Below are 72,089 nucleotides of genomic sequence, written 5' to 3'. Positions count from 1 at the left end.
ACATGACAATGAAGTTGAGTGGTACTACTCTTGTTGCTATATATTAATTAAGTGAGTTGTCAGTAACTCGTTTAATTAATAGACATTCGATATCTTAAACACAGGGAGACTAATGCACTCATGATAAGAAGGAGCCTATAATGTAATTTGGGATTGGTGCGATAGTTTAATAATAACTCTTTAGTGGTATGAGTTATTATTGATAAACTTGAGTTGGGTGTTCGGGGCGAACATGGGAAGCTCAAGTTCATCGGGAGACCAAAACCAATTTCTCCTCTCGGTCCCTGTTGTAGCCTCTTATTTATAAAGCCTTATATTCACTCAAAGCTCAGCTTCTTAGCCAAGTAAAAAGGGGTCGGCCAAAGCCCATCTTGGTGACCAAGATGTGGCCGGCCATAAGCATTACTTGGAGCCTAAGCTAGGGCCGGCCAAGCCTTGCTTGGTGTCCAAGCAAGGGGCCAACCATTAAAATAAGGAAAAGAAGTTTTATTTTGTTTAAAATCTTTCCTTTATAACTATCCACAAAAGTATTTAAAAGAAAGATTTTAATTATAAAACTTTCCTTTTTTAGATCGGTTATAAAAGGAAATAAAAGGGAGTTTTTATTTTGTTAAAAACTTTCCTTTTATAATGTCATCCACATGGTTTTAAAAGAGAGTTTTAAATTTTGAAATCTTTCATTTTATAACTTTCTACAAAGGATTAAAGAGAGATTTGATATCTTTCCTTATTTGTAGTTGTATATAATGTTTAAAAGAAATATTTTAATTTTTTGACAAAACTTTCCTTTTGTTGTAACCATGATATAAAAGGAGTTTTATTTTAAATCTTTTCTTTTATAGATATCTATAAAAGGATTTGAAAGAGAGAGATTTTAATTTATAAAACATTCCTTTTATAGCTATCCACAAAACGGATTTTAAAAGAGAGATTTTAATTTTTTGTTTAAAATCTTTCCTTTCTTGGAGCATGAGGATATTGGCCGGCCATAGTATGATAGAGAAATAAAAGGAAGTTTTATTTTTATTATAAAACTTTCCTTTTTTGCAATCACCAAGGATTATAAAAGAGAGGTTGAGGGTGCCTTCATGATACAACACAACCTCTTATTTCTCTTCTCTTTTCCTTGGTGTGGTCGACCCTCTCCTTATCTCTTCCCTTAAGGCCGACGGCATCTATATTCCCTTCTTCCTCCTTTTCTTCTTTCTATGGTCGGGGCTTGAAGAAGAAGAAGGAGAAGACAAGAAGTACATAGGTGGCCAGATATTTAGAGGGGAAGAAGAAGAGAAAGAGTTTCCTATTTTAGCATCCCTTGGAGATTGGATGGTGGTCGAAACTTGAAAGCAAAGGAAGATGCTCGGATGGATCTCATCTTGGTAGATCGTCGCCCACATGACGTCCAAGATAAGGAGAGGAATACAACAGAAGATCAAGAGGTTATTAAAGCTACAAAGAAAGGTATAACTAGTTGTTTGTTTCCGCATCATAACTAGTTCATGTTCTTTGTATAGATCTTTAAATACCAAACACAAGAGGCTATCGTTTTATTTTATCATTTTTGTTATCGATTTTGTGTTTCGATTCCATGTTTCGATATTATGCTTCTATTGAGGTCTCAGTAGTTAAACCTAGTTTACTATAAGAAGTTAAATATCCGTTTTCCTTAAAAGGTTTTGTCTAGGAAGTGGTGGATGCTCCCGTACCCAAGAAGGCCTAGTGCCTCGCCATGTTTAACCTAGAAGCCAATTTTGGAAATAGATATTTAATCAACTTCTATAATATGGTTTAACTTATGAAGAACACATCGGTTAAACTTGGAGTAAGAATGTTAAGTTTCGTTCCCAATCCAAATTTAATTTCTGAAGGATGACTTAGATTAATAATGTTAAGTATCATTTGCGATCCAAGTTGAACTTCGGTAGAGCACATGGGTAGCTAGGAAAGTTCTGTGCTTGTACAACATTTTTATACAGGGAAACTAGGACGGTATTCCGAGTAGCAATCAACACAAAGCGGCCCCCACTTCTTTCTCACATAGGTGATCTCTCAAGAGTAGTCATCTACTCTTCTTGATCATTAAAAGCTTATCGGCTTACCCTGATCTAGTTACTGTATTATTAGGCTAACCCCCCCCCCCCCCCAACACACACACACACACTTGTCTAGTCAGTGTAAATTAGTTGTCCCTTTGAACCTAGTTCTTGGGATCTCTAGTCAACATAGGTTGGGTGCCATCTGCACTGATCTCTGACAACGGCATCAAGCCTATTTCTCGTGATAAGTTTGCAACTAACTCTCTATTTAACCCCTTGATTAGCGGATCCACTAGGTTATCCTTTGACTTCACATAGTCAACAATGATAATTCCCGTTGAGAGTAGTTGTCTAACGGTATTATGTCTACTATATATATGCCTAGATTTACCATTATACAGATGGTTCTGTGCCTGACCAATTGCTGATTGACTATCGCAATGTATGCAAATTACCGGCATAGGTTTCGGCCATCTCGAAATAGCTTCTAAGAATTATCGTATCCATTTAGCCTCTTCATCGCATTTGTCAAGAGCTACAAATTTAGATTCCATTGTGGATCTGGTTATTACCATTTGCTTAAAAGATTTCTAGGAAATGACTGTACCTCCCAGAGTGAATATATATCCACTCGTAGACTTAGAGTCTTTCATGTTAGATATCCAACTAGCATCACTATATCCTTCGATCACAGTAAGATATCTCATATAGTGCAGTCCATATGCATGAGTATATCTCAAATAGCGCAGTTCTCTTGTTATCCCTTTCCCGTGCTCAACACCTGGATTACTCGTGTATCTACTCAGTTTACTTACTGCGTAGGCCAAGTCTGGTCATGTACAATTCATCAGGTACATCAGACTTCCAATCACTTGAGAGTACTCTATCTGAGAGATACTTTCACCTTGATTTTTTGATAGATATTGACTCATATCTATCGGCGTTCGTGCCAATGCAGTATCACCCTTTGTGAATTTCTCAAGAATCTTGTCTACTTAATGAGATTGACTAAGAACATGTCCTTCTGTTGTTCTAAGAATTTTGATTCTTAAAATCACATCACTTAGGCCCATATCTTTCATGTCAAATCTTGTGTTCAACATATCTTTAGTGTATTTGATTATCTTATTATTACTCTCAATGATAAAAATGTCATCTACATATAGGCACAAGATAACATAGTTCTGTGGTTTTCATATAGACACATTTATCACATTCATTAATTTTGAATCCACATTCCTTCATGGCATTATCAAATTCCTCATGTCACTCCTTTGGTGCTTATTTCAAACTATATAATAACTTCACCAATCTACAAATCTTGTTTTCCTGTCCTGTCATAGAAAACCCCTCAGGTTGCTCTATGTAGATTTCCTCTTCTAAATCCCCTTTTAAAAAAGCAGTCTATATATCCATCTGATGTATTTCTAGATTTCATAGAGCGGCAATAGATAATAATACTCTAATGGAAGTGATTCTCAACACCGGAGAATACGTATCAAAGTAATCAAGGTCTTCTCATTGTCGGTATCCTTTGATTATCAATCTGGCCTTATATTTATCAATTGTGTCATCTGACTTCATTTTCTTCTTGAAGATCCACTTGCAACATAGTGGTTTACTTCCAGGAGGAAGATTCACAAGTTCCCAAGTGTGATTTTGTAAGATAGAGTCTATCTTAGATGCAATTACCTCTCACTAGTGAGTTCCATCAGAAGAGCCTATAGCATCTGAGTAACTTTGGGGCTCACTTTCTAACATGAAAGTGATAAAATTTGATCCATAGGATTTTTCTATACGAGAACTTTTGCTCCATCTAAGCTTAACCTCCACTAGCTACTCATCATCATCTTTACCTTGTATTTCATATGTCCGCTTTGAGGAGCTAGCATCCCCTTGGGTTTTATACGGAAACACATGCTCGAATAATGAGGCATTTCTCGATTCTATTATCGAGTTCTTGTGTATCTCTGGTATTTGTGATTCATACACAACAAACAGATATGTACTATTGTTCTGTGCATATCCAATAAATATGCAATCAACAGTCTTCAGTCCTATCTTAATCTTTTTCAGATTAGGCACTAATACTTTGGTAAGACACTCCCACATTCGTAAGTATTTGTACAACGGTTGTCTTCCATTCCACAACTCATAAGAGCTCTTATCTATTTTCTTTCGGGGTACCTAAAAGGTAATTAGCTGTTAACACATCTTCCCCCCACATGAACTCAGGCAGTTCAGAGCTCAATAGAAGAGCATTCATCATCTCCTTTAGAGTTCAGTTCTTCTGCTTAGTAACTCCATTTTGTTAAGGAATATAAGAAGATGTTGTTTCATGTTTGATTCCATGTTCAGCACACAACTCAGCGAACGGTGATACATATTCACCACCTTGGTCACTTCGAACCACCTTAATCTTTTTGTTAAGTTGGTTTTCAACCTCATTTTTATAGAGAGCAAATTTCTCTATAGCTTCATCCTTACTTTTGAGAAGATACACATAACAATATTTTGTGTTATCATATACGAAAGTGATGAAGTATTTATTACCACCACGCGTTGGCGTACCTTTTATGTCACACACGTCAGTGAGGATTAGGTCAAGTGGTTTGTTACTTCTTTCAATATGTTGAAAGGATGACCTTGTCATTTTCGTTTTAACACAAATCTCACTCTTATGTTTCAGGTCAAGGTGGAATGTAGGTATGCTTTACATATTTATTAATCTATGTAACACATCATAGTTAACATATCATAATCTACTATGCTACAAACACGAAGACTCAAGCATATAAGTGGAAGAACTTTTATTTTTATTTATCTTGGGCCTAATAGTCATTACATTGAGCTTGAATTATTGGACCCCGTGGTTGTTTTGATGTGATCAACCAAGTTAGGTTAGGTCATGCTTGTTATTTGATCCCTGTGTCTAAGTGTGTAGGAGCTTAGGAGCGCAAGAAGTCGAGCAGAAGACGCAGCTAGCGAGAAGGACGGCACGGGAAGGGAGCCGACAGGCTCAGTGCGTCTGAAGGACGAGAGAGCTGCGGAAGAGTACACCGGTGGACGAGAAGAACGTGCGCAGTGTTCGAGGGACGAGAAGCCAGGACGAAAGCCTGCTCGAGGAGAAGGCCAAAAATTGGGTTCAAGTGAGCCATATTTCGGTTGGCCGCAATCACCCAAACAATCAGAGCATCGGAAGCTGAAATGAAGTCAAAAGGAGCTAAAGAGCTAGCTACAGGAGCCTTAAATGAAGTGTTGAAGGCGCCTGCGCTGTCCTCAACCTTGGAGGCGCCTTCAACAAGTGTTGAAGGCACCCTCAACAATGGAGGCACCTTCAACACTGCTTGAGGTGCCTCCAAGCTGGTCAAAATGACCGTTCAAGCACCGGATAGAGTTCTATCCATTCACCGAGCTTGAGGCACCCTCAAGGTTATTGGAGGCGTCTTGAACCCTCAAGATAAGATTTCCAGAAGCTAGAAAATGGCCCCTGGAGCTAGGAAATAGACAATCAACTGCAAATCAACTCTGTAATTAATTCCTAGCAACTGTTTGAGCTTCTAGTGTGTAAAAGGCTTCTCCGCCTTCAGAGAAAGAGACTTTTCTAGTGCGCTTTCCACCGCCTTGGATTAACAATCTTCTTGGTTGTAACTAAATTAAAATGTTGAGTCGTCTTCCTACTTTTTATTTTATTTTCTTATTGTTATTATTTTTGCTATCTTTTTGAGTTGAAAGTTTCTTGCTGGCCCCGTTGCGCCATCAAGTGGTATCAGAGCCCGACAGCCTCAAAAGGACTAACCGCCGACAGAAGCACAAAGATCAAGACGATGGTCGGCGCGAACATTCATCCCCCGAAGTTCGACGGAGACTTCGCTACGTGGAAATGCCGAATGGAGGTATCCTTTAAGACTGAATTTGATATACTTTTAATAATGAAATATGGATATGCAGCGCCTAAAGACAAAGAAGAATACAACTGGACTAAGAAGGAGCACGCAAATTTCGTGGCAAACGGAAAGGCGGAATTTCACCACTCAACGTTCTGCTACCCCAGGAGATAAGTCGGATCGGAAGCTACAACTCCGCCAAAGACCTCTGGGAAAAATTCCTAGAGCTCCACGAAGGCACCTCAGAAGCGAAATTAGCAAGGCACGACATCCTTCGGACTCAGCTGACGAATCTCCGGATGAATAATGGTGAGAAAGTAGCACAACTTCAAGCGAGGATCAAGGAGCTGATAACTCAACTCAACAACCTCGGAGAATCGGTAACAAACCGAGACTTGATCCGATACGCGCTGAACGCCTTCCCCAGAACTCCTGAATGGGTACCCTTAGTAGATGTGTACTACATCTCTAAGGACTTTGAGGTAAGTACGTTAGAAAATTTATTTTCTACCTTCGAACTTCACGAGTCTCGAATTGCAGAGCCTAAAGAAATAGTGAAGTCAAACCTCGACATCACCCTACAAGCCAAGATGGACGATCCCGACTCCGAAGCATCGATCGACAAAATCGAAGCGGCGCTACTGGTAAGACGTTTCAATAAATTTCTTAAAACTAATAAATTTTGATCACAGTCAAGAAAGCATCAGTGCAACAGAAGGACGATCTAGTGCTACAATTGCAATGAAGAAGGGGACATCAAGGATGACTGCCCAAAAATAAAGCAAAAGACAAAAGACAAGGAGAAGGTAAAGTACAAGTCAAATTCCTCCAAGCACAAAATCTTGAAGGCCATGTGGGATGATTCAACATCCTCCGAATATGAAATCGAAGCTTTCTCGGGACTAGCGCTGATGGCCAACTATTAGCTAGAAGAAGAGTCAAGCTCAGAAATAAGCATAAATGAAGAAGGAGGAACATCAGAAGAGGAAAGCTACGATGAAGGGGGAGCATCACAAAGTAAGGTAAGTAAGGTACGTGCTCTGAACCTAAACAGTCGTTTCAATTTATTAAAGCTCTTTCTAAAGACTTAGCTGAATCAGAAAAAGAAATTACTAACTTAAATAAAATGTTAGTTAATATAAAATCTGAAAATGATGAATTAAAATTCCAAATTGAAAAGTTAAAATCTAATGCATGCTTAAAATCAAACGTTTTCCAAACATCAAAACATAGAGTTTATGAAAAATTAAATTGGTATATTAGAAAACACTAGGGACAACTTAGAAAAGTTCCCAAAAGTTATGTACCCCTAAATTCTTAAAAAATCTAGTAGGAAGGAACCTATACTGGGTTCCAAAATCTTTGCTACTTTAAATTGTTTTTTTTAAAGTTAGAGCTTACAGCGAGAAAATTAAACAATGAGTTTCTTTATGAGGTTTTGTCTAAGGAAGTGGTTGTTACTCCAATAACCAAGAAGGCCTAGTGCCTCGCCACTACCTAGAAACCAAAATATTGAAATAAATGTTTAATTAACTTTCTGAGAAAGTATTAAAAATTAAATAATGCTTTAAAAAGGTTTTTAAACATTTATTAGTTAAAATTTCTTCTGAAAATTAGAAATTATTGCTTAAATTTATTTTTACTCAGAAAATTCTCTTACCTAAAGTTTTACTTAGAAAAATTGTTAAAAATATAAGTTAAGAAATTTTTTTTTGCAAAATATCTAACTTAGAAATTTGTTTATCTTAAAAATGTTCTGCTTAAGTTTCATCTTACTCTAAAAAATCACTGATTTTAAACTTAAACTTGAAAATGATTTTGACTTAGAAATTATTTTTAAAATAAATTATTTTTTCTACTTAGAAAATTTGTTTTTACTTGAAAATTATAACCCCATTCTTTTTACTGTGATCAAAGGGGGAGAGATAGGAACAAGTTTAGGGGGAGTTAGGAGAATTAAGAAAAATTTTAAATTCATTTTAACTTTTTAAATTTTCCTTTTGTTGCAAATTCTATTATTGCAATATTTATGCTTAAACTGTTAGTTTAAAATTGCTATTTGTCTGTTATTTTACCCTAACTTGAACTTGGATTGATGCACATCAAAAAGAGGGAGATTGTTGGACCCCGTGGTTGTTTTGATGTGATCAACCAAGTTAAGTTAGGTCCTACTTGTTATTTGATCCTTGTGTCTAAGTATGCAGTAGCTTAGGAGCGTAGGAAGTCGAGCAGAAGACGCAACTAGCAAGAAGTGTTGGTGCAAGCTGCACCAGAATCAAACCTAAGTTTTGATGTTGTCAAAGGTTCAAGTTAAGTCTTGTTGTGATCTAACAAGTTTACTGAGTGTGCAGAATGTTTACTCAACCGGGAAAGACCTAGTTGGACGCTAGGCAGGAGAAATCTTAGCAGATCGTGGAACCCAGGTGAAAGTCCAAGAAGGTCGAGGGGAGACGAAGCTTGGCAATGTGATCGAGAGGTCTGAAGGACCGAAGATCAAAGGAAAAGTCCTGGGGAGCCGATCAAGGCTGAGTGAGAAGTCTAAACTAGATCTGGAGGATCAAAATTTGGCAGGTAGGTTGAGGTAAGCAAACTGGAGGAGCGACAGTGAGGTCAGGTTCCCGGAGGGAACAACCTTAGGTCGTTGATCCAACTAAAGAAACCGGGAAAGTTTCCAAGTTGAGATCAAGAACAGTTCTACTGTTCTTTTATTACTCATGCATTATTATACTGTTATGCTAACATCTGTGTTGCAGGGTGTTTTTTGTTCTAACACTGTTTTGCAGGTCTAGGCGGATCGGTCGACCGAACCAGAGGACCGGTCGACCGAACCAAGTAAGATCAGCACAGAAGTCAGTCCAGATCAGAACTGAGCCAGAGTCCGGTCAAAGCTTGATCGGTCGACCGAAAAGTAAGATCGGTCGACCGAACCTGTTGACTCAGCAAGCCAGTTCATCAGCACCGAATCAGCAAGCAAAGGAAAGAAGGGCTGATCGGTCGACCGAACAAGAGGATCGGTCGACCGATCCAATCAACATTTAATCAGCATTAAAGGGTGATCTCGGCAGATTTCAGCGAACAAGGAAAAACCTTGTTCGGTCGACCGATAAAAGGATTCGGTCGACCGAACCATTGAAGACAAATTAAAGCACAATTACGAGCCAGCATCAGATTGCCAGCTGGAGGTGATCAAAGCTGGTTCGGTCGACCGAACAGGGGATCGGTCGACCGAACCCTCGGTACTCCTATAAAACCAGGCTCGATGACAGAGGCGGTAACAACTTTTCTGATCAACTCCTGTGCTCGTTTGCAATCTGTCCACGCTACAAGTCTTCATCAAATTTGCAAGTGATTTCATCCGATTGCCGACCGAGCTACGACTTAAATTTTGCAATTGTCGGTATAGCTTTATTTTTGTACTGCACTTTAATTCTGTAAGATAGTAGAAGTGTTACTATCTTACATATCTGTACTTGTACGATTCACTTCTTTCCGAGGAGTTCGGAAAGAAGGATTATAGTGTTTTGCCCATCGGTGCGGTCAAGGACCGCGGGCCTTCGAGTAGGAGTCGAGCTAGGCTCCGAATGAAGTAAACGATTGTGTCTCCTTTCTTATTTTCCGCTGCACGATTCTGACTTAAAAAGAAAAGAATAGTTTTAAAAAGAAGCGATATTCACCCCCCCTCTATCGTGCTACTCGATCCTATCAATTGGTATCAGAGCCAAGTTAGCTCTGAAATTTCTTAACCGATTTTCTAAGCATCTTTAAAATCTTTTCTTTTCTTCAAATTTCTTTAATATTTTTCATTATCTCTATTTTTTCAAGCACTACTAATCCCAAGACAAAAGTCTTGGAAATATTTTTTTTAATCTGTGCTTTGCAAGGATGTCGAATTCATATCAAGAAGGCTATAGCACGGTCCGACCTCCACTATTCAAAGGAGAAAACTTTAGCTACTGGAAGAATAGAATGGAGTGTTTCCTGAAGTCCGACATCGAGCTCTGGTTCACAATCTTGAAAGGTTATACTCCTCCAACGAAGGACGGAACAACTCTAGAACCGGAAGAATGGACTCCACAAATGGTCAAAAAGGCACAACTAAATTACAAGGCGATCAACACCATTCAGTGTGGACTCATAATGGAGGAATTGAACCGAGTTGGTCCCTACGACAACGCCAAAGACTTGTGGGACTCACTAATCAAATTACACGAAGGAACCGACGACTCAAAGGTAAACAAACGAGATCTTCTTTTAAATAATTTACTTAATATAAAAATATTTCCTGGAGAGACGGCCTCGCAACTACACGCCCGACTGAAGGACATCCTCAACGGTCTTCACCTGATCAGACACGAACTCGAAAATCGTGACACGATAAGGTACGCTCTGAACGCCTTTCCGAGGAATGCTTTGTGGGCATCAATTGTAGATGCATACAAAGTTTCCAAAGATCTTTCAATTCTTAAGTTAGACGAATTGTTTTGCGAGTTGGAATTACACGAGCAATCTAACATGAGCCATGTCGAGAAAGGAGTTGCTTTGTATGCAGGTTCAAGCAAAGAGACAAAATCAAAAACAAAGATCGAGTCTAAAAGCGAGTCAGACTCAGATTCAACAAACGAAGAAGAACTAGTCAACATGGTCCCAAGATTGTTGACTAAGAAAAAGTTTAGAAGAAATACCAAAAAGATTCCACTAAACCAGATCCAAAACAAATCAGAAATGATTTGTTATGGATGCAACAAAAAGGGGTATTTCAAAAACGAATGCCCAAATTAGAAAGAAGAACGACCCAAATCGACAAGACGGAAGAAGGCACTTCAAGCGACTTGGGACGAAACCTCTTCCGACGAATCCGACACGGAGCAAACGAAGCACTCGAGTCACCTTGCATTTATGGCAAGGAACGAAGATTCCGAGTCCGAGTCCGACGAAGAATACGAGTCCGAGATCGACCTCGATTCCGATAGAAGCCCCGGATCGAAAGATCCGAATATGGTAACGATTTATTCACAGTCAAATTTACTTAAAGTAGTTAAATGTTTGTTTAAAAAATTAACAAATTCAGAAAAACAAAATAACTTGTTACTTAAGGAAATAGACCACCTTAAGCAACAAGTTAGCTTGAGTGACTCGACTAACCAAGTTCAAGTCGGAACTTCTACTCAAATTGAAAAACTTGAGGAAGAAAATTCCGATTTGAAAGGTCAAGTTGAGCGACTCAAGAAAACATTGGAAAGGTTCGAAATGGGATCCAAGTGTCTAAATATGGTACTTGGATCGCAACGAGCTGTGTACAACAAATCGGGGCTTGGCTATAAACCGAACAAAACGAACAAATCATGCATGTCTCTAATTAGTCAAAATGTTAGAAGTCAAGTCCAAGCATGGGTTTAAACAAAACAACTAACCAAACCAATTAAACCAAATTTCTACTTGGTTCCCAAAAGTCAAATTCATTACTTAGATAGACCTTATCTAAGCTATGACTTAGGGGGAGCAACTAGAAAAATAATCCAACCAACTTAATTAAACCAAACTCAATACTTAGGATTAGGATTATTAGAACGGTTAGATGAAAAAGGTTTACCAAACCCTATAACATAGCACTGGAATGGATTGGGATGATAGTACGTCAAGGAAACTCTGTCGAAGGCATGTCTAGGTTGAATATGGAATTCTACCTGGTGCACTAGACTTAGTGGATCTGACCGAAACTACCCCAGTCAAACATGGACTAGTTAGACCAATATTTAGTATTAAATTTTTTTGGCGGGAACAGTTTGGAAAGCCTTCAGCAAGGGGTCTAATGATATCCAAGTAGGCCGTATGCCTCGCCACTGAGCTGAAAGCTTATCCTTATGAAGCCTGCTTGATTAACCCAAAGCTAAGTTTGAATCTAACATGAGTTCAATAATCTTTTTCAAATTCGATTAATTATCAAACCAAATTCAAACCGAGTTATTTAAACTTAATTAAAATTATTTTTTTTAAAAAAAAAATTTAATTATTTTAAAACATTATTTAAACTTAATTAAAAATTATTTTAAAAATATTATTTAAACTTAATTAAAATTATTTTAAAACATTATTTAAACTTAATTCAAAATTATTTTAAAACTTTATTTAAACTTAATTAAAAATTATTTTAAAAAACATTATTTAAAATTATTTTAAAACTCTATTTAAACTTAATTAAAATTATTTTAAAACATTATTTAAACTTAATTTAAAATTATTTTAAAACTTTATTTAAACTTAATTAAAAATTATTTTAAAAAACATTATTTAAAATTAATTTAAAATTATTTTAAAACTTTATTTAAACTTAATTAAAAATTATTTTAAAAAAAAACTTAATTATTTTAAAAAACATTATTTAAACTTAATTAAAAATTATTTTAAAACATTATTTAAATTTAATTAAAATTATTTTAAAACTTCATTAAAAAAAACTTAATTATTTTAAAAAACATTATTTAAACTTAATTAAAAATTATTTAAAAACATTATTTAAATTTAATTAAAATTATTTTAAAAAAATATTTAAACTTAATTAAAATTATTTTAAAACATTATTTAAACTTAATTTAAAATTATTTTAAAACTTTATTTAAACTTAATTAAAAATTATTTTAAAAACATTATTTAAACTTAATTTAAAATTATTTTAAAACTTTATTTAAACTTAATTAAAATTATTTTAAAATTTTAATTTAAACTTAATTAAAAATTATTTTAAAACATTATTTAAATTTAATTGAAAATTATTTTAAAACATTATTTAAATTTAATTAAAATTATTTTAAAACATTATTTAAACTTAATTAAAAATTATTTTAAAACTTAATTTAAAATTAATTAAAAATTATTTTAAAACATTATTTAAACTTATTTAAAAGTTATTTTAAAATTACTTAAAAATCATTTACACTTAAAAAAAAAAAATTCGGTTCCGTCGACCGATCAATTGGTTCGGTCGACCAAACCTTGTTTATGCCACACTAAGACTATTCAATTATTCGGTCGACCGGACATGGTTATCGGTCGACCGAAAACATTAAATCTCATCCGTTCAACTACCCTTCACCTTCCCTCTCTCTATGCCAAAGTTAAAGTATCGGTCGACCGAACGTTTTTATCGGTCGACCGATCATCTTCTATATAAGTAGACGCGAGCAACCCTCACAACTCATCCAAATTCATTCTTCTACTCCTCTATCTATTCGCCGATTCTAGCCTCTTCCTATCCGAAAATGCCTCAATAACATTCTTTTATTCTATTCTTTTTAATATTTTTTTTTTGCACAATTTACTTATTGCATTTTATTTTTATATAGTGAGAAAAGTAGAGCTATTGCACAAAGAGAGGCTAGCTCTCTTAATCCTAGCCAAGATCCTAGGTTCTCTACCGACGAATTGCGTCTATCCTTTCCTAATAAAAAATTTAAGATTATCGGTACTCGTTGTTTGGATCTCCAATTCTATCAAACCTTTTGTCCTGAGGTCATAGAGATCAATCAACACTATCAACTTGATAGCGTCATCTTTTGTAGACATGCATACAATCCTATTCTCTGTTCGGAATTTTACCACAACTTGTGCGAACTTGATCCCCATCATTTTAGGACTAGAGTTGCTACTAGAGACATGTTGTTTGATCTTGACATGTTTCTTCGATTTCTACGGATCCGACCGTCAGTTAACCGTATCTTTTTTAGTAAGTCTCTTCCTGATCCATTACCTGCTCCTTTTTCTCATCTGACTTTAGACCTCATGTATGCTGACTTCTTTGAGGGACCTCGTTCTAAAAAAATATCAACTGTACGTCTTAGTCCAAGAGATAACGCTTTTTGTAAGATGGTTGTGTCTTGTGTTTATCCTTTATCATCTGGAGATCAGGGTGTTTTGCGTCCAGTTCATCTTTTTCTGATGTACGCCCTTAAACACAGACTAGACTTTGACCTAGGCTACTGGGTATTCAGATCTATCATTTACTATTCAGGGTACAGTACTTCACTTAAGGTTCATATGATTCAGTGTCATGTTCTCACTGCTTATATTGTCAATCTCGGAGTAGGAGTTCATCGAGGCGAGTTGATTGAGTTGTCTGACTTTGATCTTGTCGGGGTTAGGCAATTATCCTTGGCTAGGATTAAGACAAGCGCCGAAGGCCTTGTGTACAAACGAACACTTCCACACTACATCCCACCGGTTGTTGACGATCCTATTGATGAGGATGATTCGGTTCCCGTTACTGCGCCTCCTCCTGTGGTCATTGATCCTGGATTTGCCATGACACCCTTCTCCGATTTTCCTCAAAGCAGTTCATATGCTCCTCCTCCTCCTCCAACTAGTGACTTCTTTACCCGTCTGTGAGATGATATTTTCAGTCGCTTTGACTCATTGGAAACAAAAATGGATGATCAGTACAGCTCTCTTCAGGGACAAGTTGCTGATATTCGTCATGAGATGATAGAACATACTGATGCATTACAGAAGGAGCAGCAGAGGATTTTTGATTATCTGAGAGATGATGAGGATGAGAATGAGTGATTTAAGGATTTATCTTTTGTGACTTATTGTATCTATTACTTAGCTTGAATTATGAGTATGTTTAATCTTCAGTGTTTCTTTTTTCAGTCTTTAGTAGTTTTTGATAACTTTTGTAGAATAGGAAAATTACTATATAGTCTAATTTTTAAATTTATTTTTGTAAAAATCCCCATTTCAAAATTTTTGTTTTCAAAATTCTTTAAATTTTCTGGAATAGCCTAGGTCTTACCGTAGAATTGCATGATCCTATAGTTCTATGAGCCAGCATCTCACAAGCACAGTAGGATCCCTTGTTTGAAGACTTAGAATGGGTGAGATGCTTAGGACCTAGCCCTAGATTTAAGATGCTTATATCAGTGCATCGCTATAAATCTGGGCTTTAAATGACATATATTGATCAATTTGAGTTGACTAGTAAGTAAAAACCTTGCTAGTTATAAATGCTCAAATTGACCAACCTGAGTATATGGCTACTATCCTATGGTAGTTAGCATTGTACAAAGGTTGGACATTTCATCATAAGGATCTCTTTTCCTTAGTTTTATTACCCATGCTTGGACTTTTAGGATAAATATCATTTTTAGGGGGAGTTATCTTTACAAAAATATTTTTATACTTTATTAGTGCTTTCTTTACATATTTTCTCAACTTAGTAAATTTAATTTTCCAAATTGTTTTCTTCAACATCTTCTTCAAAAAAAATTTTAAAATCTTTTTCAAAACATTTTTTATAGTGTAATTTCAAAATTGTTTTAAAAAAATATAAAAAATTATATTTTTAACTTAGTAGATATACTTACAAAACACTTTAGTAAAATTGTTTTTCCTTAAAAAATATTTTTCAATTAATCTTTTTTCAAAATTTATAACTTAGTAAAAATATTTTCATTAGACTTTTTACCTTAGTAAAATTACTTTACCTTAGTAAATTTTTGAATGTTTATTTTTACTAAGAGTTTTCTTTTTTAATTATTCTAACATTTAGTTTTCTAAATTTTTGTTTGTTCTGTCTTCCCCTATTTTTGATGTGTGTCAAAGGGGGAGAGATAGTGTATTCAGGGGGAGAGGTTTATTTCAGGGGCAGAAATAAGAATTGAAATTGCTTGTTTACTTTTTGCATATTATTAACTTAACTTTGAACCGTGGTTGCTAAACATCAAAAAGGGGGAGATTGTTGGTGCAAGCTGCACCAGAATCAAACCTAAGTTTTGATGTTGTCAAAGGTTCAAGTTAAGTCTTGTTGTGATCTAACAAGTTTACTGAATGTGCAGAATGTTTACTCAACCGGGAAAGACCTAGTTGGAGGCTAGGCAAGAGAAATCTTAGCAGATCGTGGAACCCAGGTGAAAGTCCAAGAAGGTCGAGGGGAGACGAAGCTTGGCAGTGTGATCGAGAGGTCTGAAGGACCGAAGATCAAAGGAAAAGTCCTGGGGAGCCGATCAAGGCTGAGTGAGAAGTCCAAACTAAATCTGGAGGATCAAAGTTTGGCAGGTAGGTTGAGGTAAGAAACTGGAGGAGCGACAGTGAGGTCAGGTTCCCGGAGGGAACAACCTTAGGTCGTTGATCCAACTAAAGAAACCGGGAAGGTTTCCAAGTTGAGATCAAGAACAGTTCTACTATTCTTTTATTACTCATACATTATTATACTGTTATGCTAACATCTGTGTTGCAGGGTGTTTTTTGTTCTAACACTGTTTTGCAGGTCTAGGCGGATCGGTCGACCGAACCAGAGGACCGGTCGACCGAACCAAGTAAGATCAGCACAGAAGTCAGTCCAGATGAGAACTGAGCCAGAGTCTGGTCAAAGCTTGATCGGTCGACCGAAAAGTAAGATTGGTCGACCGAACCTGTTGACTCAGCAAGCCAGTTCATCAGCACCGAATCAGCAAGCAAAGGAAAGAAGGGATGATCGGTCGACCGAACAAGAGGATCGGTCGACCGATCCAATCAACATTTAATCAGCATTAAAGGGTGATCTCGGCAGATTTCAGCGAACAAGGAAAAACCTTGTTCGATCGACCGATAAAAGGATTCGGTCGACCGAACCATTGAAGACAAATTAAAGCATAATTACGAGCCAGCATCAGATTGCCAGCTGGAGGTGATCGAAGCTGGTTCGGTCGACCGAACCCTCGGTACTCCTATAAAACCAGGCTCGAAGACAGAGGCGGTAACAACTTTTCTGATCAACTCCTGTGCTCGTTTGCAATCTGTCCACGCTACAAGTCTTCATCAAATTTGCAAGCGACTTCATCCGATTGCCGACCGAGCTACGACTTAAATTCTGCAATTGTCGGTATAGCTTTATTTTTGTACTGCACTTTAATTCTGTAAGATAGTAGAAGTGTTACTATCTTACATATCTGTACTTGTATGATTCACTTCTTTCCGAGGAGTTCGGAAAGAAGGATTATAGTATTTTGCCCATCGGTACGGTCAAGGACCGCGGGCTTTCGAGTAGGAGTCGAGCTAGGCTCCGAACGAAGTAAACGATTGTGTCTCCTTTCTTATTTTCCGCTGCACGATTCTGACTTAAAAAGAAAAGAATAGTTTTAAAAAGAAGTGATATTCACCCCCACCCCCTCTATCGCGCTACTCGATCCTATCAAGAAGGACGGCACGGGAAAGGAGCCAATGGGCTCGGTGCGTCTGAAGGACGAGAGAGCTGCGGAAGAGTACATGAAGCTGGGATGGAAGCCTGCTCGAGGAGAAGGCCGGAAATTGGGTTCGGGTGAATCTTATTTCGGTTGGCCGCAATCACCCAAATAATCAGAGTATCGAATGCTGAAATAAAGTTAAAAGGAGCTAAAGAGCTAGCTGCAGGCGCCTTAAATGAAGTGCTGAAGGCGCCTGCGATGTCCTCAACTTTGGAGGCACCTTCAACAAGTGTTGAAGGTGCCCTCAACAATGGAGGTGCCTTCAACACTGCTTGAGGCGCCTCCAAGCTGGTCAAAATGACCGTTCGAGCACCAGATAGAGTTCTATCCATTCACCGAGCTTGAGGCTCCCTTAAGGTTATTGGAGGCCTTGAACCCTCGAGATAAGATTTCTGTAACGACCCGACCCTTTGGCCTCTTGGGCAGCCCTTGTGGCAGCCCAACTGGCGGCCCTTATGTCGTCGGCCTATTTTGCGACCTCTTATGTCGTCGACCGACGACCCTTTTGCCGTGTCATTACTCACTAGGACTTTCCACCCCTGGCCAGTAGATTTTTTACCTTCCCCAGGATTCGAACTCTAAACCTCCAGGCTTAAGTATTAAAGTTTATGAATCCTGGTAACCAAGTGAGATCATCTCACTTGGTTACCAGGATTCATAAACTTTAATACTTAAGCCTGGAGGTTTAGAGTTCAAATCCTGGGGAAGGCAAAAATCCACTGGCCAGGGGTGGAAAGTCCTAGTGAGTAACGGCACGGCCAAAGGGTCGTCGGTCGACGACATAAGATGTCGCAAAATGGGCCGACGACATAAGGGCCGCCACAAGGGCTGCCCAAGAGGCCAAAGGGCTGGGTCGTTACAATAAAAATGCGCCACAAGGGCCGCCGACATAAGGGCCGCTAGTTGGGCCGCCACAAGGGCCGCCCAAGAGGCCAAAGGGTCGGGTCGTTACAATAAAAGACGCCTTTTTATTGTAACGACCCGACCCTCTTGGCCCATTTGGCAGCCCATTTGGCGACCTCTCATGTCGTCGACCGTCGACCCTTATGTCATCGGCCCATTTGGCGACCCTCGGGTCGTCGACCGATGACCCTTGGCCGTGTCGTTACTCACTAGGACTTTCCACCCCTGGCAGTGGATTTTTGCCTCCCCCACGATTCGAACTCTCAACCTCCAGGCTTAAGTATTAGAGTTTATGAATCCTGGTAACCAAGTGAGATCATCGGTGACATAAAATGGGCCGATGACATATGGGTCGACGGTCGACGACATGAGAGGTCGCCAAATGGGCCAAGAGGGTCGGGTCGTTACAATTTCTATGAGCTATAAAATGGTCCTTGGAGCTAGGAAATAGACAATCAACTGTAAATCAACTCTGTAATCAATTCCTAGCAACTGTTTGAGCTTCTAGTGTGTAAAAGGCTTATCCGCCTTCTGAGAAGAAGACTTTTCTAGTGCGCTTTCCACTGCCTTGGATTAACAACCTTCTTGGTTGTAACCAAGTTAAAACGTTGAGTCATCTTCCTGCTTTTTATTTTATTTTCTTATTGTTATTATTGTTGTTGTCTTTTTGAGTTGAAAGTTTTGAGAGGGTATATTTTGATTGGTAGGCAATTCACCCCCCCCCCCCTCTTGCCGGCCTCGCTGCACCATCATGAATATCCCATCAGAAACATAGTCCCTTCCTACAAACATTCCATTCTTGGATAATATAACTCTTTCTAACTCAAAAATAATGTGAAAGCTATGCTTGCTTAACAGTGATCTGGACACTAGATTCTTCCGAATCTCCGGAACATACAATACATTGTTCAGAGTAAGGTCCTTGCCCGAGGTCATCTTCAGCACCACTTTTCCTTAGCCCATGATGTCTAAGGTTGCTGAGTTCCCCGTGAACAGTTTATCTCCAGTGACTTCTTCGAAGTTGTGGAGCGACTCCTTGTTGCAACACACATTTCTAGTGGCTCCAATATCAATCCACCATTGTCGCTGGTTTGAACCCATCATGTTCAATTCAAAGACCACAGCGCAGAGGTCGTCCATTTCTGATGTCTCGTTTAGATTGGCCTCCTGCTTCTTCTTCGGGTTTCTATACTCTGAAGATTTGTGAGCCACTCGGTCACAGTTGAAGCACTTCCCAGAGAACTTCTTCTTACTGATGCCTTCTCTAGGTCCCATCTTGGAAGATTTGGGGTTCTTCCATTTCGATCTTTGACTGTGCTCAACCACGTTAGCTTTTACAGTAGCCTAAGTGAACAGCTTTCTCTTTGAACTCTTGTTGTCTTCTTCGATGAGAAGTCTAACAATAAGTTTCTCAACATTCATCTCCTTCTGCTTGTGCTTCAGATAGTTCTTGAAGTTCTTCCAACCGGGAGGCGGCTTTTCAATGATAGCAGCCACCTGGAAGGTTTTACTCAGAACCATCCCTTTTGAGTGGATCTCATGCAAGATCACCTGAAACTCTTGGACTTGGCTGATCACCATCTTGGAGTCACCCAACTTGTAGTCCAAGAATCGGCTCACAATAAACTTCTTGGCCCCTGCATCTTCTGTCTTGTACTTCTTGTCCAGAGACTCCCACGGCTCTTTAGTCATTCTCTTCATGTTATGCACAGCGTACGACGAGTCGGCAAGGCAGTTGAGGATGTAGTTTCAGCAAAAGAACTCAGAATGAGTTCATGCCTCTACTGCACTGATGGTCTATGTATCAGCCTCCTCAACACGCTTGGGAGGGTCCTCGATCAAGAACCGAGTCAGATTGAGCCTGGTCAGGTCGAAGAGCATCTTCTGCTATCATCTCTTGAAGTTCAGTCCACTAAACTTCTCTGACTTTTTCCCATGGTTGATTGGCACAGTTCCAAACGGGGCGGAGGAGGCCTGCACGTGTTAAGTATGTTGCACCTCAATATTATATTCTGTGGTCATCTCAATAGAATTGAATCTGTTCAAGATTGTTGGCGAAAATAATCTACTGTCGGAGATTTACGGGGTATTAGCTGAATTTAAATACACCAAATTAAATTCACTTATATGTGGAAATGACCTGAGCTGATAATCTCAGGCTTCCAATAGAGGCTGGTATTTGCCGAGTGTCGAACGAAGGCTGCACAGTGGCCAAGCAAGCTTGAGACTGGCCGAGCGTAGTGACCAAGCGAGCTTACAACTGGTCGGGTGTACAGAGAGACCGTGTGAGTTGAAGGTCGAGTAAATAGCTGAGCGATTAGACAACCGAGCGAGCTGGCTAGGCGACCAAGTGAACGTGTAGTCGGGCGAGAGGCTGAGCGAAGCAACCAAGTGGTCGGTCGGGCAGAGCGACCAATGGGGCGAAAGGGTGAGCAGTCGAGCGAACTGGAGGCCGGCCGGGCGAAGAGGCCGAGCGAGTTAGAGGCTGGTCAAGCAAAGACTAGAAAGCGACCGGACGAGCACACTTCCGAGCGACCAGGCGGACAAACAACTGAGTGAAGCAACCGGTCGAGAGCTGAGCGAACCAAGGTATGCGATAAACGTAGTTTCCTTAAAACAAATTCGTCGCACCTCCGGCTATGCTTCGAGGCTTTCTTAGGTCACCTGTTTCTTGGGATACAACGGCTAACCATGATTCCACCAGGCACTAGTGGTCACAATGAAATTAGTGGTATCCGAACTATTACAGACACTCCGCCGAGAAAAAGTTGCACAACAGAGGAGGGAACGTAGGTGGAGAACTTATGTTGTTTTTCTATGTGAGTAACATTTTGTTTGTGGTCGTAGCCTCTTCCACTTGGGCAAATTTTGCCCCAACCGGTCCAGTATTTAGCACGTGTAGGTCGTGCCCACACATGAGTCAACATGATTTAGTGCAATTCGGGCACTGAATTTGCACCGTCTGCGCGCCCACATATGAGAGAAAGTCTCTCCCCATGCATTTGTTCACATCCTCAATGCATGTGAATCAATATAAACCAATCAACATACCATGAAACTCTTAATATGGGAGTAAAATCATATTCATAATGGAATCTTTTTCCTTTTCTACCTCTTCTCCATTCACATCACTTATATCCAATACTTATTATTATATTTTGTCTATATTCAAGCGATGTAATTTATAATGTATTTAAGAATACAATGAATTAACATATAAATAAAAGAAATTTAGTCTAATAAATATTATCTTCTAATATTACCCTAATTTAATCCCGTCATATTAAACAATTCACTTTTAACAATATCTATAAAGCTCCCAGCTGCTTTCGCTATCGAACCACTAGAAGCAAATATCACCCTGACAAGGATAGATCACCTGCAATTACAGCTAACCAACAATCTTAATGGTCATGCAAGAATCCATTTATTGCTCAAACTGTGGCCACGTGCGGATGACTGAGAGAGAGTATCTGATAAGACTGGTGCAATTACAGCTAACCAGCAATGTTAGTGGTCATGCAAGAATCCATTTATTGCTCAGACTATGGCCACGTCTGGACGACTGAGAGAGAGTATCTGATAAATCAACAAATATATTAAATTTATTTATTAGAATAAAATTATAAATTTTAATAAGAATATAATAATTTTCTCTAAATATATAAATTAGTTTTTAATGAATATTTAAATCTATAATTTATATTTATTAAGCTCGTTTAAGCTCGATAAAAGCTCGAATAAGCTCGTGAGATATGAATATATTCGTTAAATAAAGTTTAAGCTTGGCTCGATTATAAATGAGCCAAGCTCAAACATTTAAGAGTTCGATTCGGCTTGGCTCGATTACACCTCTACCCATTTACATTTAAAAGTTTGAATTTTATTATCACTTATTCCCATTATTTTCCATATACACTATTAAGAGAAAACCGTGTATTAGATACCACGGAGTTATTGACTTATATAGAAAAGGATATACAACATAATTATAATAATACCCCTAGTTATTATATTTACAATATTCTAATACTCCCCCTCAAGCTGGAGAATATAGATCATATGCACCCAACTTATTACATATGTAGTCAATTCGAGAACCTCTCAGTAACTTAGTGAATATATCTACTAGTTGATCATGTGAGTTGACAAAACTAGTAAATATTTCTCCTGATATGACTTTCTCTCTAACAAAGTGGCAGTCAACTTCAATATGTTTTGTCCTCTCATGAAAAACTGGGTTTGAGGCAATATGCATGGCAGCTTGGTTGTCACATATAAGTGACATTTGTATAACCTCCCCAAACCTGAGTTCCTGAAGCAATCGTTTTAGCTATATAAGCTCTTGACTAGTAATGGTCATAGCCCGATACTCTGCTTCTGCACTGGATCTTGCCACAACATTCAGCTTTTTTCTTTTCCAAGAAACAAGGTTACCTCCAACAAATATACTAAACCCAGAAGTGGACCTTCTATCAGTGGGAGATCCTGCCCAATCTACATCAAAGTACCCTATGACTCGAGTATGTCTTTTGCCAGCATACAAAAGACCCTTTCCTGAAGCAATCGTTTTAGCTATATAAGCTCTTAACTAGTAATGGTCATAGCCCGATACTCTGCTTCTGCACTGGATCTTGCCACAACATTCAGCTTTTTTCTTTTCTAAGAAACAAGGTTACCTCCAACAAATATACTAAACCCAGAAGTGGACCTTCTATCAGTGGGAGATCCTCCCCAATCTACATCAGAGTACCCTATGACTCGAGTATGTCCTTTGCCAGCATACAAAAGACCCTTTCCTGGTGGATCTCTGATATATCGAATAATGCGAGTCACAACATTCCAATGTTCTTTGCATGGAGAGTTGAGAAACTGACTTACTACACTCACCACAAATGAGATATCCAGACGAGTAACAGTAAGGTAGCTTAGTTTTCCTACTAATCGCTTGTACCGTTCAGAATCTAGAAGAGGCTCTCCTGATTTGGCCAGAGCTTGACATTATGATCCATAGGGTTGTCGACTGTCTTTGAGTTTAACATTCCTATTTCTTCCAAAATATCCATTGCATACTTTCTTTGGTATCAGAGCCAAACCCTAATTTTTCCGCCGCCGCCACCAATTCCTGCCACCATTAGTCACGCTTGGACGAGGGCAAATCTCTCCCGATCTCTCTTCTCCCTCTCACGTCGCCCGTGAGCACAAGTCGTTGCCTCTCCCTCGTGTGTCGCCTGCTTCTCCCTCTCGCATCGCTCGCAAGCACAAGCGCCGCCTCCTTTCCTTGCGCGCCAGTAGAGGCATCTCCTTCCCGATCGCGAGCATAAACTGCCGCTGCTCTTCCTTCTGCGTGGAATATCCTTGCGTTGTCACAACCAACCTTAAATTTTTCAGCGCAGTCGCAGCAAACCCTAAATTTTCCAGCGTCGTCACAGCAAACCCTAAATTTTCCAACGTCATCACAGCAAACCCTAAATTTTCCAGCGTCGTAGCAAACCCTTGATTCTCTTCGTGCTTATCTCCAAGGTGTTATGACGTCGCCGAAGAGTTGGGCTGCTGCCCTCTTTCACCAAGCTGATCAATGGCTACCTCTAGCACTCTAAAGCCGGATATTTCGATTTTTTCCAATCACATCACTACACCACTCTCCTCCGAGCAGTTAGATGGTAAGAACTACTCCTCTTGGGCTTCTCACATTGAGCTTTGGCTTGTTGGACTGGGTTATAAGACACATCTCTCTCAAACCTAAGAGGATGTCCAAGTCGCCGATCGTCTTCTATGGAAAAAGGTTGATGCCTAGTTCTGTTGCATTATCCGAGCCACCATCCATCCATCCCTTAAGGATGTCTTCCACACTCACAAAACATGTAAAGATGTTTGGACACAAGCTCAACAACTCTTTACAAACACCTCTCGATAACTCTATCAAGTTTGTGAAGATCTCATGACCATCCTCAGTGCCCATCAAATTAAGGATTCAATGTCAACGTATCTGGGTTCGGTCTCTAGCCTTCTTTGTGACTTCAATGAACTACTTCCACCTGCGACCACTCCTGTTGCAGAGCTTGAAAATCGGAAGAAGTTATTTATGTCTCTAGCTTTATATGGTCTGCCCTTAAATTATTCTCATGTTCGTGATCAGATCCTGGGCAGCCCCACAGAAGCTACCATAGACAGTACCTGGGCGACTCTCCTCCGTGTCCCTGCCAAAGTCTTGACATTGCCTCCTTCCGTTCCTAGTGACTCATCAGCTTTGGTCTCTCGAAACAACAACAGACTTTTGCCTTGTAAGGGTGGCAAAGGACGTCCTTGGTGTGATCACTACCGTCGACCAAGACACACGATTGATAAGTGTTGGAGTCTGCATGGTCAACCTCCTCGCGCTGCTCAGGTCATTCAGAGTTCTGTTGCTTCTTCGGCTTCCGCTGCGCTGCCGCCACCGGATCTGACCTGATAACCTTCCTATAATGACTTTCTGAAATGGTTTGAGGATCGTCAGCCTTCTGATTCCACTACTGCTGTTACACATGCTGGTAATTCCTTTACTGGCATATCTCACTTTTCAGGTCCTTGGGTTCTTGATTCTGGGGCCACTGATCATATCACTGGTAATAAATATCTATTTTCTTCTCTCACTACTTCTGGTTATTTATCAATTGTCACCATGGCCAATGGTTCCCAAACTGAGTCCAAAGGTATTGGTATTGTTCATTCTTCTCTGTCTCTTTCCATTCATAATGTTCTTTATGTTCCCGAAGCTCCCTCTAATCTATTGTCAATAAGTCAACTTACTCGGTCTTTTGATTGTGTTATTTCTTTTACTAAAACGTCTGTTTTCTTACAGGACCGGAGTACGGGGAGGATGATTGACTTCGGATGTGAGTCTCATGGACTTTATCGACTTTAACAACCCTCTCTTGTTGGCTCGGCGGCGACATCTCCACTTCTTATTCATGCTCAGTTGGGACATCCAGGTCTTGCTAAGTTGAAACAATTACATCCTAGTCTTTCTCACTTAGAGTCTTTATCTTGTAAGTCGTGTCAGTTAGGTAAGCATGTTCGTAGTTCTTTTTCTCCTCGCACTGTGAGTCGGGCTACACCCCCCTTTGCTCTGATACCATGTTAAGAGAAAACTGTGTATTAGATACCACGGAATTATTTACTTATATAGAGAAGGATATACAACATAATTATAATAATACCCCTAGTTATTATATTTATAATATTCTAACATACACATTAAAAAAAATCCCGCCAAAATTTTCCATTTAAAAAAAACTGTAACTTTGCCAAAGAAAAAAGGATTAATTATAACAAATATTTAATCCAAGGTATTATCGAATTCTTCACATTATTTTAACTATATCAATCTATCATATACTTTCATATTTCATGTCAAATTTATCTTTTGTTATCACTATCTCAGGTTCATTATATCAAATTTATCATATACTTTGTTGTTTCATATCAAATCAATCTTTTGTTAAAAATTCTATATCGTTAAATTTATAGATAGTCTCCCAACACACCTGAGAAGCAACTAATGTATAGGAACTCTAAAAAGGAAAAAAGAAAAAGGAGGCATCAGAATTAAATTAAGCATACAATTAAAAAGAAAAGTAAGGGATCCAAAAGAAAGTAAAAAATTAACAAGAAAAAGACTTTGTACAATAAGTTGACATTATCCACCCAAACAACATAAACCCCCAAAGGGCGTTCCGAAAGTAATAGGTTCCACTCCAAATCTTTAATGCTAATTCACAATCCCATTATAGTAAAAGTTGATTATGCTCACACCAAAATATCCCTCATACCAAAAGATAAATCATGGAATCAGCTTATAACCAACCGTCAAGTGACTAGAGGGTATGAGGGGTTCCACTCCAAACCTTTAATCCCAATTCAGATACAAACTTGTTCATTCCATAATTTGTTAATATTTATCAATGTACTCAATCCAGACAGCTAGAAAGTCTCCAACTCAATCAATACAGCTAAAGATCGCTCCATCCATCAAAAGGATTTTTTCCAGATGTACTTACTAATCAAATCATCTTTTAGTACACGCTGAACCTTTTTCAAAATAACAGGATGGGTTCTTATTGTGTACTTCATTATGCTCCCTGCCAAAGAACCTTTCCACCTTTTCAGATACAGGAACTTCCGTGTCGAACTTGGTTAATCAAGTTTTTCCAACTTTGATCTTGAATTTTCTTGTTGCAGCTTTAATCTTTATCAGATGTCTAACTTCTGCAGCAACAAAGTTGACGAGGAAAACACGACGCCATCTTATCCAGCTTACTGTATTTTCCATCTGTTCTTTCTTCTCTGTTTAAATTCTTCTGGACCAGCAAGTTTTGTAGTGCTCAAGTTCATTTCTGAAGATAAACGAACTGCTAGTTCAAATTTTCCCATCTTTTTTAAGTTGCTAATAATTGCACGATAGGCATATATGGATGGGTTATGAAATTTTTTCATCTCTTCAAATATCCAAAATGCATCTTCCACCTTTGAGCGTCCAAATGCATAAACTAGGGCAGTATAAGTTAGCAAGTCTAACTGAATTCCTTTCTCGGATATTTCTCTTGCAATTGTCTTGCAGAGATCTAGCCTACCAAATCTACGCAAATTGTTGATCAATGTGCTATAAGTAATAATATCAGGAACATGTCCAAGATCTTTCATCACCAGAAACTCAGATAGCATCTCGATTGTCCTACCCCCTTTACCTAATATCTCTAAAACTGTATTAAATGTGACCGTGTCCATTTCCAAATGAAGATTCTTCAACACTTCAAATATTATCAAGATTTTATCAATTATCCCCAATTTAGCAGTCACGTATATGATTCTGTTTATCACTGTACAATTTGTGCAACTTGTTAGTTGTTATGTCAGATACATCTTTCACAAAGTCACATATCACATTTGAGTCGAATACCTTTCAAGAGTTTGTGCAACTTTTTTGTAAGATGTAATATCAAGAGACAATTTAGACATTAGCAAACTCTTGAAGACCTCAGAGAAAAGAGTGAAATTATTCATTTCGACTACACCTGCTAAAAGAAGGTTATAGGTATTCAGACCCAGGTTGATGTCTCCACCATGTAGATGTCTAAATACATGAGCAGTATCTGCCAAATGGCCTGATCTACAAAGTTTCTCAATATACTCGGTACAAATTTTCTTCACTGAAATTGTTTCAATATCCTTCTTACTCTTTATAAAGAGCTCTAAGTCCTTGATTATATTTTCTTGTCGAGAAGATTCTTGTGTTGTGATGGAATGTGTGATTGACAACAGTGGTGGAAGCTTACCACTGACGGTCGTGTTATTCCATAGAACATCATGAACAAATGAGGGTCTGTTGTACCTCTGCCAATATTAAAAAAAATTAAAACAAAAACAAAAATAGTTATGCATTGTTAAACTTAGGATAGAAACTGGAAAGGTGCCTACTGTACTCATCCAGGGAGAAAGAAAAAAGGTTAAGCCAGAAAAAGGTGATCACAATAACCTATTTACATGTACAAAATAAATAAGTTGCAGAATCAAATAGAATATTTTTTAAGGATTTACACCAATCAAAATATTGACTATCAGGAGTTGCTAAATGAAGACAAATCAACATTAAATTGAACCGAGCATCAAACTTAAACTGAATTAAAGATTCAGCCATAATGGAACTTTAATGCTGAGATAAACAAGTTGTTGGATATTGGGGCCTTAAATGGACCAAAACGATTTAGAGGAAGGAAGCCATCAATTGTTGAAAGTCGTAATTGACTTCAAAATTGAAATCTACGATTCGCGTAGATAGATTTAGACTATTAATTTGCTCAAAACCGATTAAGGGTGAATGAGAAATTAATGTTTAAAGTCAACCCAAAATAACATTTGTTATTCATTAATAAAGTGCATAGGAGAATAGTCCCACATCGGAAATTTTCGATGTGTATTCTCTACTTATTAATGAAGATGTGTTAATGGAGTTAACACAAAAAATAAAAGGACAGGTGACCCCTTAGCCCAGGGCGAGCAGGTGCTCGCACCTGTGAGCCCGCCACCCGCCACGTGCGCACGTGCGCAATGGGCGCTTTGTAGGCGCACTTTGCACTTCGCAAATGAGGAGCTTAAATTTATGCTCCAGGTGACATTGCAGTGCCTGCGTGGCACTCGGGTGACGTGTCAGGCTCTTACCTGACGTGGCAGCGCCTATGCGGCATCCTCGTGGGCAAAGGGAGATGACTGGACAGTTGACTTAGGGAATGGATGGCTACCGTTGATCAACGTTGATCAAATAGATATGATGGATCGCTTGTGATGCGATCTAGAGCGTTGGATCGCAAAGAATAACGATCTGACGGCCTGGGATGAGGCTTGATCTGAAGCATCGAATCAATGGATCCAGATCCGATGGCTGATGACAATAGGCGGGATCTGAGGGTCACAACTCCTCAGATCTGATGGATGAGATTGAAGTGGGCTTGGTGAAGGGTTACAACCCTTCAGAATAGATGATCTAGATCGATCCAGCCCAAGGAACACATCCACTCACCCAAAGGACACTCAACCTCTTCGTTCAGTATAAATAGAACCCTCCAGATGATGGAATACTCACTCAATCTTCTCTTCTCTTCCTCAAGCATTCATCACATCTTGTGCATTCAAGAGTCCAAGAAGTCTACTAAAGGTTCGCTGGTCTCGGAAGTCGGAGTGCTACGATTCCGAGACGTTCGTCGTCGTTGTATCTTGGGAACGAATTGCAACAATCCGTTAAGCACCGTAGCGGAGCAATATCGTTTACGGAGATAGTGTCGAACACTAGCCTCGACGATCAGTTTGCATACTCCAGAAGCTACCCGGAGACAACACAAGTATATCTTTAATACTAGCAAATTAATGTTTTCTAGGAAAATATAAATTACATATTTAATAATATTAGCACTGTTGATGTATATCAACGAATTGAAAGCCAATCTTATCAGTGTTTATGATATTTCATTTACTATTTTGATATGATAATCTATTCCTAAAATTGTCAGTTATAGGATATTTTTCAAAGTGAGTTCAACTGGAGAAGCAAGGACAAGACAACTTCTATAAGAGCCTAGGGGGAAACATCCCTATGGGGGCAATCCTCTAAACCAAAATATGTTTGTTATATACTTAAAGTTATGTGGGTCTGATAATTTTCAACACCAAATAATTTAATTGTGTATCCATAGTTTTACAAAAGCTACCTATGTGGTTTCACCAAGACACTGCTTGGCCTAATAGCTAGCTGTTTCTTTTAAAAAGGGGTCCAAGCGAGCCACAAGGTGGTCTAGGTGGCCTAGGTAGGTTGCATAGGTAGCCAAGTGAGTTTAACAAAAAAAGCCTAATTTTTTGTAAGTTATTGGTTTATTTGATAGTAGTTATCTTATCTACAGTTTGACATTTTAGTATGACATTAATTATAAAGTAGTTATGCATTGTTTTACAATTTGGAATTATGAATATAACATTTAATTTTATAATTTGTTGTATTTTTTATTTTCTTGGTGTGATGTGAAATATAAAAAAAATATTTTTGTTATACGTTTAGTGCTTCCTATCAATTATGACTTCTTTATTTGTGATAGTAATTGAAGTTCCAGTTGTCATATGTACACACACATTAAAGTCATTTTTAATTTAATCTACTTCTCTTTGTTATTTAAACACTATTGTAATGTCACCTTGCCTATGCTCCTGCCTAGGTGCTAAGCAATCCATCAACAGCTACCTTTTGTGTTTATGCAATTCTCTTCTTAGGCGAGCTATCTCATGTAGTGGATCGTTTTCACAACATAAAACAAACCTATGTCCGCATAGTCATTGACAAAGGCAGTCTTTCAGAGTAGCTACACAACTTGTCTATTTTTGATCTTATTTGTTCTCACTTTTCCCTCTTACCCTCTACAAGTTTTCCATGTTTCATAAAGAAAGTGCATAGCACAATGATCTACTCCAAACATTGTCCTCCATTGCTCTTGATATATTAAATATATCATTAACTGCTGGTCTCCTTACAATACATGTAACTCTTTTTCACAACATAGTGTAAGTAAACTCCACATGAATTTTCTGGTAAGTGGTAAGATAATTTGTGTAATTGAATTTGCTAGTAAGTGGTAAGACGATTTCAAAAGATTGCATGTTGTTTCAACTCTCAATCAAATGGCTTTGCTAAGTAAGAAATTAATCTTCTACTAACTAGACAAATTGAACACTGACGACCCAAAGATAAATCTTGTCCATAAATCTTTCAGTCTAGCAGTAAGTAGGAATGTTAAAATATGCATAGAACAGCATGTATGGGTGTTTAAGATCTATGTAACTTCTCCCAAATACTAAGGCAAACATAGCTTGTTGATCATATTAAGATATAGATAGTCATATGGTGCAGAATTCTATAACCATACTGTTATCTGAATGGCTGTCTTGAAAGAAAAAAATTAAAAAAAAAAAAAATCTTTCTCCTACATTTCCGAATGTCTAAAATTTCAATGCCCCAATATTGTGCTAAAATGATCAGGTTCAGAATTCAGAAAGAAATCATGGTGCACAACTAATTAATGAGCCCAAATCTTTCATTCAATTATGGAACCTGATCATATTCAAAGAAGCATATATACTACTGGAAATGAGTCAAACCTGCTCGATTAGAATAAGAACTAATATTCTTCTAGAGGCATAATTATTGTAGGGAATTAAAAAAGAGAAACGAAAAAAAATGTTAATAAAATGTATAATAAGTTAGAGAACCCTAAAACTAAACTTCTGATTAGAAAGAGTTGTCGAGCAATCAATCCACTAAAAATGGAACAAGAAAGGACGCGGAATCAAGAGGCTATAAAGGCGAAGACGCGATGAGATCGTGCTGATTGTATCCTCCGAAGAACATGGAATGATTGTCACGATAAGGATAAGATCGTCGTCGCCATGGAAGAGGAAGAAGGTGGCGGACGCCGAGACACCCCAGCCAAACCCCCAAAAGAAACGGAAAAGAAGTGAATAAAATAAAATGTTTTCAATTTTTTATTTCTCTTCTAAATTCTATTTTTTTTAAAAAAAAATCTAATATTGAATCTAAAATTAATTTAATATAATTTAAATTCATAAAAAAAAAATAGATTTTGCTGATTTTTCATTTTCCAACATTTTCTATCACAAGTGTTCCTTTCCTAATTATTATTTTTGATTAATTTAACGAATTCAAGTAAAAAAAAGAGAGAGAAATGTAAAATATACGCAAAATCGAACGCATGTCTTATCCCCACTTTAACACTATTAGATCCCATAGTTGTTTTGATGTGATCAACCAAGTTAGGTTAGGTCCTGCTTGTTATTTGATCCCTGTGTCTAAGTGTGCAGGAACTTAGGAGCGCAGGAAGTCGAGCAGAAGACGCAGCTAATGAGAAGAACGACACGAGAAGGGAGCTGACGGGCTCGGTGCGTCAGAAGGACGAGAGAGCTGCGGAAGAGAAAATCGGTGGGCGAGAAGAACATGTGCGACGTTCGAGGGACGTAAAGCCGAGACGAAAGACTGCTCGAGGAGAAGGCCGGAAATTGGGTTCGGGTGAACCCTATTTCGGTTGGTTGGAATCACCCAAACGCATGGAGCTTCGGAAGTCAAAACAAAGGGGAAAACAAGCTGGAATCGAAGCTTAAGGCGCCTTCATCAAGTATTGGAGTCAAAACGATCGTTGTCGACCGGATAGAGTTCTATCCATTCACCCGAACTGAGGCATCTTGGACCTCAGTTGGAGGCTCCTTCGACCTACGAGATAGACTTTCCAAGAGCTATAAAAGGACCCCTGAACTTAGGAATTAAACATCAATCAAGCATTCAACCCTGTATTAAGTTCCTAGCAACCTTTGAGCATTCTAAGTGTGTAAAAAAAGCTTCTTCGCCTACAGTAAAGAAGATATTCTAGTGGAGCTGTTCAACCGCCTTGGATTAACAACCGTCTTGGTTGTAATCAAGTTAATTTCTAGTCTCTTTTTTATTTCTATTTATTTTATTTTTATTAGTATTGTATTTTTGAGTTGAAAGACTTGAGGAAGGTATACTCTAATTTTACAGGTAATTCACCCCCTCTTACCGGTCCCGCTGCACCAACAAACACAACAAAACATAGTATAGTATTTCCATTCGGATCAAATTCTGTTGAATTTTAAGAATGATTTTGTATTTGAAACATTAAATAATCAAACTTTTTAACGTATGTATTTCTTTTCAATTTATGCCCTAATTCTTTTACAAAGCCTTTAATGTCATTAATAATCTCCAAGACTAATAATAAGACACAAAAAAACCTTAAAGATGTATCAAGAAGAAAAACAAGCAAATGTAATCCTAAAACACCAACCAAATTGAATGAAACACAATTGTTAATTCAACTAATATTAATCTACAATTTTGTTAATTTAACTAATATTAATCGGCCATAGCAAGAATTATTATACAGATTTAAACTCTTAATTTTTCTTCAAAATTCTTTTAAATTTAGCTCAATTGCAATTAAATAATTTGAACTTTATCAAAATTTATTAATTTAATTTAACGAGTTATTTAAATTTATTTATTTAATTGGTATTATAAGTATTGAATAAACATAAATAAAATCTTACTAAATTGAATACTGAATTTATATTATTAAATTTAATAACCAATGTAAAAATATCAAACAAACTTAAAGTAAGAGTCTAATAACACCTAAATGAACTAAATTTAAACCAAACTTAAACTTATACAAATTAGTAAACAATCATTTCAATAATTTAATTTCGCTTGAACACTACAAAACGCACTTGAATATAATTAAGTGCAATGAAGAAAGCACAGAGCCAGCCACCAAGGACTTCTTATCTTCTTCCCAACCTTTCTTTCTTCCGGATTCTTAGATTATTATAATTCTTGATAATCAATTTCATCAAGCCACGAATCAACCAGTTAGAAGCAGACTGATGCAGGGGGAATGATATAGTTGAATACAACACACTTCCTTTCAAGGTCCTGATGATCTACCCAGGCTGTGATGTGAGTAGATTACAACTGAAATCTAAAATGTCATCAGATTCATTATGTAATTTATTCTGTGATAAAACCACAGGTCACACGCTGACATAAAGACGAGTCCAACAGGTTTAATGATTCACACATATTAAGGCTGTCAGAATAAAATAGTAGCAAAAGAAACGAGTTCCCAAGATTCAATACAACATCAACAAATCCAAACAGTTCACTAGTTGGAACATACCAAAACACCAGTTCGCTTCCAACGTAATTACTGAGGTCGAACACCGATTATACTTTGGAAGGTGCAACCACGTTACTCAGTAGAAAGGGAGGAGTCAGATCAATTCATGATACAGCATCCTCGTAAATGCAACAGAACCTACAAAATATTTTAGCACAAATAAAAAAAAGGCAATACTGAAAGTAAGGAAACTTACCCTAAACCCTAAAACTTACTCATCAAATCCAGTATCAACCTTGTCGCTCCCTTGACAGGGACCTTTCAGAATGATGGTATCCATAATCATCTCCTACTGCCTCACCCTCCTCACGTTGATCTAGATCTGCATACCCATGCTGATTTTGAAAATAATCAGGCTGAAGCCGATCGTAGGACCTATGCTCATAATAATCTTGGCGTTGCTTTGATCGCTCAGTCTGTTCTGCAAGGTCATGTGGTGGAGGATGATCATAGTGTTTCTGGCCCTTTGGCTCATCATACTGATTTCTTAATCCTTCGTACCATTCTTGGCCATTGTCATGTTCAACATTTCTCTCCCTTGTGCCAGACCTCTCCCTGCCATGCTTTGACTGACTGCCATATTCAGAATCCTTGTCATGAATATAACCACCACCTTCTCTTTCATAACCAGCTTGATCATAGTCTCTTTCTCGTTCTCGATCCCTATCACGTGGACGATCACGTTCACGCTCACGGTCATAGTCACGACCATGGTTCCTTTCCTTGTCCCTACCACGAGCTCGATCACGGTCATGGTCACGGTCTCGACCACGATCTTTCTCCCTATCTCTATCTCTATCCTTTTCCCTATCTCTCTCCCTTTCTTTGTTTCTATCTCGGTCCCTGTGATGGTGGTGCCTATCCTCTCTAGGCTCCCGGGCCCTTTCATGGGAACGCTCACGAGGTCTCTCTTCTCTCTCCCGATCTCGCCCCCTTTCACGAGACTTCTCCCTATCAAAGGAAATATAAAATTACTCATGGCATCTATAAAACAAAAGCATTAAAATTCACTAATTTTACTTCACTAGAAAATGAAAAATGACATGGTTGTCATACCGATCCAGAAGCCGATCATCCCTTGCCCTTGGCTCCTCTGATCTAGACTGACCTGAAGCAAGTTGTTGATGTTCCCTGGTTGAAGTGGAATTCATTTAAATGGAGGGACTGATTATTAATAATGTAAATCACTTGACATGAAAGAAAGTGCATCAAGTTGCGATATATCGACAGGGATACAGGTCATATCAAGACTGGAAAAACATACAATGATAGGCTCCATGGAACTTTAGTGATTTATATCCATAGTTCCAAAAGAGGTCACTTCACCTAGTAACTAGGCGGCTCCTGTTAATGGTCCTTTTAAAAAGAGGTCTATGTGGTCTAGGTTTTTATTTATTTATTTTTATTGCATTGTGAGATATGTATTTAGTACTTACCAGTTACTGTTATTAAAGATAAGAGTGCTAGTCAATCTCAATTTATTTTCCTTTTCTTTCTTATTTTAATATTATATTAATATCAACCAGATAGGCCTGCACTAGCCAGTAACTAACTACCTACCACCTGAAACCGTCTCTTAATACCTTGGTTGCATCGAATACACAAGCAACACAAACTGTCTTCAAGAAATTACTAGTAGCAAGACAAAAGCATCACAAATTGCAGGTTCCAAGACAAGTAAAAGAAAAACCAATATACTCACTGACTTTGTAGACATGTGCACAAAAGATTTTTTCCTCAAGCCTTAGTAAAACTCAGCCTAGATTGCTAAACTTTGCTAGTCTTAATTAGAGAGTTCTCAGAAAAGCTATATGGGTTAAGGAAAATCCAAAAATAAACACAATTTTCAAACTACTTCCTCTTGAATGATGCTATCCAAATACTATTAATTGGACACGTCATTGAATCATCTATTTCCCTTGAAAGATTTTTTTTTTTTATTATTTCCACACATGCTTTCTTTTTAGGAGGTTGACATGCATTATGTGGCATCGGTGTTACATCGCGTACGAAACTGAGTTGTATACCACTTCTACATATTGCTAGTAATGCTGCATCTCTTCCAAGGCCAAGACTTTTAATCAAAGCTCATGCTCATTGAATACCCTGATCAACTACAAAGTGAGTAATGTTTACTATGCCTGAGAAGTGTAGGGGATGCCCCTCTTTTGACACTTTGAATCTGAAACTACCAGCAAAAGGTCCAAGAAACAACGCAACCTAATGCATACAAAGAGAACCTTGTAGCTCAAAGACGTAGGTTGGAGAGAGCTTCAATGGCTCAACAAGTTGTGCTACCCAATATTTCACAAGAGCAGCTCTAGAGTGTTTGTATAAGATATGCAAGCTAATCAACGGTCTTTACAAAGTCACTAGTCAATCAATTTACAGAACCAGGTAAAAACCAACCAGCTTAATCTATCAATTCAGGAGACTGTATTTGTCAAGAAAATCTATGAATGTATGAAAAATGAAAACAATTCATTTACCTGACAGAATGCTTCTGGGTAAATTCTTCACCTCCAGTCCTAGTTGTACCAAGTCCACCACCCAACCTTCGAGGCCTCCAATTTGGCACAGTTCTTCCCCGCTCAACATCCACAAGAACTCGTCTGTTATCAAGCTTCTTTCCATCAGCTTGCTTGTATGCAGCTGCTTGACGCATAGATAAATGTCACAAACATCATAGATTCAAAACAGAATTCCAAATGAACAATAATTTCATACTTTTCATGTCACGTGTATGCACATATTCAACAAAGCCATATCCTCTTGGTTTATTTGTTTCCTTATCTGTAACCAAACGTACCTGACAAAACAACATTATTATAAAGAAAAATGTCCTCAAGTGGCACAGAAATATCTGACTATTTTTGCATATTCTCAATGGCACGACAAATAGGCACCTATGCCCTCAATAGCCGTGCTCACCTTAACAGGTGTACAGGTTCACCATGCCAGATTGAGTTGACAGAGCAGAAAACCAACGTATGTTCCAGAAGAATTAAATACTTTTTCACCCCCTTACCAGGGTATATTAAGAATAACAATAAAATTGGAAATGTCCAAGTAGGGTACGCCAGAAACCTTCTGAAACCAAAAACCCTCTGAAGGATGAAAGCATTTTCCAATTATCCATTTAACTTTGTTGAGAATGCATTCTCCATTAGAATTTGATTGCTAGCATTAAAATCCAAAGGGAAAATTAGAAAAGTTTTAATCCCTTCACAAGGAGCCTTGATTTACTACCTGATTACCTTTGTTGCCCCAAGGGCAAGGCAGAAAATTGTAGTGAGTGGTGACTATATTGGGTTATTGACCAAGAATTAATAATGCCCGTTGCAAAAATTCTGAGTTGAAAAATCTGGATCTCTCTTACTACAATTATAATTTTTTTGAAGTAACTAAATACACAGCAAGCCTGTATACAACTTAAGAATTACCTGTGCTACCCATAATGTCTTCATGAAGCAAAATCTCCTGGCTTCTCTATAAGGCAGAAAGCAAAAAAACACAACATATCAAAGAACTCATTGTGCCACCTAGGGCTAATATACCTGTAATTAGCCCCTATCGTTGGTTGTGCACAAAGCTGCTAACCTTGTCTCATTCTTAAAAGATTTTTCAACTGGCAAAAAAGTTTGCAGCAAGAGCAGAGTGCCAACATGGCATGAGCATATCATAGTAAAGATCTTAAATGTAGTACCTGATATCCCAGCAAAGTTAATGTAGTACCTTTTGTAGCTAGGACAATGGGAGTAGCAAAATACCCAATATATATAATTTCTGTGTTGTCCAACCACTCAACTTACCCACACTTCACCAAAGTAACCAGAAAAAAGTCCTCCCGTATCCCCTCCCCTCCCCCCTCACTTTTTCTATTTGGATGTTTATTTGTTGACATCTTTTCGTTCACAGAAGAAAAACACAAGCTGGTCAGGTTGTAGGAAAAGTAGTTGCATGAGTGCATTACAAACAGTTTGTTAGAGAATGACCAGCCTCCAGATAATACAGGCTCTGACAAAAGCAGATTCCAAAAAATCAAAAACAAAAAACCCTTGGCATCAAACCTAATATAACACAAAAACAACTGTGAGATGAAAAAGTATATGTTTCTCTGGGTCACCTAGGATTAGTGGAAATTTTGATAAACATGAACTAGATTGATATTTGTATAATGATCAACAGAAACATCTGCGCCAGAAAATCATTTTAGTGCCTGATTTGAAATAAATCCTTGCCCATGTTGAGAGCAATAGCACAAGCTCCCAACAATAGAAGTCATGCATTCTTACCCTCTTAATTGGTCCATAAGTTTCAAACTCCCGCTTGATCCGGTGTTCAGTTGTCTCATAGTTCTGCACAAGAATATCAAACACTGTCAGGTATAGAAATATCATTAAAACAGAAAAAGCCCTAAAATGCAGCAATCATACAAGCCTGGCAACAAAAAGCGTCTTGTATGGATCACCCGTAGCATTTGGATCTTTAGATGGATCATCTGTAAGAAAATTTTATGAACAATTTTCAGCAAGCTATAAAGTTTTTCAGCACTGCTGTATAGATACAAATCAATTACATTTCTCCAACTCTTCAGCAACCTTTCTTGCACCATCCTCAAGGCGTAGTTTTCGAATTCTAGCTCTTCTTTGGACCTATAACCGAATAAATAGTGGAGAATGATATGCATGAGAAAAACTTGGTGACAAAAAATACAATGTATATTTGTTGAATATGGAAGAGGGTGCAATCCATAATGGTCTTGGAGTATTACAAACCTATGACAATATGTGCCAGTAAGCAAACAGTGTGTAAACTATATGATTTAATGATAACCTACTAGAGCAGAAAGCAAATAAGAAAAGTAAAACAAAATATCATTTGACTAATGTTTGAAAAAAATGAGGTTAAGCAACACAACATAGCAAATGTATCTATAAAGACCAAGATTTAGAGTATTGATCTATGTGAAGTATCGTGTCCCTATCGAGAAGGATGGTTTCCATACTATATCATGCCAGCAGTGAGCACACTTTGAAGCATACTGAAATAAATTTGAATGAAATTTACACACATCAAGAAGGATGGATTCAGGCAGAACTTTTATAGCTCACAGCACTGCAATGGAATGACAGTCTGTGCCGATAAAAACAGCATGGTATTTTAATTCACAATTGAGACCCAATTAAAACATTATCATGGATTAGTAATCTAAATTAGTTTTCAGAAAATAATCAATACAAGTAAAAATGATTCCTACTACAATTGATGGTGAAGAAAAATGGTAAGTTTTTAACACTTACCAATAAGCATAACATCCTTTCAAAAAAATGATAAAACTGACACAGAAAATTATATTTAAGAGTCTTAAAATAACAAAAGAACATCTACCACACTCATAATCTAATTCCTTATTATCACACTTAATACTTTTAGAATCTGAATTAGGTCATACCACATGAGTTTCTGTTGAAACAAAGGTACAAGTGAATATGAAATTATTCCTCAATTAACTTTACATAAATTCTGAAGTTGACACTATGATGCCAAAACCCAACCCAATAAAGCAGTTAAACCAAGGAAAGCAAGAGCTAGACCACTAGCAGCAGCCATTGGCTAGGTTTCAATCTAAAACGGATAAGACCTGATTAACCTCCCAAAGTGGTCAACTACTGACCACATTTGAATTAGTTTGTACAGTTAAAATTTTCATATACTAATTTATTTATTTTATATATTTTTGGTTTTGTTGTGATATTTGTATTGGACAGGATCCTAAGGTACTGCATAGTCAAGAATTTATTTTTCTCAAAATTGTGAATCTACTAGAAAATTAACAAGACATATCTTACCCGACTTTCACCCTCAACAATTGGTGGAGAATATTCAGGATCAGTTGGCTCAGCAAACTTGCTAACAAATTGTGCCATCCCTTCAGGAAAAAAAGGGAACATTTTTTCAGTGAAATTTATTATTGAAAACCATAATATGAGCTAACCATAACTAATAAAATACAGTGCCTGTGTAGGGAGGACATCTCCTTTTCTCTGGAGGAGGTTTATACTCCAACGGAGGGCGTGGCTCAAAAAGCTTCAATAGATTAGCAGTAAGACCAGTTGAATGACTTTGCCCAATCTGTATAGAGGCAAAGGTATAAGACTACATATGAAGAATGTACACAGAAATAAATGAAATCCTCCATAAAAAAAACACATTCCTGTAACTGACATCAGTCATCAAAACAGCATGAAGGGGAAACTGACATAGCATCTTGATAGGAAGACCCAACCAATAGGAGTGTGAAAATATCCATTTACTATTACCAAACATCAATCAGATGATCATGAATAGCTAAACAAACAGTATTGTTCATTACTTGGAGGCAAAAATACCTACTTCATGCAAATTTACTTAGAATGGGTGGTTAAAAAACCACATTATGCTATGTGAAGACCCTTAGGCCACATGACTAACATAAATAAATGCAATTACGATTTAGACGAGAATCATTTTTACATTAATCAGAACACAATCAGTATACAGAATTTTGTATAAGGAAAATCATTTTTCCTGGTTCAGATAAATGAAAATTTATTATTGTATTGACATTATTCATAAGGTGGTCCTAATAGAGATTCAGCCAACCCCACACGACAAGGCTTCATTGTTGTTGCTTGGTCCTAACTGAGATTTGAAGAGAATAATTTTAGCATATTTCTTTCCTCTCGATAGAAATATGTAGATCCGTTACATTAACGACCCCCCTAGTACTAACCCCACGGATATAAAGGGAGGTACATACAAGCACACAGGCGTTAGGCGCATGGTGGGGTAAACCTCAGGTCGTCAGTTCCTGAAAATCAACCCCTAGCCATTACCCCAGAGATGTCATGCGCCCACCATTATGTGCTACGCCCTGGGGCCTCTTTTCTCTCGATATAAAGTTTCTTCTTGTGGAGGTACGCCTAGGCCGAACCCTATTGATTTTCCTATGTTGGATCTAAACCTCCAAGCAAATTATACAGAAGATCCACCCTCAAAATATCATGTATAAAAAATAAGATCTATACACGAGGAAATAGCTAGTACTCGAAATCGAAAAAGGATAAACTAAACCCTAAAGGCATCGTGATCGGTCAACCCTAAATGACCAAATCCAAATAAGTGCACGATCGATCAAAGTAAGACTTCAGGGAAGAAGGTATTCAAAATTACAAGCTTCATCTGGAGAACATTGGCTCGGTTCTGAGCTTTGGTGCGGGCCTGGGGATTGTTGCGATTCAGGGCATCGTTGTAGTCCCCCATCCTCCCCAAGTATGAAAACCAGCGTCCAACGAAGAGAATCGATCGCTTTGCTCCGAGAGACGGAGGGAGAAGAAAACGACGTCAAGCGTCCTCCCTCACCGAGCGGCCCTTCGCTTACTCGCGGCGTTTGAGGGCCTGTGGGAAGAGTAAATGGCTAGGGTTGGGTTTTGCTGCCTAATTTTTCCAAATTAATACCTAAAGCTTTCAAATATCTCATGAAAAGAGTTTCATTATAAAATATCAATAATAATACTAAAGTTTAGTGTACTAATTTTTATTCTGTCATGTTTTTCAATGATATTTAAGGTGGTAACGCTCCTACTTATAATATTCATATTATTTTTTTTATCTAAAATATATAATTTAGAATAAAAAAATTACTTTATTAAATTTATTTATCTACTTTTACTTCACCATATAGATGTGCTTCTCTTTTTATCTCTTCTCTATAATATTTATAGAATGAAATTTATTTATTAAATTTAGAAAAATACTTTTCATTAATGTAAAATTTAGAAAATTAATAGGATAACTGGTATAAAAATATTTTAGCTACCTTATTTAAAATTTAAAGTAAAATTTTTAGATAGGATAATTGATATGGATGCTGTTAGAATCATAACGCCTCATATATTATGTATTTGTCAATTATGTATTTGTCAACTTCCGTCTTGAGGAGCAAATTCATTTATCAACATACAATGCGTAAACATGTATTAAATGTTAGTAAGAGCCCTAGAGTCAATCATATGATGATTGTTGTATAAACTCGATGTATCATATTCCTATATATTTATAAAGATATTTCTTTATGGTTATTATACTTACTTGTATTGGTGTCAAATAACTAAGTATAATAACATCCTTGAGTAGAAGGTTCTTATCTATATCAATTAATTGGTTGAATTGATAATGAGATGATATAGAGAACACTATTCTTAATCATTCCTAGTCAAGTATTAACAACTTTTAAATTCAACGGCGTGATCTACAACTTGGGATTTACGCCCTAGATCAGACGGCTCCGCTCAGCCGAACTTTACCTTTAAGAGGCCGTCGTGTTGCTCCTGTTTCATTCTTGCTATCTTTTCCTTAGTGTGCTTCGGCTAATTTGTGCTTGGCGCTCCGTCGATGGTTCGTGATCAGGGCTCCGGCGAACCCCGATTTCCTTCTAACCTTCGTGTAAGGCCTTTGCTCTTTCTTGGCTTTGCTTCCTCTGTTTCTCATTTCTCTGAGTTTTTAGTGTTTCCCCGTCGCCTTTTCAGTGGAACCCCTTGTTTTCCCCTTTTTTCCACTGTTCTGACGATGGCTAGTTCATCCCAGCCGTCTGAGCTCGCTCTCGGCCCATGGTACACCACCATGGAGACTCAGTTCGACGCGAGTGATGCGGCTAGCCTCGCCAACGCCTTTGACATCCCCCTAGATTGTATAGTTCTAGCCTCACCTGCCGATCAACCCCATAACCCGCCGACCAACACTGTCTGATTTTTTCGCGACCAGTTTGTAGCTGGTCTGCGCTTCCCCGTCCACCCCTTCATAATTGAGGTCTGCAAATATTTCTGTGTCCTCTTGGCTCAGCTCGTTCCCAAATCCTTTAGACTCCTATGTGGTGTGGTAGTGCTATTCCGAATGCACGGTATCCCCTTAACGCCTCGGGTTTTTCACTTTTTTTATTATCCCAAACAATCCTAGCTGGCCACCTTTTTATTCCAGTCCCAGATCGGGCTTGTCTTTTTTAACAAGATGCTGACCTCCAATAAGCACTAGAAGGAATATTTTTTCTTTCTGCGTTTCTCCGAGCGGCCAGCTTTTCCTTCCAAGTGGCAAGTTGGACTGCCCAACCAACTGGACCTGAAGAAATATAGGAGCCAACCGGAATACCTTTATGCGGCAAATCTGTTATCCGGTCTGAAGCTCAACATCAACAAGCTGCTCCTGGAGGGCGTGATGTATGCGTTCGGCTTGAGTCCTATCTGAACCCCACTTCCTCGCAGCATGGGTAAGAATTTTGTTTCTTTTTGTCTTTTGAAACTAACTGATTTTCTTCTCTCTCTTGCAGCTGACATCATGAAGAGATCACTAGTTGACGGGCTAATGAAGCAGAAGGCCGATGCGATCGATGTGGCTACTGCTGAGGAGATGGATCGGCTTGGCCTTGAGCCGGTCGGCTTTCACGAAAGAGAAAGCGCAGAAGCCCTGATCGCCGATGAGAGGTTCGGTGCTCGAGCGTCCGACAAAGAAGTGGTTGAGACGGACGCCCCCTCTGGCACATAAGTCGCTCACCTCGAGGGTTCCTTGTCTGCAAGTGATGAGTAGCCCCTGATCAGTCGTAAATGGCGCCGGACTGAAACCCCTTCCCGTTCGGCGACTTCAGTCATCCGAGCACCCGATCAGACGGACGCTCCTATCGGGGGTGAACCAACGACCGTTGAAGCAATTTCTTCTGACCGGACTCCCTCACAGCTCGACATGCCCCCAGATCCAATCGAGGCTCAGTCAGTCAGCTCTCTCCCGCCCGCCCCTTTGAGGATCTGGCGCTCCGGTATTGTCTCTGCTCCGGCCGGCCAATCTCCGACCCCTCGGTGTCGGCTCAATCCTCTCTGAGCGGGCGCAGAGTTATAAAGGTCATCTTGCGTTTACCCATGGAGGAGTTTTTGGCTGAAGCCGATCGTCCTGTGGCCCCGGAATCAAATAACCATCCGTGGGCCACTCGCCAAGATATGGGAGGATGCACGGGCTCGCGTCGCCATGATGACTCTTGGCCAGCTCGGCAATAGCTATATGCAGCATGCCACTAGTGTAAGTTCTTCGTTACTCCCCTTATGTTTTTGTTTAATGTTTAACGTCCTTGCTGTTGACCGCAGAACTGGGTGGAGAGCGTGGCTGTAAGCAACTGCTTGGCGATGTTGGAAGAGGAGATGAAGCAGCTAAAAATCTCCCGAGGGGGGCTCCAACTCAAGGGCCTTCGTATGCCTAGATGTGAGTCGAGCTGACTAAAACTCAGAAGCTCCTAGAGGCCGAGAGGCACAAATCTTTTGGTCTAGAAACCATGGTAGCTCGGCTTGAGACAAAGATCAAGAGGTACGACCAGAAGATCGAGCTGGCTATTAATAGAAAGAATAGAGCCGTCGCTGACCTGGAACTCAAGAATACCGAAGCCCGAGCCCTAGAACTACGGGTGTAAGAGCTGGTCGATCTGCTAACAGCCGAGAAGAACAGGCGCTCGACGGAGGTGACCAAGCTGCGAGAGGAGTTGAAAACTTTCAAGGATGCCCTTGAAGCCTCCCGAGCGGCTATGAAAGAATATCAAGACGCTGAGCAGAGTCGCTTTGCCGTGCTGAGGCAAAATTACATCCGCTCGATAGAATTTGTCCGGGTGACTTGCAAGCGGCTTATTAAGGCTTTCGAGCTAGCCATTGATGCCTCGGGCATCTACTTGAAGAGCAAGGGCCACCTCCTCGATTCCTTGACCATTCTAGTTCGGGACCGTGCTGCTCTTCTCAAAGGCATTCCGGACGATGTTTTTGACTACCTAGAATAGGCTTGTTATGTAAAAATTTTGAAGTTGTTGACGCATGTTCGCCGTTCGGCGATCTTTGCCCTTAATGAAAGTTAGCTCTTCTGCGTTTATGTATGTGCATCTAGTGGATAACATATACCTGAGGGGCACACTTGATTTTGCTAGGTGTGTTTGGATAGCTCTTCTGAGCATGGATCCGCCGATCGGACATTACTTTCCTTCTTTAGCCCCTCCCTGTCGGATATTTGAGGTTGCCGAGCCGACTGTGGCTTTTAACATAGCCGCTCGAAGGTCTTTCGTCCGGGGAGTTTATAGTCGTCGGTCCGACTCTAGAGTTTAACGTCGCCGCTCGACGGTCCTCCGAGCGGGGTATTTATGGTCGCTGCTTAGACCCTAGAGTTTAACGTCGTCGCTCGACGGTCTTCAGGCCGGGGGGTTTATAGTCACCGGTTCGACTCTAGAGTTTAACGTCGCTGCTCGACGGTCTTCCGAGCGGGGTATTTATAGTTGCCGCTTCGACCCTAGAGTTTAACGTCACCGCTCGACGGTCTTCAGGTCGGGGGGTTTATAGTCGCCGGTTCGACTCTAGAGTTTAACATCGTCACTCGACGATTTTCAGGCTGGGGGATTTATAGTCGCCGGTTTGACTCTAGAGTTTAACGTCGCCGCTCGACGGTCTTCAGACCGGGGGATTTATAGTCGCCGGTTTGACTCTAGAGTTTAAGGTCGTTGCTCGACGGTCTTCCGAGCGGGGTATTTATGGTCGCCGCTTCGACCCTAGAGTTTAACGTCATCGCTCGACGGTCTTCAGGGCGGGGGGTTTATAGTCGCCGGTTCGACTCTAGAGTTTAACATCGCCGCTCAACGGTCTTCAGGCCGGGGGGTTTATAGTCGCTGGTTCGACTCTAGAATTTAACGTCGTCGCTCGACGGTCTTCAGGCCGGGGGGTTTATAGTCGCTGGTTCGACTCTAGAGTTTAACGTCGTCGCTCGACGGTCTTCAGGCCGGGGGGTTTATAGTCTCCGGTTCGACTCTAGAGTTTAACGTCACCGCTCGACGGTCTTCAGATCAGATCCGTTCGGAAAAAATTTTATGGGCCCTGCTTGCATTTCGAGGGTATAGAAATGTACAGTACAAGGTAATAATCTACAAAGGCACACCTTTCATCTAGCTCGGTACGGTTGGAGGTGACTTGCACTCCAAGGGCGCTCTAATCGCCGTCCGTTGTTGTCCTGCAGGTAATATGCGCTCGAGCGTAGCTTGTCCTCAACTTTGAAGGGTCTTGCCCATGGAGTCCCCAACTTGTTGACATCGCCGACCGGCTTAACTTTCTTCTAGATGAAGTCACCCACCTGAAATGATTTGGATATTACTCGCCTGTTGTAGTTTTGTTTCATTCGTTATCGATATGCCATCAGCCGGACGATAGCCCGGGCTCGCGTCTCGTCCACTAGGTCCAGTTCTAGGTTCCTCCGCTCGACGTTGCTTTCGCTATAGCCTTGGATCCAATCAGATTCCATTCCGACTTCGACGGGGACGACGGCTTCTCCTCCATATACTAAGTGGAATGGGGTGACCCCCGTTCCTTCTTTAGGCATTGTTCAGATTGCCTATAGTACACCTGGTAGCTCATCCACCCAGCTCCCCCCTTCATGGTCGAGCCGAGCTCTGAGAATACGCAAGATCTCCCGATTGGTGACCTTGGCTTGTCCATTACTCTGTGGGTATGCCACGGAGGTGAAGGCCTACTGGATGTCATATCCCTCGCATCATTCCCTCAGCTGTCGTCCTGAAAATTGTCTTCTATTATCTGAGACGAGCCGACGGGGGATGCCGAGCCGACAGATAATATGCTACCAAATGAATTTTGTGACCATCTGCTCAGTTATCTTCGTCAGCGGCTCGACCTCAACCCATTTGGAGAAGTAATCACAGCTACGAGTAAAAACTTGCATTGCCCGATCGCTATAGGAAAAGGTCCCACGATGTCCATGCCCCACTGGTCAAACGGGCAGGACACCGAGGATGCCTTCATTTCTTCCGTGGGTCGATGCGAGAAGTTGTGGTATTTATGGCAGGACAGGCAAGTGGCCACTGTCCGAGCGGTGTCTACCTGGAGTGTTGGCCAAAAGTACCCGACCAGGAGGATCCTCCTGGCCAACGATCGACCGCCCAGATGCCCTCCGCACGACCCTTGATGAACTTCTTGCAAGATATAGTCCACATCTTCCAGGCCGACGCACCTAAGCAAAGGTCTGGAGAAGGCTTTCTTATACAGCTGGTCTCCGATGAGGACGAACCGCCCGACTCTCCTTTACAGTAGATGTGCTTCCTCCCGATCGGATGGTGTGACTCCTGACTTCAAGAATTTTGTTATAGTCGTTCGCCAATTGTTGGGAAAAGTGAGCACTTCTATTTGGGCTATGTGGGCCACCAAAGATACTTGCTGTAACGACCCAATTTTTTCTCATTAGGAGTCCTAAAAGTGCTTTAAAATATTTAGAAATACTTTAGAAAAAATTCTAGAGATTTTTAGAAATTTTAGAGTATTTTTATGTAATTTTTGGAGTTCGTTTGGTATTTTTACCAAGAGGAAGAAGTTTAAAAAAAAATAATAAATAAATAGAAATAAAATTTGTTGAAACCGGGTTTTGAACCCAAGACCCCGGACCCGAACCCGGACGCAGCCAACCAACTGCGCCAGCGGGTTTTGTTAATTAAGGAAAGAATAAATTGTATATAAGTGGTAGTTGGTTTAATGAAAACCTAGTGATAAGAAAAGGGGACTTATTTTTCTCGAGACCCGGATCTCTTCCTCTCCTCTCTCGCGACGGCGCGACTTCTTCTCGGCGAAACCGTGGCAGCAAGCAAGCACGTCACCGGCGGCCGACGAGCACTTCTCACCGTGGGATCTTCATAGATTTGAGGTCTCCTCGTCGAAGAGAGCTTGTGGGCACGAAGAGGAGCCGGATTGTTGAGTTCTCCGCAAGCCCTAGAAGCATTAGAAGCCTCCTTCTCGACTGTGAGTCCAAGAACGCGAAGGTAAGTTGCTACTCACCTGCGGTAAGAGTTGTTCCGATTTTAATTTGACATTTTTCCTTGTATTTTTGAGCATGTCGTGATGATGAAGGGTTTAAAAAGGGTCTCTACCGTGAGTTGCTTGTTTCGGATTTGGTTTCTTCTTGAGATCAAGCATGTGGGTTTTATACCTCGAGTTTTTATAGCTTGAATCCGGATTTGATACTTTTATTTCCCTTTCATTTTCTTTGCTGCTGTAAAGGTCGTAGTAGCCGTAGAATCCCAACATGCATGTTAGATAGATTTGGATGGGTTTCCAGGTCGTGTTTACCTTTTGATAATGGTTTTTCTATGTAAACTCTACTGATTTGTATGGGATTTTTTTAGGTTCCTGGTTGAATCTGATTCTGTGGCTAGTTAAGCTGTAATTACGAGAAATATAGTTAGCCTAAGGTATGAGTATCGATTCCCTGCTAGCAGCCTTGTTGAGATAGAATTTGGGGAAGTTCTATTTCTGAATTGGAGCTATACGGTCTTCCCTCGCGTACATGGGTTCATAGACAGATTTGGTAGCAGAATCCTTCCCTTGTGGTGTATGATTGGTTTGTAGCAGAACTGTTTCTTTTGAGGTGTTGATTAGTGTTTGATTGATTTATAGCAGAACTCTTTCTTTTGAGGTGTCGATTAGTGTTTGATTGATTTATAGCATAACTCTTTCTTTTGAAGTGTTGATTAGTGTTTGATTGATTTGTAGCAGGACTCTTTCTTTTGAGGTTTAGATATGCTACTTTCATTCAAGTATACAGATTTGAGGTTCTTTATTCTAGCATGAGGTTTAGATATGTTTTCTAGTTGTACTTATTCTAGGATACAGATGTGAGTTCTTTACTCTAGCATGTGGTTTATATATGCTTCTTTGCTACCATCCATTTAAGCATACAGATTTGATTTTCCTTGTTACCTCAATATGCAGAACTTCAATCTTAGAGCAGATTTTATAAGTATGAAATGCAGATCTTTTTATAGGTATTGCATTGCAGAATTTTATTAGGCTTTCAAGTGCAGAAGTTAGTTAGTGTAGTGAGCAGATTAGATAAGCTTAGTATGCAGATCTTAGATAAGCTTAGTATGCAGATTTTAGATAAGCTTAATATGCAGATTTTAGTTAAGCTTAATATGCATGGTGTAATTTGTAGCTTAGTTTTTACTTGTTAACTCCATGAGCATGATTGGCTTTAAGAATAGTATTTTAACAAGCATGAACAGCCATGTATTCTAGTGGAAGAATAAGAGCTCTATTAAATTCTTTTAGAAGTGTTAACAAGTATAAGATAGATAAAGAAAAGAAAGAAAAGGCCAAGGCCTTAAGTAGATCCCGAAGTCAAGACTTTAGGAATTTTGGCACACAAGGTGCTAAAAAAATTGCCAAGGCATTATATATTAGAAGTATTAAAAGATAACAAGTATTTTACTTTTATCAGTGACACTGTATTGGACTCTCAGTTGTCCTTGGGTTGGGCTCCCATAGTCGTCCCTAGGTTCAGATAACCTAGTAGTAACGGCACGGCCGACGATCGACGGTCGACGACCTGAGGGTCGCCAAATGGGCCGCCAAATGGGTCGGGTCGTTACAAAAGTAAAAGCACAGTTGCCGGGTGTCACGCCCCGGAGGAGTCCCTGTCCGAAGAAATTTCGGCAGCACCTCCCCTGTACGGCGGACAATCTGAAACTTTCTACATACACAATATACATCAGCCACAGGCGGCTGGAATATATACACACAACCACGCAGTTATATATATATCATCAGCCCACTCGGCTGGAACAAAACCAAAACACAAAGACTGCTAGCCGGCTAGGCTTACACCACCAATAATAAATACAAAATACCACATATCAACTTCAACACTCCAAAAATAAAACCGGAGTACAGAGCTAAACAAACTGATACATAAACAAACAAAACATAAGTGAAACCGATAAGTCTTCTGATGTGACGTGGGGACCAGCAGACAGGATATTCCAAGCGACACCAAAACCAACCTGGTACCTGAAAAAGATAGTATCAACGGGGGTGAGTTCAACAACTCAGCGAATACCAATGGACATGAGTAGTAAGATATATCTAACAGTAACAAACATGGAATACAACTTCCTAATCATATATAGGGAATACGCAAAAACTGAAAGGTAACTGAGGAAGCTGTACTCACCAGGAACTCCTATCCGGACAAAAGGGTCGTCAAATCGAAAGTGTCAATAATCCTGTATGCAGGTCAAAAGTATGTATCCAACCAAAATGCAGCAACCAAATACAGCAAACACAATCATAAAAATATAAATGCATCAATGCATATGATGCTAATGATGCGTCCTGGTCACGACGCCGGTCGATCATCTCACACACAAATGGTGAGACCGAGTGGGTAGGGTGGTGACAACCGTGCACTCCGTCACTACTCCGATGAGTGACCGAGTGGACGGGATCTTGTCGACTCCTGTCCTGTGACCCCAAATCATAAATGGGGAGCTCAATGCTCTCATCTCCGGTACACGATGACGGATCTGCCGGCTACCACGCTGAGTCACCGACCAACGGAGCTAAACAGAGTCCACCGTCTGCTACTACTGCTACACTAAATGCCGTGAGCCAAACAGGCGGGCGGCTACCACGAGTCCTCGGACCAACGGAGCAAACCGCCACACACCTGTCTGATATACCACTAATCCATGAGTGGTGGTGTGTGCAGTACATGTAACTGGTGATGTGCTCAACCATAGTAGAGCCGACAATCGCGTAGCATGCAATCATGATGCATGACACTAAGCATGGTCATAAACTGATCAACATAACCATATCCATATGTATAAAATGAGTACGGTAAAATCGATGGTCACATACCAAGATCTAGAGTACACAGGTCAGATAGAAAATCAAAAACCTATGTCCTGAACATAATAAGTATGAAATGTCCTGATCAGCATAAAGAAAAAATCCATATATACATAATATGGGTACCACAGTATCAATATGTCAAATCCACGGATCTAGGGTATACTGGTCCTCTATGGTATAACAATCTAGATCCTAAATATATCTCCCTTTCATAGCATATGTACCTACAATATGCACAGATCAAAACCACAAGATCTAGATACACGAATCATATATGATATACCAATAGAAATACACAATCCAAGCATGGCATAAAAACCTAAGTATCAGATAATTTGGATATACATGTCAGAAACAAAAATCCAGAGTCTAACCCTAACCTCAGTAAAGCATGGTATGTCACTCTAGAAACTAAGATACTCATGACAATAAGGTACTCATGGCAACAAATCACGAGATATAAGTACGGATACTTCACAGGTGACAAATCTAACATGCTATGGATATCAAGTGACATACCAAAGGCAAACATATTCATTGCTTGTAGTTATAAAATACTATGCATATCCAATGACAATATCATAAAAGATAAGTCAAGAGGTACCCGCCTCCAATGTAGATCGTGTTGTATGTCCTCTAATCAGAGCTCTTGTCTCAAATCAAAACCCTGAAATAAATATACAATCAACACTTAGGTTTATCGTAGATAGGATAATGCAAGCCGAAACCTCAATAAATCCAATCTTATGACCTCATCCTTTTCTTCCAAAACTCGTCCAACACCTGATAATCATTTTCTATTAACATAATCCACCTTAACAATTCCTCAAATAAATAATTACTAATGAATCTAAATCTGTAACTAAACTCTAGTTAAATCCACAACTGGAAATGAAATCAAATCTCCAATCTCAACAGATTAATGAATTCAAAAATCAATTAAAGATTATCAACTAGATGTCTAATCGGATTCAGTTCCTTACCCAAACAAACATCCAACCTCCTTCTCCTCAACAAATTAAAACAATCCATTACTACAATATTATCACTCTACATCAACCCGAAAACAAAACAAACCTCACCTCAATGTGAATGTATCACTGTTGATCCAAAGTCAAAGATGTTGGCTGCCGGAACAAGCTAGAGGTCCTGCTGGAAACAAAAAAAACACCACAGCCTGAGATCAAACAATCGGGTGCTCCACCAATCCAAATCCTTCGGCACAATCTCACCTTGTTGGCTCGGGTCTAGGGCACGAGGACAGGCTGTAGTGGCCGCGGGATGGTCGTGCCTGGACACAGGCTAGGGCTCACAGACAGCGGCAACCGGCGGTGCTCAGCGGAAGTGGTGTCGTCGGCAGAGATGGGAGAATGCCAGACGATGCTAAGGCAGAAGATAGGAGTCCGGGTCTGCGTCAGCCAGCGAAGAGGAGAGGCGGCTCTCTGGTCCCTGGCGTCGTCGGCGTCGGCAGAGGAGAGGGAGGAACCGGCGGTTTGCGGCGCCGGTTAGGGCTCGCGTGAGGGAAAGAGAAGAAGCTGGGCACGCGCAGGTTTGTGGGGGAAAAGGGAAACGGCGTGTAGGGAGAAAGAAAAAGAAAATAGGAAAATAATTAAGTAAATTCAACTTTTCCTCACTTAAATGGGGTAGCCTAAACAGGCTTTTCCGGGCCCCGTTTTTGTCCCCGTTAACTTGTCCATACGAGCTCCGAAAATTCCCGAAAAATTTCCAAAAATTCCCTTATTAATATTCGCCTATTTTCCGGTATTTTACATTCTCCCCCACTAATAAAAATTTCGTCCTCAAATTTTATTCTCTACCATCAGCAAATACTAACAACAGGCAAAGAGTATAGATACTGAACGGTAAATTTAACCACATACCTCATATGAACATATGGGGGTATCGAGCTCGAATAGTAACCTCAAGCTCCCAAGCAGCCTCCTCGTCCGTATGATGCTGCCATCCGACTTTAACCAGCCGGATAGTCTTGTTTCGCAACTGACGCTCTTTCCGGTTTAAAATCTATACTGGAACCTCCTCGTAGGTAACACCAGGCTGAAAAGGACTGAGATATCTGTCAGCACATGTGTCGGTCGAGTACGTATCTCCACAGCATAGATACGTGAAATACGTCGGTAGTGTCAGCGTGTAAGCTACCGCTCCAATCTTCTCCAAGATCTGGAAAGGCCAATGTATCGTGGAGCTAGCTTACCTCTGAGGCCAAATCTCTTCACCCCTTTCGTGGGTGAAACTCGCAGAAATACATGGTCGCCTGCAGAGAACTCTAAGAGTCTCCGACTCCGGTCTGCATAACTCTGCTGGCAGTCCTGCGCCTCTGACATCCTCTGTCTGATAGTACGGACCAACTCGGTCTCAAGCTGAGCTCTATGAGGTCCCAATAACTGGGCCTCCCCAACCTCATCCCAGAGGGTGGATGTCCGACAAGGCCTACCATACAACACTTCAAACGGTGGCATCTGAATAGCCAAATGCAAACCGTTGTTGTAGGCGAACTCTCTACCAATGGCAAATGGTCCTCCCAACTGCCCCTAAAATCCAATACACAAGACCTCAGCAAATCCTCTAGAGTCTGAATGGTCCACTCTAACTATCCATCTGTCTACGGACGGAAAGTTGTACTGAAACAGAGCTGCGTATCCAAAGCCTACTGCAGACTCTGTCAGATTAAACTAGGGTGTGAGGCACGATGGTGGACCAGCTCGTCTCAGAATCACATAATCAGCAGCCTTTTGCAAGACCCCAAGCCCAATGATGGATTCATCATCAGAATGAAATCCCTTTCCAAATATCTGTCTTTGTGGCTATGATTATGTCCATTCTAAATGTCATTTGTCAGAGCTTACTTGAGCAGTCAGAAAGATCTAGCTCATTAGCTTTGTTTGGCTCAATCAATGAGCCAATGCTTAAGCCCAAATTATAGTAGCAGACTAACCTAATACTTAAGCCTAAACTAATACTAGCAGACTAACAAAAGACAAAAGGTCATTGATTAATTAACAATTTCCTCAGTCAGACTAAAGTAGGGTGTCAGATCAGTAGATTCAGATCAAGGTTAACAAGGAAAAAATGTTAACCAATAGAATTTTGGTTGCAACTTTTGACATGTATACATACAAAGTGAGAGTCAATATCAGTATGGTCAACTATTTGGTGACTTAAGAAAGAAAATCAAGCTTACAAAGAATTGATTCAAATCTTAGAGACAAGACACATCAATATCGGAACCATTGATATGACATTTTCCATCTTAGGCTTGTAAAAACAACTACTCTCGTTTTGTTTGTCACAATATGGAGGCACCTTGATACACTTCGAAAGAGATGGATTGTTCATTTGAGAATCAAAATGAAGCTTAACTTCTTAGGGGGCGTTTGGTTTAAGGGAATAAAAGTAAGGAATGGGAATAGCAATCAATATTAATGTTTGGATTACAACAATGGGAATGAAAATGAGGGAATGATTCTCTATTAATGGGTAATGGCTTATTCCGGTGTCCCACCCCTTCAATCACCGATTCCTGGATTTGCATCAATCAAAATTTCTCATTAATTCCTAAAATGCCCTTAACCTAATATTCTCCATCGCATTTCTCTCCTCTCGTTGCAACCTGTTCCCAAACGACGCCAACGCCGCACCTCGCCCGACGCCGAACGTCGCCACCTGCCGAACGCCTCCACCTCGCCGAACGTCGCCACCTCGTCGGGGATTCGAAGATCCCCTTCCTCCCCGAATCTGAACGCCTCCACCTTCCCAGTATCGTTGTACCGGTGACCTAGGTTTTTCGACCGGATCACGAACCGTTGAATCTCCTCCCCACGCTCACTACCAGGTAACCCTTCAATGCAATGTCTTTTCCTCTCGATTCGAAGATATCTGTGTCCTCGAACATAATCCCTTCTACAATCGTTTAGAAATGTCTGTAAAGTTAACAGAAAACCTGCTTGTTTAGAACATAATCCCACGCTCCCCACGCTCACCACCAGAAAACCTGCTTGTTTAAAATGTTGAAGTTAAGTGCTTTGGCAACGTTCACATTCAGATTTTGGCTGTGACCTGATACGCTACTTTAGCAACCAAAGCATGACTGATGAAAAAAAGAATAGTATGTTGATAATCATATAAATGAAAAGTGGGAAGCGTGTACACATGAATTACATGTTGGTAATTCCTTTTTTTGGAAGTGTAGATCATCTCATTTCATGGGGCGGTGCTGTAGATGAATGATTAAGCAATCACATGTGCCAAAACAGAAAGGAATAAAGGCAAATTGTTAAGTGGTATGAAGTATATATGAAGTGCTAGGGCAAGGATATACAAGCAAATTAATTGCTTTAACTATCAGGATGTTACAATTATAGTACGAGTTCAGGTTTTAGAAAGGGCTTCAAATGTTTTGATCATTGCAAGCCAAAAAGGCTGGGTGGTAGGGCCCTCTTTGGATGGGGCAAGATCATGAGAAATGATGAGGATTTGAGACCCACAGTCAGATCTAGACAAGTGAACACCATTATTTAATCTACCTCTAAAAAAATTAGCACTTCCTTTGGTCGTTTGATTCAAGAGATTACATTTGAAACTAGATTATAACAAACATATAGAGTCATGACATTGTGTGAGATAATCTAATGTTGCCAACATAACTAACCAGTAGATGATTTAATAGGTAGAGTTTTATTAGGAACTATTTCAATATATGCTAGCTTGACCTTAATCGTGTTTAACTTGGTTCAAGATGCATGGGTCATACTTTAGATGTTAACATAATTTATTTTATCCAAGGCAGAAACACTTTATATTAAGATCAATTGATCTTTATTATATTGATCATGCATTTTTTTAATTCTTCTATTTTTTTTTGTACTTTTCAATCCCTTAATTGATGTTTTTTTACTTGTATTGTTGTAGAAAAGCATGACACGACCTCCTTTTAATAGCAGAAGTCAAAATTTAATGTGCACATTGTGGGTTACACATATTATACTTATGGTGTTATGGTTCTCATATTCTATCAACATTCGTATCGAATATATCGACGTACTAAAATTTGCCGAATAAAAATAAGGAAGAAAAACGAATTAGCGAATGCAATGGATATTTAGCCTTACAAAAGAGAGTGATGCATTTTGTATTAGTGAACTCCGCATGGATAGGCGAACCTTTGAGATATTATGTGATATGGTAAGAGACATTGGGGGATTAAAAGACACAAGAAATGCGTCTGTTGATGAAATTGTTGCATTTTTTATCTATGTTCTGGCACATCACAAGAAAAACAGAACAATTAGTCTACTTTTTCATCGAAGTCAAGAGACTGTGAGTCGTCACTTCAATCTGTGTCTTCATGCAATTTTGAAGCTTCACCACATATTACTCCAAACACCAGAACCTATATCCGAAAACTGTGAAGATGACAGATGGAAACCATTTAAGGTAATAATATATGATAAATATTTAGTAACATGTTAGGGTCATTATGTTTTAGTAGTATTTCTTATTAATTCATTTGAATAATATAGGGTTGCTTAGGCGCGTTAGATGGTACTTTTATTCCAGTAACACCTCCTAAAGAAGAAAAACAACGTTATCGTACAAGGAAAGGAGGTATAGCGACAAATGTGTTGGGAGTATGTTCCCCAAATATGCAATTTATATATGTGTTACCTGGATGGGAAGGTTCTGCTCACGACGGTCGTGTTCTTCGTGATGCCATTAGTAGGCCTACTGGGCTTAAAGTTCCTCAAGGTATATATAAAAAAGTTGTGAATTAACTAATTACCTTAATTTTAAATTTCTAAATTAAGTTGTTTATTGTAGTCTTACATTTAATATTGTTTTATTGCCAAAGGTTGTTACTACTTGGTGGATGCTGGTTATTGTAATTCTTCTGGATTTCTTGCCCCTTATCGTGGACATAGGTATCATCTTAATGAGTTTGATGGTCATCGACCCGAGACTCCGGAAGAATATTTTAATATGAAGCATTCTCGAGCAAGAAATGTAATTGAGAGGTGTTTTGGTTTGTTGAAGGGGCGTTGGAAAATTCTAGCATCCCCTTCTTTCTTCCCAATACAAACCCAAGTCCGTATTATTATTTCCTGTTGTCTACTCCATAATCTGATTCGCAAATTTATGAGTACAGATCCTCAGGAATCTATAGAGGATGATGAAGAAAGCGAAGATGAGGAAAGCGATGATGATGATGAAGTGGAATACATACGAACAATTGCCCCAACTGACCAGTGGAATGCGTTCAGAAATAATATGGCAATTGAAATGTTTAATAATTGGAGAAATGGAGTTTTTAATATGGGATGACTATTGCATATGTTTGTGATTTTATTGTATTTTTATTAGAACATTTTCAATTTGATGTGGGATGTTGTATGACTCTGCTAGCTGTCTTATGTACTGCCTAACTGTTTCAACATTATTTGATATTTATATTTTTGAGTTGTTATATAATGTGTATAATTACATTATTATGCTTTTGGAATTTGTATTTTTTGAACCACAGTATGATGAAAAGTAGTACAGTGGATGTGCATAACCAAGAGACAAATGAAGTGGAATACGGAAGAGGCAAGAATAAGCGATTTTGGACAGAGGAGGAAAGTTGGGTTTTAATTAGATGTTTACAAGATATGGCCACTGATCCTCTTTGGAAAACAGATGGTGGTTTTAAGAACAATTACATGAATGAGATAAGAAGATTAATGGTGCAAAAGTTACCCCAGTTGATAATTGAAGTGAAACACATTGACTCTAGGATCAAGTTCTTGAAGGGAAGGTACCATGCTATTAATGAAATGTGCAAGCAGAGTGGATGTTCTTGGAATGATGTTGAAAAAAAGATTGCTTGTGAATTTACATGGTATACCGAATGGATTAAGGTATGTCAATTCATGTGTTTTAATTTGTAATTTTATAATATTGTCTGTTAGAGGTATATGCTGATGTTACTTTGATATTGTACCTTTTTTTTTACACAAATTCACAATTGGTTTGATCCAAATCTAGCCCAATCCATGCAGTCTCTGACTATGATTTTTAATCCTGTGAGATGAAATATGCGCATGAATTTTAATGTGATTGACTCTTATAGATTGTGACATACCTCAGCCAATTAGATTTAGGTGAAATGAACAACGTTTATTTTGCTCTTGAAAACACATCAATTTGCTAATGTTCTTGACCCGAAATTGATTCATTCTAGCTTTGTAGAGTAGAACTTCATCACCAAATGTGGTGTGCTCATCAATTTACTATGATGTCAGTTTCATTTACTTTCGAGGGGAACACAATCTCGGATGCTTAGATTTTATAGGTTTGTTCTTTTCTTTTTTTGTTAGTAGTAATCCTTTGTATTTCCATGCTCGTAATCACCTTCCGACGTTTCAATTAATTTTGTGCATGTAATCGAGTCTTTGGTCTTTGTACATGTAAGTGAACAAGTGAAATTAATCTTTTTTTGATGATTTGTAATTTGTCAAGTTTGCTAAATCAAGTTGATGACATTTCTCATCTGATATTTTTTGCTGCTGTAGACTATGATTGGCATCCTCTTTTTCCTATTTGAGTTCTTACATGACCAACCACTAGCAATCCAGGTCTTAACTCTTGTATGGCTGTGTGAGTTATTTACGATGATGATCGGTAATATCTCTGTTTGTCTTGTTGTTAATGACTCTACTGTATTGACTTATGCCAGGTGTGCAACTTTAGGTTATACAGTTTGTAGCAAACAGAGTTCTAATTTTAAGTTGGAGTAGTAGCCATAATCAGTTATGTGTATTAGGTCCTCAACCTTAGTGTGCCTCCAAATGATGCAAAAGCTAGCATCTGGATATGGTGTATCAATTATGTGTTCAGCCATTCATGAATCTGTACTTTAACATGGCTATGTTGTTTTTTTTTTTATGTAGAATCTAATTATAATTTTGGCTTTGTATTTTTTTTACAGATTCACAAAGATGCTAAGGGCTTATATAATGTCTCATTCCCTTACTTTACGGATTTGGATATGGTATATGGCAAGGATCGAGCAACGGGAGATGTGGCTGAAGATCCACTTGTTGCTGAGCAGAATTTAGGAAATGCTACTGTTACTTTGACTGTGACAGATGAGAGTGATTCCAACACTGAAATTGAATTTTTATCTACCATGGAGTCACTGCCATCTAATTCTTCCAGTTCATCTGCTGCCAAGAAAAAATGCACTCATCAAGTTCATAAAGCTTCAAAGAAAACCAAGTTTGCACCAGTGAAGAATGCTGAAACTGAGTATAAGGAATTTAATGATGAAATTCGGGGTTTTATGAAGAGTCTTGATGGTCACCTTAGCACAATGTCAACTTGGATGCAAGGTACAACCTCAAGAATGCCACAAGTTCTTGAACTGCTAGAAAAGCATGGGTTCAGTGGTCCAGATAAGTACAAGGCTTCTAAAGTAATTTGTCAAGATCCTTTGAATATTGACTTGTTATTCAGTTTAGATTCCACTGAAGTGAGGGAATATGTGCTCACTTTAATATAACTAAAGTCGGTTAAGATCCTGATTTTGGCATTGTTATCCTCAACTATTGAGGTTAATGTTTATGGATAAGTTTATATTTTGCTTCTCATAGTTGGTTTTGCATTGAGACATTTTATTTTGTATTAAACAAGTAGATGATGTTTAAAATGGATATGGGCAGCATTATTATTGATATTGTTTTTGGTGATATTTTGAATATGTTACTTGATAATTGTTTAAAATGGTTTGGTGATATTTTGAATATGTTACTTGAAGAGAGACTCGGTTTGATGTGAAGTTGATTTGAACAGTGTTGCTTAAGTCTAATCTCACATATTTGTTTTCAAGGATTTTTTTTTTATCTAATTGTGAAGATGAGAACCTGAGCAACTACGTGTTGATGTTCAATATTTTACATTTTAAAATTGTGTGTTTCTATTTCAAATTAAAATGAATCAAATTTAAATACATAAATAATTAAAATAAAAAAATTAAAATGTTTTTGTGATTATTATAACATGTATGTTATTTTAAAAAATATAGATATTATTTTTTTTAATAATTTTTAATGCATTAACTAATAAGGGTAAAACTGGAAATTTATTTGATTCCCATTACTAATGTTGATTCGAAACAAACATTATCAATTATAATCATATCCATTCCAGATTTTGAACCAAACGCTGATAATGCAATCCTGATTCCCATTCCCATTGACCCTATAATCAAACCCATTACCATTCCGATTGATAAATTTGAACCAAACGCCCCCTTAGTGTTGGTTATCCATACTCATCCCATGTTTCATATCGAGCCCAACAGAATAGTTATAACTGGAATAGTTGATGTAGATGGACAAAGCACAAACCACCAAGCCCTAATTTTCACTGGTCAGGGACTGTGTCAATCCGAGGGTCAATACTCAATACCACATCATTATTAATTATCGGTCCTGAGGACAAAAGCACTGGTAATGTTTGATTATCATCCTTTACAGCTCAAATTTTCACTAAAACAAACGAAATCAATTAAATCATTGATCTAAACAATGTGGAAAAAATAGGATGACCCTTGGAATGATACCGACTAGCCTCATATTACTTATACAATGAGATCAAGTCACAAAAAAATACTTAGAAAAAGGATTTGTCACACGACATCAGAATCAATGAAGATTCCACTCGCCTTCAAATTTCTTCACACTCCTAACAAACTTGTTCACTTACCAATCATCATTTTCTTACAAGTCTTTTACATCAGAGGGTTGAAGTTTCAATACCTCAAGTCAATATTTGTTTTCAGAGAACCCTCTACTTAAATCTTGCATCTTGATAAAATCCAAATCCGAGTCATAGACCAGGAGCATCCCAGCTCAAACACTTGATGTCCCCACCAACACCTAAACCCCAACTCATAATCATCAATAATCTGCTACATATGAGGCTTAATGATGGCTACATCTTAATGCCTGCAGCTTTTTCAAACAATTTACAACCCACTTAGATAAGAGAATTGATCCATTAAGTTGTCAAGATCAATCATTGACTCAAACCTCGTACGCCCAAGTTAGTATTACTTAAATCATTTTAGCTTATAACGTTTCTTTAATACCTCACGATAAACCATGTAGAACTACTTAGGGTCACATATTGAGTTTAATTGATACCCGTCTTTGTCAACTTCATAATTGCAAAAAAACAAGTGGAGGACTTAAGTGACTAGAATATAACAAATTCTAAACAATTCCAACACTATGAATTTAGTGCTCTCAAATTGAACCTTTTTTTTTTTTAACCAAGATATCATGGTTCTTAATCTCCCACAGGAAACTAAGAAATTTAAGAGTGACAAAGTAAACTGAGAAGGTTATAAGCAATTAAAGGCTCTCATGAAGATAGTTTCAGGATTTTCAGTTATGTATGCAAGGACCGACTTAAACAAAAATCATAGAAGCAAATTTAGGCTGCAAAAGCAAAAGCATACTAACAATACTATGCTTATGTACCTGCTGCAAAGAAATTTGGTACTCACAACATAGATTTGGATCAACAATAGATACTAAATACAACAAAATAATTACAATTATTTCCATAATTTATTAAACTTAAACTAACCATTAGTAGGATATACACAAAAGGAGATAAGCTTATGAAATCCTAGGCATCACAGTTAACTACCAAATAACTGAAATATAGATCACCAAAGAATAAATCCTCCAGTGTGAGAGTAACACTCCATCACACGAAATACCACATATGTGGGAGCAATGCTCTACCACAAGAAATCCTCCAATTAGTACACACCAAACCTACTCACAACAAAAGTATAAACCATCGTGATAACTCCAACAATGCATACGGAACCCGTGTGCACATATCAATATAGGTATAATCGACAATACACCTCAAACAACATTCACTTAACATATATACACCTATGCCAAGAGTATAATCAACATATACTTCCAGTAAAGCATACTAAACTCATGTGCATGTTGGGTTTTTCGGGCCGCGAAAACCGCTTTTCGCGTCGCGGAAACCCCGAATCGCCCAAGCCACGGATCTCGTGCAAGGTAAAACCGAACGAAAATACGAGTACGAGTTTGAAAACTTTAATCTACAGTAGATCTACATAAGGATAAACCATTTATACCTTTGATGCGATGCCCTTCGCGTTCCCGCTCGTCCAAATGATGCCGGATCTCAAGACCGTCAAGCGCCGGTCCTCTAGAAGTATCCACACGGACACACTAGATGGAGATGACCAAAAAAAACCAAGGTGTGCTAGCACCTATGTGGTTCGGCCAAGGGAGGAGAGGGAGAGGGAGAGCTTGAGAGGGAGAAGGAGGAAGATGCACACAAGTAAATGAAAAATGAATTTTTTCACCCAAAAAACCAAGTGGCCGGCCACTTTTCAAAATTCACATTAATTGCATTAATTGCAATTAATATGAAACCATTACCAAATAATTGCATTAATTGCAATTAATATGAAACCATTAAGAGAGTGGCTTTGTAACTTCCATGAGGTGGCACCCATGATGATGTGGAACATCATTATTGGTCCACCTAATGCCAACTCACCAATGAGGTGGCAAAAGGTCAAGTCAAAATTGACCTTTGGTCTTCCTTCTCAAGTCAAGTCAAACTTAACTCAATCTCTACCATGGTGGATCTAATCCAACCATTTGATTCGAGCCAACTTAATATAATGAATCTAATTCATTAAATTAAATTGATTCAATGAGTCAAAATCTAAATTAGACTCATTTAACACATGAATCAACTTGAGTCGAACTCAAGTTAGCCCAATTAGGATTACTCTTAATCCAATTTGATTCATCAAATGAATCTAATCCTCTTGGTTCATCATATGAACCTAATCTCCACCTAATTGTCCTAAGTGTGTGACCCTATAGGTTCTTGTAACGTTGGCAATGCCCTAAACCCATTTAGGAGCATAAGTAATGAGCGGTATCTAGCAACACATCATTACTTCCCAAGTTACAAGAATGTCGAGATCCGACATCACCTTGTGACAACTAATTGTGACTCCTCACAATATATGACATTGTCCTTCTCTCCTAGACATCTAGATTGATCAATATGAGGCATAGACCGTGTCATCCTCTAATCAATCTAAATCTTGAACTCCAAGTAGACTCACTCGATCAAATGAGCTCAACATCTAATGTTGACTCATTTGGGCATGGCCATGCACTTAGTGGTCTCACTCTATCAAGAATACCGATGTCGCTCCCGTCATATGGGAGGGATAGATTCCATCTACATCACTCACATCCCTCCGCATAATTTGTTACATACCCAGTAATCGCCTTTATAGTCCACCCAGTTACGGGTGACGTTTGACGAAACTAAAGTACATAACTCCTTATGTAGGGATCCATGGTGACTTCAGGTCTAAGGACTAATAGTCATACTAATAGCCACATGAGAAAGTATATGACACTCATATAACGATCCATGATACTTTCTCATGGCGGGTCATTCAGTATACATTCTCTAATGCATACCCATGTGTCAGCTTGATATCTCTATATCCATGACTTGTGAGATCAAGTCATCGAGCTGACCTACATGCTAGTCTTATTGTATTAACATTGTCCCTGAATGTTAATACTCGACTAGGAATGATTTAGAGTAGTGTTCCCTATATCATCTCACTATCGATTCAACTAATCGATTGATATAGGTATGAACCTTCTACTCAAAGACGCTATTATACTTAGTCTATTTGGCACTAATATAAATAAGTATAATAACCAAACAAATGCCTTTATTAATATACAAGAATATGATATACATGAGTCCATACAATCATCAAATGATTGGCTCTAGGGCTCTAACTAACAATCTCCCACTAGCACTAGTGCCAATCAGTATAGGCTCTAAGGCCTAAAGACCTAGTGTGACCATCATACTTCCTCTGTGCCAAAGCCTTGGTCAAGGGATCTGCGATGTTAGCCTCTGTAGGTACTCTGCAAATCTTCACATCTCCTCTATCGATAATCTCTCGAATGAGATGGAAGCCCGTAGTATGTGCTTGGTCTGAGCGAGGTTCCTTCGTCGTGCTATAGCTCCATTGTTGTCACAATAGAGCTCAACTGGTCACGATGTTAGGAACCACCCCAAGTTCGATGATGAACTTGATCCAACGCCTCCTTCTTGCCTCGATGCGAATATACTCGACTTGTAGAATCACCATCGTATCCCGCTTGAACTCTTCCACCGACAAGACCACCATTAATGCAAAATACGAACCACGATGCGATCGGTAATCATCCGTGGTCTGAAAGCTGGCATCACCGTAACCCTTTACGGTTAGCTCATCATTGCCTCCATATATCAAGAAATATTCTTTGTCCTTCGTAGTACTTAAGAATATTCTTGACCGCTATCCAAAGACTTTCACGGATCTGACTGGTATCTGCCGTCATGCTCAAAGCATACGAGACATCGGTCGAGTACACAGCATGGCGTGCATGATCGATCCTATGGCCGAGGCATAAGGATCCGATCCATGCGGTCTCTCTCTCTAGAAGAGGGACCTTGAGTCTCGAAGACTCACGCCATGTGACATCGGCTGAAATCCCTTCTTGGAGTTGCATGGCAAACCGAAGAAGTACCTTGTCAATATATGTACTCGACTTAGGCCAAGCAATCTCTTAAATCTATCTCTATAGATCTGTATCCCAAGAATTCGAGATGCCTCGCTTAAGTCCTTCATTGAGAAGCAACTCCCTAGCCATGTCTTGACAGATCAAGCATAGGGATGTCCTTCCCAATGAGTAGTATGTCATCCACATACGATGAGGAAGACAACTATGTCCCTACAACCTTCTTGTAGACACAAGGCTCATCTTCGTTCTTGATGAAACCAAACTGCTTGATCGCATCATCGAATCGAAGATTCCAGCCGAGAAGCTTGCTTTAGTCCATAAATGGACCTATGCACTTGCATACTCTACTAGTATGTCGTGGATCTACAAAACCCTCGTTGTGTCATGTACACATCTTGAGTAGGTTTCCATTCGAAACGCGGTTTTGACATCCATCCGCCATATCTCATAGTCATGGTAGGTCGCAATAGCAAGCATGATCCGAATGGACTTAAACATCGCCATCGGAGAAAAGGTTTCATCATAGTCAATACCATGAATCTGCTTGAAACCTTTAGCTACCAAGCGACCCTTATAGATAAGTCCATCCATGTTAGTCTTTCTCTTAAAGACCCACTTGCACCCAATGAGTTTTACCCCTTCAGGTGGATCAACCAAAGTCCATACTTGGTTGGTGTACATGGATTCTATCTCGGATCTCATGGCTTCTAGCCATTTCTCAGAATCTGGTCTCATCACAGCTTCTTGATAGGTGGTAGGCTCATCCTCTATGAGCATAATGTCATCATGGTCAGACAAGAGAAATGAGTATCTCTTAGGCTGACGACGTACCCTATCAGACCTGCGAAGAGGTATGTCTACATGAACCGGTTGTTGTTCCTCAACTCCTTGTGGAACAACATCATCCACAACACTTTGTGGTTCCAGTTCAATTTCCATCGAGGCATTAGTGCTATTGTTCGCATCTTGAACTTCTTCAAGATCGAACGCGCTCCCACTAGTCTTTCTAGAAACAAAATCCCTTTCTAGAAAGACCCCAGTCTTTGCCACAACTACCTTGTGCTGACTGGGAATGTAGAAATAATATCCCTTAGTTTCCTTGGGATATCCGATGAAATAGCACTTGTCGGATTTGGGTCCTAACTTGTCCGAGACTTGACGTCTGACGTAAGCCTCACAACCCTAAATCCTCATGAAAGACACCTGGGCATCTCTCCCAGTCCATATCCTATATGGTGTCTTTATCACGGCCTTTGATGGAACTCGGTTGAGTATGAAAGCTGCCGTATCTAGAGCATATCCCCATAGATATGTCGGAAGATCTGTGTGACTCATCATAGATCGTACCATATCTAATAAGGTACGATTCCTCCTTTCGGATACACCATTCCACTATGGTGTTCCAAGAGGAGTGAGTTGAGATAAAATCCCACACTCAGCTAAGTAGTCACGAAACTCATGGCTTAAGTATTCACCACCTCGATCTGATCGAAGTACCTTAATACTCTTGCCAAGCTGGTTCTGTACTTCATTCTTGAATTCTTTAAACTTTTCAAAGGATTCAGACTTATGTGTCATCAAGTACACATAACCGTATCTACTGAAATCATCAGTAAATGTGATGAAGTACCTATAACCGCCTCTAGCAGCAACATTGAAAGGGCCACATACATCACTATGTATGAGTCCTAACAAATCAGTTGCTCTCTCGCTATGCCCACTAAAGGGGGTCTTGGTCATCTTGCCTCGTAGGCATGACTCGCATATCTCATATGATTCTAAATCAAATGAGTCCAGCAAACCATCCTTATGGAGCTGGGATAAGCGCTTGTCATTTATATGACCTAAGCGATTCATGTCATTTGACTTGAACCTCTTGGTACTAATGTTATAGATAGGGCTCTCAAGGTCTAGAATATAGAGTCCGTTTATTAGTGGTGCACTACAATAGAACATATCTTTCAAATAAACAGAACAACATTTGTCTTTTATTATAAAAGAGTATCCTTTCTTGTCTAAACAAGAAACTGAAACTATGTTCTTAGTAAGAGCAGGCACATAACAACAATCATCTAAATCTAGTACAAGCCCAGAGGGCAGAGATAGCTGATAAGTTCCTATAGCAATAGCAGCAACTCGTGCTCCATTGCCTACTCGTAGGTCTATCTCACCCTTCGTCAATGCCCTGCTATTCCTCAGCGCTTGTACATTAGTACAAATGTGCGAAGCACATCCGGTATCTAATACCCACGATGAAGAAATAGAGAGGTTGACTTCTATAACATGTATACCAAGTAGAAATCTTATTTCTCTTCTTAAGATCTTCCGTATTCTTTGGAGTTCCTCTTCCAAAGGCCTTGCTTGTCCTTGATATAGGTGACAAAGATGCTTAACCATATCGTAAGCGCCCATCAACTCATGTTGCTTCAGAGCTCGAGTTCATGGTCGCGAGCATAAGACAGACACATCTAATGCGTCATCTTGATGCTTCTTGTAAGCATCCCGGTCAGCTCGCGTGGCGGTGGCGGGAGGAGCCTCCGGAATGGGCTGCTCCAGAACGTACAGCTTACGTTCTTGGGTGAGAACTATTCTCAAGTTCCTGTACCAGTCCAGGAAATTTGCTCCGTTGAGCTTGTCCTTCTTAAGGACAGAACGCAGAGAGAAAAGTTCATATTCGACGTCATGGTTATCTACAACAGAAAATTTGCAGAAATAAATATCATATTCTTTAAATCATCTAATTAGGCCTTTAATTAAATGATGCTCCCACTGAATTCTATAATTCTTGTGGGACAAGATCCACATCATACTAACCCTTGAGTTAGCTTTGGCTAATACGCCCAAGGCTTAGTATGATCGGTAGGTAACGATTACCAATTACATCTCTATGCAACTCTTGTTTATAGAATCAATACCCGCATTTATATTAAAACTCGAGTTAGCTTTGGCTAATACGCCCGAGAGTTAATATAGATGTGATTTTGACCTATTCTTTTCCAACCGTTGGAATAATGCCTATAGTTGACTCGATCCAACCGAGTAACTAGGAATACTCAATCTAATTGAGTTTGTATTCATCCATGCGTTGATAGGCGGGACCAAGATTGTCTCTCCGTACCCTACCAAGATAATATGTATTGCTCTGCTTTGGCAGATTCAACAATACATGTGATCGAGGTAGTGATAGGTATCACGGCACGGTTAGGCATTTTGAGTTGGTTCGATCTAGATCTAATCTAATTGAGAAGGATGCATCTTGTGCATGACTTAGATCTAATCTAATCGCATGAGTGCATCATGTGCACGACTTAGATCTAATCTAATCGTAAGGCACTAATTAATTAACTACTTATTAAATATACATCACATACACAAGCAATTAATTAATCTATTTGTGATTTAGTCATGGCCCTACTACGATCTTCTCAAGCCAATGAGAAGATCGATTGGTCAACCTAGGGTCAACAGCTTCTTCAAGCTCCTCCCTTTGACCACCTTGTGTTGCTCGTGCCCGCCTCGGAACTCCGTCTCGTGTGGACCCTCCACCGCTCCAATTTGTACATTACAATTTGAAACTCGAGTTACATTCGAGTCTAAATCTAATTTACAACAAGAAAATAAGAGAAGGCACGACGCGCAGGTCGCGAATATAATACAACACTCGCAAACACATAACGGCACGCAGGCCGTATTATGAATTACAACACAACCAATCATATTGGGTTTTGGGCCATGACTATCACAAAATTTATATATAATTCAAAATTATATATTTTCATAATTTTTCTATAATTTTAAAACTAATTTTTACAATTTTTATGAGTAAAATTTCCCGGCGGTCCCGTTTAGCGGTTTCGGGCGCAATCGCGAAACAGATCCCCTTGCGGGGCCCAGGGGCAGCGCCCCTACCCGCGATCTAACCATCGCGAGGGTTCCTTTGCGATCCAACAGCGCCTAAACCCGCTGTCCCAAAACGATTTGGGCCGAGACATTGCCGTTTCGGAAAAATCTTCCCGGCGGGTTCGTTTTTAGCGATTTCGGGTGCAATCGCGGAGCAAATCCCCTTGCGGGGTTAGGGGCAGTACCCCTACCCACGATCTAACCATCGTGAGTTGCTCCTTTGCGATCTAATGACACCCAAGCCGGCTGTCCCAAAACAATTTGGGGCGAAACGAAGCCGTCTTGGAAAAATCTTTTCGGTAGCCGAAGCCTACAAGTGCCGAGACACTTGTGCTTCGCTTCTACAGAAAAATTACCCATAAAAACTATAAAAACTTAAATTTACAGAAAATTCACAGAATGTTTAGTTTTCATAAAACCAAAAATAAAACTCGTATTCGCCTTGCACGTGGCTCTAATACCACTGTTGGGTTTTTCGGGCCGCGAAAACCCCGAATCGCCCAAGCCACGGATCTCGTGCAAGGTAAAACCGAACGAAAATACGAGTACGAGTTTGAAAACTTTAATCTACAGTAGATCTACATAAGGATAAACCATTTATACCTTTGATGCGATGCCCTTCGCGTTCCCGCTCGTCCAAATGATGCCGGATCTCAAGACCGTCAAGCGCCGGTCCTCTAGAAGTATCCACACGGACACACTAGATGGAGATGACAAAAAAAAACCAAGGTGTGTTAGCACCTATGTGGTTCGGCCAAGGGAGGAGAGGGAGAGGGAGAGCTTGAGAGGGAGAAGGAGGAAGATGCACACAAGTAAATGAAAAATGAATTTTTTCACCCAAAAAACCAAGTGGCCGGCCACTTTTCAAAATTCACATTAATTGCATTAATTGCAATTAATATGAAACCATAAAATCACATTAATTGCATTAATTGCAATTAATATGAAACCATTAAGAGAGTGGCTTTGTAACTTCCATGAGGTGACACCCATGATGATGTGGAACATCATTATTGGTCCACCTAATGCCAACTCACCAGTGAGGTGGAAAAAAGGTCAAGTCAAAATTGACCTTTGGTCTTCCTTCTCAAGTCAAGTCAAACTTAACTCAATCTCTACCATGGTGGATCTAATCCAACCATTTGATTCGAGCCAACTTAATATAATGAATCTAATTCATTAAATTAAATTGATTCAATGAGTCAAAATCTAAATTAGACTCATTTAACACATGAATCAACTTGAGTCGAACTCAAGTTAGCCCAATTAGGATTACTCTTAATCCAATTTGATTCATCAAATGAATCTAATCCTCTTGGTTCATCATATGAACCTAATCTCCACCTAATTGTCCTAAGTGTGTGACCCTATAGGTTCTTGTAACGTTGGCAATGCCCTAAACCCATTTAGGAGCATAAGTAATGAGCGGTATCTAGCAACACATCATTACTTCCCAAGTTACAAGAATGTCGAGATCCGACATCACCTTGTGACAACTAATTGTGACTCCTCACAATATATGACATTGTCCTTCTCTCCTAGACATCTAGATTGATCAATATGAGGCATAGACCGTGTCATCCTCTAATCAATCTAAATCTTGAACTCCAAGTAGACTCACTCGATCAAATGAGCTCAACATCTAATGTTGACTCATTTGGGCATGGCCATGCACTTAGTGGTCTCACTCTATCAAGAATACCGATGTCGCTCCCGTCATATGGGAGGGATAGATTCCATCTATATCACTCACATCCCTCCGCATAATTTGTTACATACCCAGTAATCGCCTTTATAGTCCACCCAGTTACGGGTGACGTTTGACGAAACTAAAGTACATAACTCCTTATGTAGGGATCCATGGTGACTTCAGGTCTAAGGACTAATAGTCATACTAATAGCCACATGAGAAAGTATATGACACTCATATAACGATCCATGATACTTTCTCATGGCGGGTCATTCAATATACATTCTCTAATGCATACCCATGTGTCAGCTTGATATCTCTATATCCATGACTTGTGAGATCAAGTCATCGAGCTGACCTACATGCTAGTCTTATTGTATTAACATTGTCCCTGAATGCTAATACTCGACTAGGAATGATTTAGAGTAGTGTTCCCTATATCATCTCACTATCGATTCAACTAATCGATTGATATAGGTATGAACCTTCTACTCAAGGACGCTATTATACTTAGTCTATTTGGCACTAATATAAATAAGTATAATAACCAAACAAATGCCTTTATTAATATACAAGAATATGATATACATGAGTCCATACAATCATCAAATGATTGGCTCTAGAGCTCTAACTAACAGTGCACTCATAAATCAAACCTAATCAACAAGATACTTCCCATAAGACACTCACACCCATGTGCACATACCATGACACAGATTTAAATCGATAAAATACCTCCAATAAAACAATCAGACACGGGTAAAATCTACTAGAAACCCACAACAATCAGAACTGGAAAAGTATACCCACAATAATCATCATCTGGACAAATATACACCCACTACATGCAATTTAAACCGTCCATCATAACACTCCTACAACACATAATAATCATATGTACCCCACATAGATATGCAGAATCAGCATATTTAATCCAATCAACCTGATATTCCTTATTCTACCTTCTAGGTTATCAAACTAGGTACATACAGTCAAAAATTAAAGTACCCCAAGGAATAGGATACAACGATCCTCTATAGACTAACCAAGCTGACAATGGTATACGGCTAATTCAGTCATTTCCACGTCAGTACAAAACATGTACTCAAATGTGCTCTAGATACATAACTAAGCACAGATAACATAAAGGTTCGAACCTCTAGAAATAGAGTATGGCAATCCTCTACTGATCAACCAACAACACTAAATCATTCATCTTTCAACTGATCAAGATTACATTAATCCTCTTCAAGCAACTATGGTAAATCAAACTTCTAATTATCGATCTAACAAGAGTAGATCAATTATCTACTAATAAAATTAATTAAGATAAAATGATATACTACTGGCTAAGTCAAATGAATATGTAAACACTATCCACTACACAGCTAATAATAACAGATGCTGGTATGTGCCTCGATCTTCTAATCTAATCAACTCATCATAACAGAAGTAAAACTACTGGGGGTATGATATGTAAAATCACCAAAGCCTATAATCCTTAATCTCTATTAAGGTCAATCAAGATCAGTGGCTAACTCATCACATGTAATATAGGCTACCATAACCAGACAGGTACTAATAAAGTATGCTAATACAGGTGATAAACTGTAATAGTCAACAGGGTATATACTAACAGAAAGGTAGAATAACAGTATATACCAACATACCTCCTATAGCTTGGAGATGTCCTGCCACTGCCAGGTCCCAAAAATCACATCAAGAAGACTAAAACACGAAATCCAAAACACGGGATATAAAACTCGTAAGCCGATCTCTGATACCAAATAAATTGGTATAAGATAAATCTCGAAAATCCAGAACACATAGCAAGTATCGTAAACCTGCTCTGATACCACTAAATTGTCACGCCCCGGAGGAGTCCCTGTCCGAAGAAATTTCGGCAGCACCTCCCCTGTACGGCGGACAATCTAAAACTTTCTACATACACAATATACATCAGCCACAGGCGGCTGGAATATATAGACACAACCACGCAGTTATATATATATCATCATCCCACTCGGCTGGAACAAAACCAAAACACAAAGACTGCTAGCCGGCTAGGCTTACACCACTAATAACAAATACAAAATACCACATATCAACTTCAACACTCCAAAAATAAAACCGGAGTACAGAGCTAAACAAACTGATACATAAACAAACAAAACATACGTGAAACCGATAAGTCTTCTGATGTGACGTGGGGACCAGCAGACAGGATATTCCAAGCGACACCAAAACCAACCTGGTACCTGAAAAAGATAGTATCAATGGGGGTGAGTTCAACAACTCAGCGAATACCAATGGACATGAGTAGTAAGATATATCTAACAGCAACAAACATGGAATACAGCTTCCTAATCATATATAGGGAATACGCAAAAGCTGAAAGGTAACTGAGGAAGCTGTACTCACCAGGAACTCCTATCCGGACAAAAGGGTCGTCAAACCGAAAGTGTCAATAATCCTGTATGCAGGTCAAAAGTATGTATCCAACCAAAATGCAGCAACCAAATGCAGCAAACACAATCATAAAAATATAAATGCATCAATGCATATGATGCTAATGATGCGTCCTGGTCACCCCTGACGCGTCTACCATCTCACACACAAATGGTGAGACCGAGTGGGTAGGTGAGACAACTGCACTCTGTCGTCACTACTCCCGATGAGTGACCGAGTGGACGGGATCCTGTCTCCTGTCCTGTGACCCCAAATCATAAATGGGGAGCTCAATGCTCTCATCTCCCTAAGACACGAT

The 72,089-nt window shown here is 39.2% G+C and overlaps 2 protein-coding genes and 1 pseudogene across 2 annotated transcripts; 1 reads left to right on the top strand and 2 right to left on the bottom strand.

Moving 5' to 3' along the window:
- Positions 1 to 26,321: 26,321 nt before the first annotated feature.
- LOC122050675 lies at positions 26,322 to 27,501 on the bottom strand (annotated as a pseudogene).
- Positions 27,502 to 33,116: 5,615 nt separating this feature from the next.
- On the bottom strand, positions 33,117 to 40,782 carry LOC122052477 (U1 small nuclear ribonucleoprotein 70 kDa-like). Its single transcript, XM_042614010.1, has 11 exons — positions 40,536 to 40,782; positions 39,341 to 39,455; positions 39,173 to 39,252; positions 37,900 to 37,975; positions 37,757 to 37,821; positions 37,616 to 37,678; positions 36,048 to 36,129; positions 35,810 to 35,972; positions 34,377 to 34,451; positions 33,536 to 34,271; positions 33,117 to 33,458 (listed from the first exon to the last, which is right to left on the bottom strand). Exons 1-10 carry the CDS (start codon positions 40,623 to 40,625, stop codon positions 33,551 to 33,553), a joined length of 1,530 nt encoding a protein of 509 aa, XP_042469944.1. The 5' UTR covers positions 40,626 to 40,782; the 3' UTR covers positions 33,117 to 33,458; positions 33,536 to 33,550.
- Positions 40,783 to 55,163: 14,381 nt separating this feature from the next.
- Positions 55,164 to 56,542, top strand: LOC122052476 (protein ALP1-like). Its single transcript, XM_042614008.1, has 3 exons — positions 55,164 to 55,510; positions 55,597 to 55,822; positions 55,926 to 56,542. The coding sequence occupies exons 1-3, from the start codon at positions 55,223 to 55,225 to the stop codon at positions 56,393 to 56,395; spliced, it is 984 nt and encodes a 327-aa protein (XP_042469942.1). The 5' UTR covers positions 55,164 to 55,222; the 3' UTR covers positions 56,396 to 56,542.
- Positions 56,543 to 72,089: the final 15,547 nt, after the last annotated feature.

This window comes from Zingiber officinale, chromosome 3A, assembly GCF_018446385.1.
Source record: "Zingiber officinale cultivar Zhangliang chromosome 3A, Zo_v1.1, whole genome shotgun sequence".
Lineage (NCBI taxonomy): Eukaryota > Viridiplantae > Streptophyta > Magnoliopsida > Zingiberales > Zingiberaceae > Zingiber > Zingiber officinale.
This window is presented reverse-complemented; position numbering and strand designations above follow the sequence as displayed.

Bases quoted from the DNA above. Each gene is read 5' to 3' on its own strand.
- LOC122052476 (XM_042614008.1), top strand. From the start codon at position 55,223: ATGGATAGGCGAACCTTTGAGATATTATGTGATATGGTAAGAGACATT. The intron at 55,511-55,596 runs GTAATAATATAT...TGAATAATATAG, and splicing joins ACAGATGGAAACCATTTAAG to GGTTGCTTAGGCGCGTTAGA. The intron at 55,823-55,925 runs GTATATATAAAA...TTATTGCCAAAG, and splicing joins TGGGCTTAAAGTTCCTCAAG to GTTGTTACTACTTGGTGGAT.
- LOC122052477 (XM_042614010.1), bottom strand. From the start codon at position 40,625: ATGGGGGACTACAACGATGCCCTGAATCGCAACAATCCCCAGGCCCGC. The intron at 37,822-37,899 runs GTAATTGATTTG...ATTTTCTTACAG, and splicing joins TGCTGAAGAGTTGGAGAAAT to ATGATCCATCTAAAGATCCA. The intron at 35,973-36,047 runs GTATGAAATTAT...TGCGTCAAGCAG, and splicing joins GCATACACGTGACATGAAAA to CTGCATACAAGCAAGCTGAT.